This window comes from Quercus lobata, chromosome 2, assembly GCF_001633185.2.
Source record: "Quercus lobata isolate SW786 chromosome 2, ValleyOak3.0 Primary Assembly, whole genome shotgun sequence".
NCBI classification, from domain to species: Eukaryota; Viridiplantae; Streptophyta; class Magnoliopsida; order Fagales; family Fagaceae; genus Quercus; species Quercus lobata.
The window spans coordinates 101,740,841-101,804,145 of record NC_044905.1 but is presented as its reverse complement, the minus strand read 5'-3'; the positions used below and the strand labels follow the sequence as shown (position 1 = coordinate 101,804,145).

Here is a 63,305-nt window from a genome sequence, read left to right as displayed (position 1 = left end):
TTGTCCAATCTTGTAACCTGCCTAGACGCTGCTATGAATTTTGACATAGCCTAAGACGAGGAAAACGAGATGAAGGTTAGACGAAAATATATATAGTGACAAAGACGAGGAAGAATGAAAAATTACTTACCTTGAAAAGATCATGAACACTGGAATGTTCAAAATCCTTCAAGGACATGTCATAGCAAACATTTATGTCCTCGTCTAAAACAGCCTTCTGAAAACGCTCCCAAGCCAGGTCTTCATTTTCAATAATATTTGAAGGAACCTGTTGAGAAGGCTGGGGCGTGGCAGGCACAGTCGCCTTAGACGGAGGTGTCTTGGACGGAGTAGTTTCAATTGGAGTGGACGAGTCCACATCGTAAATCTTGATAGGCTGAGACGAGGGAATGTTGGGCTTAACTACTTAGGACGACCCATGTTTGGCCTTTTTGCCTCGACGGTTGGGAAGGTTCCCTAAGTCAAGACTTTTGGACAGGGATCTCTTCTTATCCCCAGCCAATGGACGAACTTATGGGTGAGACTCAGGACGATCCTCTTCATTTACAACCTCTTTTCCCTTGTTTTCTTTCCTGGTTGACATTCCTACAGGTGAAGAACAATGATAATAAGCAAGAAATAATCTGATCAGAAAATAAGTGTTCAAGACGACATTAGGTAGAAACTTACTTCTTCTAATCGTGACTTCATGAGCAATGGCCTCGTCCGAGGGTTCAGGGCCAAGTCCCCACTTGGCAAGACGGCGAAGGGTGACTAAGTAAAGAAAATCCCTATTGGCGAAAAGATGAGCTCTGTGGATGCAATCACTATGAAATTTACTCAAAGACGGACGCTTAACACCTATTAAACAAATAGCAAACAAAAGTTAGGAGCAAATAAAACATGAGTTGAAGGAAAGAAATATGAAAAAGGGGAGGGACGTACATTCAGGACGCAAGTTCCCTAAATCCCCAGAGTAAGGAGCAAAAAGGTCCCTGCCAACGTCCACAGGATTCCCTGACCAAAAACCAGAGATAAAGATAAACTGTCTTCCAATTTCTGTCAGACAAGGCCAGAGACTTGATTAGTCTACAATCCTTACCCCTGGCTGTGAACTGGTAAAAGTCAAGGGATTGACTTATCTCTGAAGGTTTGTAGCAAAAAAGGAACTCGTCCACAATAAGGGGACGGTCCCTCCTAAATACTTCATTCCATAAAACTTGCATAGAGATAATTAATCTCCATGCATTGGGGTTAAACTGACATATACCTATATCTAACCTAACCAACAACTCTCTGGCAAATGCATTCAAGGGTAACCTAAAACCCCCCAAAAAATAAGCCTCATAGACGCCTACCCCAAAATGAGGATTACAACACCACTCTCCACGGACGGGCAACCTAGGGTTAAGCTCGTCTGGGATCTGGTACTATGCCCTAAGATTGTTTAACCTTTGTTCATTCGTCTTAGAATGAACACCTATAGCACAACTATAAACTATCTCCTCCTCGTCCAAAGGACTAAACGGAGGTACATTGGACAAGGTGCCAGCCTTGGAACCAGAGGCTGTCCTAATTTTCTCTTGGATAACTTCTAAATGAAGTCCAGGCACACCAGAGGTATAACCCTCGTCCGTAGAGCTCTCCCCACTACTGTTGCTACTATTACTAGAACTGCCATTGCTGCTGGTATCATAATATTCGTCTATAGCTTTTTCTGTGCTATCGCTAGACGAGGAAATAATAGTTTGAGACATTTTAGAAACTAAATACCTAAAGACAAGAAAGAAGAGAGTACCTGGCTCTAGACGAGAGAGGACTATGGACGCGGAGGAACTTCTAGACGAGGGCTCTAGACGGAGAAAGATTTCAGAAATGTAAAGGGTAGGGGAGGAATTCCACTATTTTATAGACATCTGACCTGGGTATTCGAAATGGCGACTATACGTGGCCTACTCCTCGAAAAAAATAAATCGATGAGACTGGACATCAGTTAAGTTATGACACATCGCATGTATAGTTTCAGACATTGAATATACAAATCCTTTAGACAATCCATACGGACAAGGGGGCAACTGATGGTGTCACGAAAAACACCAAGTCCTGAACTTGTCCATATGGCTCGTCCAATAAAAGACAAGCTAGGGCGAACTAGGCAACACAAGGTCATCCCAAGCATCCATGTTGACCTCATTCGTCTTCGGATGGACGAGATCCCATGGGAAGCTTATTCGTCCTTAGAATCATTTGGACAAGGACGACCCGTCCTTGATAATCTCGTCCGTCCTTGACAAAGGATGGACGAGCTCATTTGATTGAACTCTAAGTGCCAAATTCTCCATGGAATGCAAGTCCAACTGAGGTAACTTCCATGGCGGTTATAAGAGTTACCTCCAAATTCTCCGGACCCCTCGACATTAGGAACAGTTATTAAACAGATAACCGTTCCACACATGTTATATAAGGATTCTTCGATAAGAAGGTAAGGCAGTAAGATATTTTTATTCAAGAAATTACTCCCTTCTTACAGAGAATTCCGAGTTCACTAACTTCACCATCGGAGGACTTTTGACTGGTCCCCACCGGTCTCCTCTGATTCAGTGTTCTTGTTTATAGGATACAGCCCAAAGATCATCAGCGCTTGAGACTTATCAACCTACTGATATCCAAGGAACTATCAAAAATTATTCACACTTGACATTTCTTGTAACTAATAGGTTGGAAATTAGGGTTCAATTTAGAATATGTTTAGGAATCTAATATTCATAAGACCTAAACAACAATGTTAAGAAATAAGGAAAGGTAGAATTCAAATCACAAACATAGGATAACACAAATAATATCATATTATTATTATTATTATTTGACATCACTTCAACCCCCAAAATTATATACTTTTGAATTCATTGATGTTGTGGAACCATTAATAAATGAATTTATTCCAAGTACATGAACAAATTAAATCTTAATTTATTTAAGTGAAATTACATTCATTTGGGATTTAACATAGATTGAAGATTTAATATATTTTCAACACCATGAGGTGTAGTTCCTCATTTTTTTTTTCCCTAAATTTAAAATTTTAATTTATTATTTTTAAATAAAAAAAATCTTAGTTTGACCCATCTTTAAATTATAGAATGTAAAATATAGTAATTTTTCAACAATGATCGAAGAAAATAGGAACCAAATAGGCCCGTGGGCTTCCCCATTATCGGGCAGAACACCCAAATGCAAAACAACATACCCGTTTTTTTTTTTAATATCTTTTTTGTTTTTTTCTCTCTGTACAAAACCCTAATTTGGTTCTCATCCTATTCTCACACTCAATCTCGGCTATACTCTGCTCTCGGAAGAACGCTCTCTCACGCTTCACACTCTTCAGGTCTCTCTTTCTCTCTTTTTCTCTGCATAAATTCTGTTTGTTTCTGCGGAAAATAATTGCATCGGAAACCTTCGATTTTCAGGGAATGTTTTTTCTTTGAATCAAATTCGTTATTCAAGGTTTCATTTTTATGTTTGTATTTCATCTATTTTTGGTTGTCAGATCTGAGATCGGAGCGGAACGTTTTTTCCGTGAAGCCATGGCTCTGGTGAGTCTCAATTCTATGCATGTAATCTGTGATTGGTTTTGAATCTGAAAGCACTAGACTTTTATAGAATATCTGACTAATTATCAAATGGGTCACAAGTTTTGATTGCTTTGCATATTCTGCTTCGTGTTTGATGTGGAATTTCAATTGTTGAAGTTCTTAAAGTTTTGCATTTCAGATATTCAAAAAGTTTATTTGAAAAAATATACAATCAAAACTATTTCTTTTTGGTTCCTTATCAAAAGAATGAGGTTTGATTTGTATTTTTTAATATTTGAAATTATTTAGTTGTCTGACCCATTTTAGGACTTAGAATACTGAATTTGATGATGTTTCTGACATGCAATGAGATCTGGCTTAAATGGCACTAAATCCTCTGGTTGTTTCCTTGTCCCAAAAGAATGTGTGGATAGTGGGTGTGTTTTTAACTTACCAATTTTAAAAAAATGACTTGAGATAGAATAGAAGGGAGGAAAAGAATACATGTTGCTGACCCTAACTAATCTGTTGAGGATTCATTGCAGACCCCAAAAAATTGGGCTTGTTGTTGTTGTTGTTATTGTTGTTGTATTTGTTTGTGCTAGCACACCAAATCCTCTGGTTCTTTTAGTAAAGGGCGGAGGGAGACTGTCCTAATTGTGGTATTTTTTACTTTGAGTACAATCAACATTCTATATCTTGGTTTCTATAGAATTGTATCACTTATAGGGGTGACCTTTACCCAGGGACGGACACAGGATTTTAAGCTAGTGGGGGCCGGAGTATAAAGAAAAAAAAAACTCTAAATAGACATCCGTATAGTATTAAAAAATTATAAATACACAAAATTGTTATTTCTAAATACAATAAGATGCAATCATATACCAACAAAGACAAAAACAAAAACAAAATAATGTTTTTTTGCTAGGATTTTATTTTTATTTTTGAAGTTAGAGCATTCATAGTGATGGTTCTAAAAATTTTAGCTTTTAGTAACTCAAAAAGTTACTTTATCTATTTTACTACCTCACTTTGCAATACACCCAATATCAAATATTCTATTTTTTTTTATCACTTCATTTAAAATAATGTAAACAACTCATTAAAATAATGAGGAAGAGAGAGAATATGAGTTTTTTAATTGAAGGAAGAGATATAATCTTAATAAAATATTGTATTTTATTTTTAACAACTTGCTAAAATCAACTGGTATATATACCAGTTTACTATAGTTGCAAAAAATTTAGCATTAGCTTCTCCAATAACACGATTTTTTTGTTCTTTGGTGGTAAAATAGTTGGGGAGAAGGGGGGCAACTACAAAAATGAAATTTAGAATAACTAAAAAAAAAAATTTGGACCTAGGAGGGGCCCACCCCTTGGGCCCCCACCTGGGTCCGTCCCTGCCCTTACTGATGAAAAGATGAGGGAGAGTCAATTGAGATGGTTTGGTCATTGATGCACTAGGGAGAATGAGAAAAAGGGACGTCAATTAAGGAAGTAACGTATAATGTGTTGAATAGAATGATTTTTTTTTTTTTTGAATTTAATTTAATTTTTTAAAATTTTTAAAGATTGCATTGGATGGTGATAATTGTGGCCATCCCTCATTTGTATGTATGCAACTAGAGGAAACCGGCATTGAATCTATTAACCCATCACATTTTATTAGTTTTTGTTTATTTTTGGATTGAATGTATCTGGTGATTTTCCTTTGCTAATGGGGCTGTATCATCAATATTGCAGATTTTTCATGCTGGGAAGAAAAATAAAAATTCTTACAAGACACTCATCGCTGCGGAGTACAGTGGTGTGAAAGTTGAACTGGCCCCAAATTTTGAGATGGGTGTCAGTAACAAAACTCCTGAGTTTCTCAAGATGAACCCTATTGGGAAGGTCTATATAGTGGAATGTTCGGTAATCTATAGTGGTATTTGTATGTTAGTTTAGTAAAAGTTTTATTAATAAATCTGTTTTTCTTGTAGATTCCTGTGTTGGAAACTCCTGATGGTCCCATCTTTGAGAGCAATGCTATAGCACGTTATGGTAAGACTGACTCCCCCCCCCCCACTCACTCATTAATTTTGGGGATCCTCTGAAGGTGGTTGTATTGAAACTTATTTTTTTATCTGTTGTTGCAGTTACTCGTCTGAAGGCTGACAATCCTCTCTATGGTTCTTCTCTTATTGATTATGTAAGACATTTATTACTACTGATAATGCTGTGTTTGTGTTTGTGTTATATTTCTCATTGTTATGTGCTTGAATTTTCAGGCCCACATTGAGCAGTGGATTGATTTTGCATCACTGGAAATTGATGCTCATCTTCTGTCATGGTATAGACCAAGAATGGGACGTGCAGTATACCTTCCTCCGGTGAGTTACATCTTATATTTTATTAAGGGAATTGTTCTATTTCCTTTTGACATCTAAAGGTTGACCAAGCTTTATGGAAGACTCAGATAAAGTATAAAAGGCAAGAAATGACAAATTTTTTTTCCTTGATATAGAATCAAAATTAATGCAGGCTATATGTATATTCAACTTAAAAATCTAAGTTTTCATAATCTGCTAATAACTATGCAGTATGCACTGCCCTTATTTGATGTGTACAATGTGTATTTGTGTGAAGGCTGAGGAACAAGCTATTACTTCATTGAAGCGAGCGCTTGATGCTTTAAATGCTCATCTTGCTTCAAACACTTTCCTGGTTGGGCATTCCATGACCCTGGCTGACATTATTACAACTTGCAATTTATATATGGGCTTCACCCACCTTATGACTAAGAGCTTTACATCTGAGTTCCCTCATGTGGAAAGATACTTCTGGACCATGGTGAATCAACCAAATTTCAAGAAGATTCTGGGAGAGGTGAAACAGGCTGAGTCTGTCATTCCTATCGCAAAGAAGCCATCTCAGCCAAAAGAATCTGCAAAACCAAAACCAAAGCCTAAGGATGAACCCAAAAAAGAAGCCAAAAAGGAGGAGCCAGCGAAGCCCAAACCAGAAGCTGGTGAGGAAGAGGAGGCTCCAAAGCCCAAACCTAAGAATCCTCTTGATCTGCTTCCCCCAAGTAAGATGATACTGGATGACTGGAAGAGGCTGTACTCAAACACTAAGACCAACTTCCGTGAGGTTGCTATTAAAGGTATAATAATCTCTTCTTTTGTCATCTTTGTTTGTTGATGACATATGGGCATTGGTAGTTTGCATTTAATCTGTCCTTTAGCTTTAGTTCTCTATCTGTTACTTTTCTCAAAAAGTTCCCTTGAAGTTGTCATTTGCTATATTTTAAATGTTTTCTTGAACAGTTAAAAAGGAGGTGTGTTTGGATTACACTAGTTGAAGAAATTGACTGGCTTATATACTAATGCTCTGTTTGTTTCGCTGGAAAATCTTCTATAAAGATAGTTTTCCACATTTTCTAGTGTTTGGTAGCATAAAAAAAAATTAGTTAACGGAAAACTATCTTTAGTCAACAGAAAATTCTTATAAAAATAAGGCTTATTTTCTATAGGTGGTTTTCCAAAAAAAAAAAAAAATGGAAAACAATCTCTCTCACACAGTGCATAGCTCTTATAAATATTATCTTCTTTTGACCTAGGAAAAAATATTTTCTTTCGCTCATTCAGCCTTTCTCACAATAAACTCTCACTTTTTCTCCTTCCTTTGCTTTTTCTCTCTTCTCACACCCTCACTATCACCCCCTTTGGCCTCCTCTCTTCCCACAAATTTCTCTCTCTATCTACCTCTCCTCTTTTTTCTTCATATTTCTTCTCCCTTCTATAACACCATTCTTTAATAAGGTTTTTTTTTTTTTTCTCCTCACAGATCGGTCAACGGTTCTATAACAATTTTTGGTATATTTATTAAACTATTTGTACTGGATTAGTTTGCCAATAAAGCTATTTTGCCTATGTGGCATTTTGAACTATTTAAAATGGAACTTAAGGTTATAATGGTTATTTTGAATTATGAGAAGTATGATGTGTTTGTGTGTATATATATTATGTACGTTACTGTTCTTATACATGAGCAAGATGAGTATTTGAGATCATCAAAATTGGATAGCTAATTTTGATTGTATACCATCCGTTGTCAAAATTTTAGTTTGAAAACCAAATTCATTCTTGGGTTTTTTATTATTGTTATTTATTTATATTGATTACATTAGGTGGGTTTACACAATACACATATTATACATGTTTTAAATTATACAAGAAATGTTATAAAACTATGAATACCAAACACCAGAAAACATTCTCAAGCCCATTTTTAAGGTTGTTACCGAATATCGGAATATGAGATAGTTTTTCAGAAAATACTTTCTAAAAAATGAATCATTTTCCAGAAAATGTTAATGCTGAGACAAACAGAGCACCTATGTTTGGAGGGTTAGGTTTTTTTCTTGGGAAGACACCAATTGTGAAGTACTCGCTAAGGGTGTGATGGCGAGCTGGATGGCTATAGGAGTTACTTGTGGCTTAACCAAACTTGTTGGCTTTGCTGGATTCTAATCATATGCTAGTTTTTCAAGTCTTTTTATCTTAGTTTCTTACTTTCAAGATATGTTTGATCTTGTAGCAAACTCCAACAATCCAGGCAACCTTTTTTGATTTCTTGATTTTACTTCCCATTGGCTCAGATGTTGAAATGCGAACATGAAAATCTCCACCTAACTTATCATCAGAAGAGAGTTGTTGTAGATTTCTAAGCGTTCCGTGGTAAATTAAACACCCATTATTATAGGAAATGGTAGAGAAAGCAAATCAAACAAAATCTTTGTTGTTTGATTTTTTTTTTCATTCATGGTATCTGAGGAGGTAGTCTTGAGTTCAAACTCGATATCCACTTTATCCTCCCATTTAAAATGTTAAAAATCCTACATGTTAGACACCACTTATTAAGAGAAGCTGCCACATTTTAGAGGGAGTATAGTATAATTTGTTATAAATGTTACCACCTTGGCTAAAAGGGGGTATGTTTCTCCATATGATCTTGTTCTCTACATTATATGACACTTGCAGCATGAACAAATTCTTCATCCTCTTTTCATGTTTGTTGCAGGGTTTTGGGACATGTACGATCCTGAGGGATACTCTCTCTGGTTCTGTGATTACAAGTACAATGATGAGAATACTGTTTCCTTTGTAACACTAAACAAGGTCGGTGGATTTCTTCAGAGAATGGATCTAGCACGCAAATATGCTTTTGGAAAGATGCTTGTGATCGGTTCAGAGCCACCATTCAAGGTGAAGGGGCTGTGGCTTTTCCGTGGGCAAGAGATACCGCAATTTGTGCTTGATGAGTGCTATGACATGGAGCTATATGAGTGGAAGAAGGTTGATATCACAGATGAAGAGCAAAAGGAACGCGTAAGTCAGATGATTGAAGATTACGAACCTTTCGAGGGCCAGCCTCTTTTGGACGCCAAGTGCTTCAAGTGAATGACCCCAATTAGTCCCTGGATTAAAAGTTGTTTTTTTGTGTGTGATTTTGCTGCTAGAGTTTTTATTGACGATTTCCTAAACAGACTAAGTTTAGTCTTTTTGTGTTTGAGTGGAGGTCTAGTATAATTTATAAGTTTGTTTCTACTGTTTCAAAATTTTAATATTCTATATGATAGAATCTTGTGTGTTAGATGAATGGTTGCTTGATGGTATGTAAAATTAAATTAAGAGTTGTCCACCTTTTTATACTAATGGTTTGTTATCAGATCAAGTGTTTTCTAATTTCTAATCTTGGTTTGCTGATTTAAGGTTGTTCATCTTTGATTCCAATCCTAATTTTAAGTTTCTAGTTTTAGAATAGTGATATTGTCTTATGTGTATCTTGCAATACTCAATAAAAATAAGAAGATTTCATCCAATACAGATTCTCTTTATTTACTACTCTATTTAATAATAACCTTGAAAAAAAATAAAATAAAACACTTAAAAGGGTTCCATAGTGGGTTTTGTCCCACGTTACCAAGTAGTTTGATATTAGTTTCATTAGTTTCTAATCTAGTTTCTTTTTTGTCAACTTATTTTACTATTCAGGTTTTTTTTTCCTACTATTTAAGGATTCTGCTGCACTTTTTGGTACAATTTATGGGTTTTATTGTATTATTTCAACTAATTTTTATTTTTATCTATGGTACTTTTAGTACAAAGTTTTCAGTTTCAGCAAAATAAATGGATTCTAGTTGCTTTTGAGATGGGCTTGGAATTTTTTTTATTTACATTAATTTATTTTTGGGTTTGGTGCAAGACTGCTCAAATGTTTCTCGCCATATCATATGCTTGGAAGTCTTAGAAACTACTACCAATTTTACCATAAAAGATAACACAACATTAGTTTGTAAGGCAAAAAATTGTAGTACCAATTTTACAGATGCTATAAAAGAATACATTTGTAGAGCAATCACATTTGTAGAATAACGTTACCAAACAGTCCCATAGTTTGTAAGGTAATCACATTTGTAGTATCCATAGCACCACACATGTTAAAAATGTTGGACCCAGACAGCACCACAAATGTCAAAAATGTTGGACTAAGACCAACCTAATCACACGATCCCTTTTAGAACTGGAAGACAATAGTCACAATGCTGAAAATATAGGTTCAGCACTGCCAAATAAGTAATTTAGACGAGACATATAGTTTTATCAGTATTGCACCAATGCTATCCTACACAATATTTTTTTATAACAAAATTTACGGTTATTGAAGTGATTGAGTGTAAGTAGTGGACACAATTGACACTCATAAATCACCACACATAATTGACCATTTTAACAATTGTTGATTTTTTGTGAAAAAAAAGGTGTTTGTATGACAAGCATTTATGAGTTTTACCTTTAGGCTTCGTTTGGTTGGGATGAAAATAGAAAGGATGGAAAAGGAGGTGAGGAAAATAGGGAAGAAAGTATTATTTTCCATTGTTTGGTTTAGGAGAGAAAACAAGAGGGAAAGAAAACAATGAAGAAAAAAATCACTCTGGGCCCACAAATATATAGGGGCTGTTTGGTAAGGTGTTTTGAACAACAATTCTCAGTATTTAAACAACATTACACATATTTTCACATAATTTTTCACTCACACGTATTTTCAAAAAATATAAACAATGTTACTAGAATAGCAAATAACTCCTATCCTCCCGATTTGGGAGGAAAACTGAGAAGAGAAGGGAGAGAAAGGATGAACCAAGTATTGAATTACACAAATACCCTCAAAAGTTGCCATCCAAATCAAGTGAGTCATCATTATTATTGCATTTGGGTACGGAACAAATTATTAATGTGTTTTGTTTTTTCTAAGCCTGGCTCAATGGGTAGAAAGGATGAAGGTGAAAGCTAGTGAATGCGCGTTATTTATTTATTTATTTTATGGAACAACGTGTTTTTTTTCATGAAACCTGGTTTACATATTTTATTTTTTAATTTGTGTTTGGGTTTTTTTTTAATGAAAAATAATTTGTGTAATTTAAAAAAAAAAAGTAGAGTTAATACTTATAAATTATAAATGTATTTAATATATTTGTAGGAAACACAATAAAAAATTATAATGTTTTAATAGTTTTATATAGTAGGGGCATGAGAGTAAATTTATTTGAATTACATGTTTTATCATCTCATTTTTTTTCTCAAACAAACAAATGAGTTTTCTATCTCTCTACTTTTTCATTCTTCCAACCAAATACATATGAGAGAAAACTAAATCTTTTACATCGTCTCACTTTTCTATCCCTTTCTCATTTTCTATCCTCCCACTTTTCCACCTCTCCAATCAATCAGACCCTTAGAGAGAGAGAGAGAGAGAGAGAGAGAGATGTAACCTCAAAATGCAAACTATTTGGTATCCCATAGTTTTGTTAGCTTATTTGCTAAATATGAGACAAAAAATTAAATTTTTTTTTTTTTTTAATTTTTGAGAATTTGAAATTAAAGCTAGGACAAGAAACAAAAAGCTAATAGCTAATAGCTTTTTGCCAAACACATAACCACAAGCCTTTTCATTTAAATTTTAACTTATCTTAATTTATGTTCAATTTTTTCAAAACCTTACATTTTCAAGTGCATACATACTTTAGCCAATTTTAAGCACGAAAAAAAAAAAAAAAAAAACCATATACAATTTCCGTGGGTTCCAGTTAGCTCAATTGGTAAAGTCTTTGATGATTGTATAAGAGATCTGGGGTTCAATCCCTACCTACACCAAAAACTGATTGGTATCTTAGTTTGATGATAAAAAACTATTATCAAGAGTGGACGCTATAGGTTGAAACTCTCTAAAAAAATATATATATATATACAATTTCCTTCTCAGATGCATATTCATGTACAATAAAGGGATGCTAGTTGCATGTACTCTGATTGCAAATTCAATAAAGGGACGTAAGAAGCTAGATGTTTAGTTCACAAATAATCTTTATTTTATTAAAAAACATAAAACATATTTCAAGTTTTAATTGCTTGTACCTTGCACTAAAAGTGGTTGTTGTACCTTGTGCTTTAAAAAATTTGTTTCCAGTTGCTTACGAAGTAGGAAGAACGGGAGAAATAGCCTCTTTTGCCTATTTTCTAGCACAAAAAACCTGTCCACACTAAAACCTCATGATTCAATCATCAACATCAAGGCAACAATCATAAAAAATCTAAGACTAAAAGCAAATTGAAAGAGGAAATTGAAGATGCATCTCAAAATTAAATTTAAGGCAAAAGAAAAAGAAAAAGAAAAGCTACATATTACCTATACAAATATTAGGCAATACATAGCTTTTATATATAAAAAAGGATAATGATAACAATTAAGGATGAGACTAAAGAGTTTGCATGAGATCCAAACCAAATTAAAACCAAATACCAAGGGCAACTCATAAAAAATAAAAGGAAAGGTAATACGTAAAAGAGTGTTCTTTCTTTGTATTTCTATATACAAAATGACCATTTGAAATATACATGAAATTCTAGTGTAAAAGAGTATTTCAATTTTGAACAACTAAAGACAAATATACAAACATGTAAGGAAGAAAATATAGAAAAGATTGAGTATTAAGAAATTTACCTATACTTATGCCTCAAAGTGAAATAAAGGAGGGGAAGAGAAGACATTTATTGATATTTTTTTTAAATCACATCTATTTTTTTTTTTTTTTTTAATTTTTGTGTGCAATTGGGTTGCAGTTTAGGAAAAATAAAGATATATATATATATATATATGTGTGTGTGTGTGTGCGTGTGTGTGTGTGTGTGGTAGTACCTAAATCTATGGATGAGAATTTATAGTATGAGTGTTTTTTTTTATTTTTTTTTATTTTTATAATTCAAAATAAAGAAGAAGGGAATTGAAAAATAAATAAATAAATAAATAAAACGTAAGAGTAAATTTTTCTCTAACTCGTCATTAACTGGCATTGGTGTGGTAGTTCATGACTAGCTTTTTTAGTTGTGTCATCGTAGCACCTTAGCTAGAAGATTCAGCTGCCACAATATGTGGAATTAGTGGAAGCAAGCAATGAGCTTTGTAAAAAAAGTTATGTATCAAGTAGAATATGAAGGATAAAGCTAGAGGGTTATTAACGCTATCAATCACCAGAGACCTTCTTACACGTTAGACCAGGTTTGGTCATGTTATACAAGAAACCTGTCATTTGTCAAGTACTCTACCAAACTGAAGTTTTAGGCCTTTTAAAAGGGGGTAATCAGCTAGCTCATTCATTTGCTAGAAGAACAGTTTAATTTGCAAATCTTAATATGTGGATATAAGATCTTTCACTAGATTTGGAAGATGTATTCTAAAATGATTTAGTTTATCAATAAATTAAATTTGCTTATCTTTTTTCTCAAAAAAAAGAAAAGAAAAGAAAAAAATACTACAACTAGGACGATTAACATGTGTTATTAACATGTGCATTGCATATGATCACTTGCTAAACCTTACTTAAGTGTGTGCTAGAAGCCTCGTAGTTTGATTGATTAGTACCTCATGATTTTATTATATATAGGAAAATAATAAGTTAATGAAGTAACTCATTAACAAGTTCAAGCTAACGAGATGTGTTAGGGTTAGACAATTTAACTAATGAAGTATTACTATGTGAGTCACTGAGTGTTGTTTTATTTTATAAAGTTATTCGTTATCAAATTATTTTTTTATTGGTATAGTTGTTAGTTTACATTGTTAATGATCGCATATTTAATATGCTCCCTTTCTGCCCCCATCTCCTTGTGTCACGCAATTCCTAGGGTGAAACTCATATTTAATTGATTTGATTATTTTATGGATCTATTTGACATAATTCTCAACCAAAAAAAAAAAAAAATTCAAATACCTACGTGTGGGAATATGTCCCACATTGGTTGTGTTGCATGGTGTGCGTGTCTTTATAACCAGCTCTGCGACTCTAGCTGCAGCTAGCAGTTATGAAGTTGGCTAACCAGCTCTGCGAAATGAATGGCTTGGATTTGCGCTTGGGGACAATGACAATGGAAAAATGAATGCGCTTGGATGATTGGATGATCCGTCAAAATGAAAAATCTGCGCTTGGATTTTTTCCATGATTGGAGTCAGGGACGAACCCAGGATTTCAAGCTGGGGGGGGGGGGGCCGGAGATAAACGAAAAAAAAAAATTCAAATACACATCCATATAGTCACTGGCGGAGCCAAGAAATTTTCTTAGGAGGAGCAAGTTAGTTATGCCTACATTATGTTAATAGGTTAAGCCTATGTTGGCTCAAAATGCAAAACACTCAAGTTAATTTGGCCCAAATTGTGGCCAAAATTAAATTACTTTATTTCATAAACTAACTTTAAGTAAACTTGTGCCTACATTTTTTTCACTGTACTAAATTTTTTGTACTTAGGTTAATAGGTTTGAACTTACCTTTTTACATTTTAGAGCTTTTCTAAGGAGTTACATCTAATGTTTCAGCATTTAGGATAAAAATTTGATTAATAGGTATGAAATTTTGAAGATTTATACAATAATTTTTGTTAAAAAAAGTGTGAACAATGAAGTGCAAATTACTATTTAAGTGCAATTAGATCAAATCAAACAATTAAACAATTATTTGTCCTCCTACTATTATCAGATATAAATAGATAATCTAATATTCTAATATAAACCACATTATTATATATTATATTATTATTATTATTATTATTATTAATTGTAGTGTACTGTGTAAAGAACATTAAAATCACCGAAACAAAAGTAATATACCTTATTATAAATAAAAAAATAAAGAAAGACAAAAGTATTATATGTGAAATGCTGTACAGCTGTACAGCACTTCATTACTCAGTCTAGAAGCTTTCTGGTCGGTCAAAGTGAACTGCTTCAACGGTTTTGGAGTCTTGCTGTGCTGAGTTTTCTTTTCTTTTCTTTTTTACATTTTATTTTTTTAAGGTTTTCATGGCTTTTGAAAACTACTGGACTGGCCGACTGGGGGGGCTGAGCTAAAAACCAAGGGGGGCCCAAGCTAAAAACCAAGGGATCCAAGCCTTTTTTTTGAAAATTTTACCTACTAATTTTTTTTTTTTTGGACCCGGGGGGGCCCGGGCCCCCTTTGGCCCCTTCCTGGGTCCGTCCCTGATTGGAGTGGAGTGGAGTGGTACTAATACTCCCCTTCGGTTGCTGTCAAAAACAAAAAAAAAAAAAAAAAAAAAAAAAAAAAATGAAATGCGCTGTGCTTACAAAAAAAACTTTTGGAAAATCAAAGTTATGGGCCCCACACAACCATATGAATCTCTCTGTCTGTCAGACTCTCAAAATCTCAGTCAAACCGATTTCCACCGAGTCAGCTCGGAATTCCAATATTATCGCACGACATATAGAATTTGTAAGAGATCATCATTTTACTGAATTCTATGTTTGATTATTTCAGCGGGATCTTTTTGGTTTTGGGTCGATTTCGATTTTGTAACTATGAAGTTATGCGATTTTGATTGGAAACTATGAATTTCTTTTCAGTAGTTATGTGCGTGGAATTGGTGTTGAGGCGAAATTAGATTACGAGAGCGTTTGGATTCGGCTGAAAAAAACTGCGCTTGCATTTTGTCTCTTTTTTTTTTTTTTTTTTTTTTTTTTTTTTTTCACACGTTTTGGAGCGTTTTGGGTGTTGTGGCTACTGTTCATGCACTGTTTAATAAACAGTAGCCGCAAACTTTGACTTTTCAAATTTTTTTGACCACTCACAGCATATCGTGTACTGTTTACGGACCCACAAATTTCACTTTTCAACAACTTTTTCATTAAAAATAGGTCCCACGATACTATTCACACATTTAAAAATTATTTCGCTACAGTATTTTTCAGTTTTCAGTTTCAGTTTTCAATTTTCAGCTGTATCCAAACGGACCTGTAGCATTTGCTAATTTGAACGGTTGACTTTTTCTAAAATGTCTCGCTTTTGAATCAGACGCGTTACTTTTCAATTCAATTCTTTTTAAAGGTTTCATTTTTATTATCGTTTTTGGTTTTTTGGTGTTCAGATCTGATATCGGAGCAAAGCGTTTTTCTGTGAATCTATGGCTCTTCTCATATTGATTATGTGAGACTGTTATCATTACTGATGCTACTCTCTCTCTCTCTCTCTCTGAATGCGTGTGTTGTGATGCTTAGTATTATGTATGCTTGAATTTTCTGGTCCACAAAGAGCAGTGGATTGATTTTGCATGCTAATATTCTAACGTGGTTTATACCTAGAATTGGACATGCAGTGTACCCTCCTCCAGTGAGTTACATCTTAATTTATTATGGAATTGTTCTATTTCCTTTTTGCCATTAATTGATGACCAAGCTTTATGGAAAACTTAGATGAAGTATAAAAGGAATGAAGTGAGGAATTTTTTCTCTTGATGTAAAATAAAAATCAATGTGGGAGTTCAAAATCACTTTTGACTTTTTGTAATTCGAATCTAGACTCAGGTTATAAAACTAGATCATGGAGTCCAAATTTGCGGGCATGTCTCTCCAATGCCAGAAAATTAACCTTTTTCCCGGAAAATCTGTCTCTCTCAACACCACCTCCATCTTCTAGCTCAAGTTTCATAGAGAAGTTGCAAGAGCTCTGGATTTCACTTATTACTGAGATTTGTTTAGTATTTTATGTTTGCTTATTTGGGGGGTTCTTTGTGGTATTGGAATACACACCAAATCTCTTTGTTTCTACAAAAAATTATTCCATAGAAAATCTTCGATTTTCCAAAAATGTTCGCCTTTGAATCAGACGCGTTATTTCAATTAAATTCTTTTTAATGGTTTCATTTTTGTTTTTCAATTAAATTCGTTATAGAGGCTTCAATGCCTCTGGCAAGTAAGGATTGATAGTGAATTCATTGTCAATTCATCTCTCTGTTATTCGCTTTTGCCCTGTTTGTCTTCTCTGGGCTTGCTTTTCTTTGGATTATTTGAGATTGTTTCCCGGTCTCTGTTGTGTTTCCGTTTTCATATCAGTCCTCTTCTTATTCATCTTTCACTTTGTTCCCTTAGTCTTCTTCGTCAATCCTCTTTTTGTTTCCTGTTTATATGTTCTCTTCATATTTTCTGTTTTCGTTAGTCTTTCGAATTTCTATCATCTTTTACATCATGTTGATTTTGTCTTGACTTACTATTTGTTCTTGATCCATGTGCATACTTCACCATCTTAATATTTTTTTTCCTTGGTTAGTGTCTGACAGCCACTTTCAACCTATTCATTATTAAAATTTTATTGCTTCTACTTGGGTGTGCTAGCACGCCAAATCCTCTGGTTCTGCATGTTAAGGGCAGCAGGAGACTGGCTCAACTGCAGCACATCTTCGTGGTAAAGATGTGTTTGGTTGCCCAGAAAACTGTTTGGGAAAAGAAAAGTTTTGTTTTTGAAATTTTATTGAATCTGACTAATTATGACCTCATTTCGTTAGCCTTGTTAGTTAGCAATTACTATAAAATTGGTCACAAATCTGATTGCTTTGCATATATTGCTGCTTGTTTGATGTGAATTTCAATATTTGAAGTTCTTAAACTTTTGCATTTCAGATCAAAAGATTTTCCTTTTTATTTTTTTTGAAGATACAATGAAAAATTCTTTATTTATTTCTTTTTTAAATGTCTTGGTTTGAAATCGTTTAGTATTCTGACCCAATTTAGGACTAAGAATTCTGAATTTTATGGTTCTAACATGCCAATGAGGTCTGGCTCAAGTGGCAGTTCCTTGTCCCATATGAATGTCGTGGGTGCTGGGGTATCTTACCAATTAAAAAACAATAATAATAAATAGAAAGAATTTTGCTTTATCTGAGTTTGCTACCACACCAAATCCTCTGGTTCTGGGTGTTAAGGGCAGAGGGAGAATGGTTGAACCGTGGCACATTTACTATAGTCAGTGTTTTTTATTTTAGTTTCGATAGAATTGTATTACTCTCTTTTTTCCCCAATTAAAGGCTGCATTTGATTGCTTATAATTGTGAAAATCCCTAGTGTGTAATTTGATTGAGTTTAGGTACAGGAAACAGCCGTTGAATCCATTAACCCATCACAATTGATTAATCTTGTTTGTTTCTGGATGGAATGCATTTGTAATTTGTTGCTCTTCCTTTGCTAATAAGGCTGTATGATCTATAATGCAGATCTTGCAAGCAGTGAAGACAAAGAAAAATTCATACAAGACACTCATCATTGCGGAATACCACTCTGAAAGTTGAACTAGATCCAAATTTTGAGATGGGTGTCTCTAATAAACCTCCTGAGTTTATCAAGATGAAACCTACTGGGAAGGTATAGTTCTATATTGTAAAATTTGTGGTAATCTATACTCCACTAATTGCATGTTAGTTTTATGAAAGGCTTTCCTAATAAATCTGTTACTCTTGTAGGTTCCCGTGGTGGAAATACCTGATGGTCCAGTATTTGAGAGCAATGCTATAGCACGTTATGGTAAGACTATAGACTTTCATCCCCCAACCATTAATTTTGGTGATCCTCTAAAGATTGTTATTTTGGGACTTATGGGCTTTTTATCTGTTGCTGCAGTTACTCGCCTGAAGCCCTGAAGGCTGACAATCCTTTATATGGTTCTTTTCATATTGATGATTGAGATGTTTATAATTAACTACTGATGGTTCTCTCTCTTTCTGCATTTGCGTGTGTTATGATGCTTATCGTTACATATGCATAAATTTTCAGGTCCACATACAGCAGTGGATTGATTTTGCATCATTTGAGATTGATGCTAATATTCTAGCATTTTATAGACCTAAAATTGGATGTGCAGTATACCTTCCTCTGGTGAGTTGCATCTTATTTTATTATGGAATTGTTTTAATTCTTTTTGGCATCTAAATGATAATGTAAAATCAAAATTAATGCAGGCTATATATATCCTACATAAAAAATCTAAATTCTCATAATCCCATCATAACTATGCACTGCCTATATGGGCCATATCTGATGTGTATAATTTTTGCGCGAAAACCTAGGAAGCTGCAACTTCATTATTGAAGAGAGAGCTGGGTGCTGTAAACACTCGTCTTGCCTCAAACACTTTCATGGTTGGGCATTCCGTGCTTCTGGCTGACATTGTTACACCATGCAAAGTATGTGGGCTTCACTCAACTGATGATTAAGAGCTTTACCTCTGAGTTCCCTCATGTGTAACGATGCAACTGGAAGCATGGTGAATCAGACTGAGTCTGTCCTGTCTTTTAGGCTTTTACAAAGAAGCCATCTCAGCCAAAAGAATCTGCTAAACCAAAGCCTAAGGATGAATCAAAAAAAGAAGCCAAAAAAGGAGGAGCCTGCGAAGCCCAAGCCAGAAGCTGGTGCAGAAGAGGAGGAGGCTTATATATTAAATGTTTATGTACATTAATTAGTTGGAGAAAGTGACTGGCTTATATACTAGCAGATTTGTTTTCAGTTCAACCATCTGGCCCATTCCCTTTGTTTTAAAACCTGAGTATACCATTTGTCAGGCCTTTTCTCCATACGAGCCCGTTCTCTGTGTTATATGTCACTTGCTGCTATCTCTGGGTACAATGTTGAGAATACTGTTTCCTTTGTAACACTAAACAAGGTGGGTGGATTTCTTCAAAGGATGGATCTAGCACGCAAATATGCTTTTGGAAAGATGCTTGTGATCGGTTCAGAGCCACCATTCAAGGTGAAGTTGCTGTGGCTTCTCCGTGGGCAAGAGATACCAAAATTTGTGTTTGATGAGTGCTATGACATGGAACTATATGAGTGGAAGAAGGTTGATATCACAGATGAAGAGCAAAAGGAACGTGTGAGTCAGATGATTGCAGATTACGAACCTTTTGAGGGCCCGCATCTTTTGGACGCCAAGTGCTTCAAGTGAATGACCCCAATTAGTCCTTGGATTAAAAGTTGTATTTTTGTGTGTTTTTGCTGCTAGAGTTTTTATTGACGCTGTTCTAACTTCTAAACAGAGACTAAGTTTAGTCTTTGTGTTTGAGTGGAGGTCTAGTATAATTTATAAGTTCGTTTCTGCTGTTTCAAAATTTTAATATTCTATATGATAGAATCTTGTGCTAGATAAATGGTTGCTTGTTGATGGTATGCAAAAATTAAATTAAGAGTTGTCCCCCATTTTATACTAATAATGGTTTGTTATGCGATCAAGTGTTTTCTAATTTCTAGACATGGTTTGCTGATTTAAGGTTGTTCATCTTTGATTCCAATCCTAATTTTAAGTTTCTGGTTTCAGAATAGTGATATTGTCGTATATGTATCTTGCAATACCCAATAAAAATAAAAAGATTTCATCCAATACAGATTCTCTTTATTTACTACTCTTATTAATAATAATTTTGAAAAAAATAAAATAGAACTCTCAGATCATCACTAGCGGTTTATCTAAAATTTTGTATTGTTTGGACAGTGAATAGTGATATTTAGCTTTTATCTATTTACTTTTTCAAATACATTTTCTAACAGATTCTTTATCATTTTCTCCATCTCATTTAAATATTATTTCTTCATTCATTCATTATTCAATATTTATTCTTTTTTTAGCAACTACATATTTTTCAACATTTTTTTATTCAATAGCTGATTATTATAATAGAAAAAAAACATTTGAAGTTTGAACAATAAATGCTGCAGTGTTCTCTACTTGTAGAGAAACACTGTAGCAATTCTAATCTAAAAAATGGAGATAGAGAAGCTGTTGGAGTGGATTTTTGGGGGTGATTTCTCTCTAAAATTGGCTTTAAAGAAGCAATTGGAAATGCTCTTAAGGGTTACATAGTGGGTTTCGTCCCACGTTACCATGGAGTTTAATATTAGTTTCATAAATTTTTTTTACATTCATTTATTTTTGGGTTCGTATAAGACTACTCAAATGTTTCTTGCCATATCATACACTTGGAAGTCTTAAAAAACTACTACCAATTTTACTATATCAAAGATTACAAAACATTAGTTTGTAAGGCAATCAGCCAATCACATTTGTAGTTGTATCCCTGGCACCACAAATGTCAACAATGTTGGACCAAGACCAAACTAATCACGGGATCCCTTTTAGAACTTGAAGACAATGGTCACAATACTGAAAATCTAGGTTCAGTACTGCAAAATAAATAAATCTTGACAGTCGCGAAACAGATAGTTTACCACATTAAAAAGTGGTAACCCATAAGCCCACGTTACCCTATCCTCGTATGGCCATGGGTACCCCCTTTTGTGTATAGTAAGCAGTAAGCACCACGCATATTGGCTCCGTACAAAACTCATATATTGTTTGGTTCTCTCATCTCTTTCTTTCTATATTTGATTATACAACCATTCGAATTTTCTGAAAATTACTTTTAAGTCTTCGTTTTTGTGTTTTTCTTTTTCTTTTTCAAAGGCAGATTTGACTTTTGGTATGTGAGATCGAGAGAGACGTTTTTCTTTCAGTGAAGACATGACTCTGGTGAGTTCAATTCATTGAATATATCTTAATTTTCTTTTAAAACTAATTTAAAAATTCATACATGAGTTTTTTTAAAAAGAACTTTGTTCCAAGAATTAATAGATTAAAATTGAATTTTTTATCTCTCAATTATCTCAACTATTAAAAATTCTATTGCACGGTCTGAATCTCAATCACATTAATTATAAATATTGATGTAAAATAGTAGATGTAAACAAGTAGGAAAAAATGCTCACACACTCCATGAATTTTAAACTAGTGGCCAAAATACCCTCTTAATTTTTCTATTGGCCAATTTATTCTCTAAACTCTATACATACATACCAAATTAATACCTCAGTTAATTTCACGTTAAAACAGTAATGGAATAATAGCATGTGAGAAGCATGTCACCTTTAAAAATTAACTAAATTACTGTTAACAAGATATATAGAAAGAGGAGAGAGGAGAGTCTGACCGGCGCCACAGAGAAAGAGAGAGGCAGTAGATCCATCAGTGGAAAAGCTTGGATCTTAGTTCCAACATAGATCGGACAACTCATACGTACCCAGAAAAAATGCTAGCAAGAAAGACTCACCGGGTTTTTTGCAGTTTCTTTTTTCGAATTGCTAGCATGGGGATTTTTCTAGGCGAGTTGTGTTGCTTCGCAGCTAGGCCTCTCTTTGTAAACTTTTTTTTCTCTCTGCAAACTCTTTTCTCTTTTAATAGTACTTCTACCTTTAATCTAACAAAAAATACAATTTAACATACATTAAAAAAATACGGATGAAAATAACAATTTGAATTTGAGAGAGAATTCTTGTACACCAAAATCATAACAAAAAAAAAAAAAAAAAAACATTCTTGTATTAATGATCCAAGAACAATACATACCACAAGAAAGAGAGAGCATTAATTTCAATTAGTTAGTTTTTAAAGGTAACATGTTTCTCACGTGCTCTTATTCCGTTATTATTTTAACGTGAAATTAACTAAGGTATTGATTTAGTAGGTGTGTATAGTTTGGGAAGTAAATTGGCCAATAAAAAAGTTCAAGGGGTGTTTTGGCCACTAGTTCAAAGTTTAAGGTCTGTATAAGCATTTTTCTCAAACAAGTATAAAAGGATAATTATATTTTGTTTAGCAGTCACTCTATCCTTATTTTTCGTTAAGTGTCTCATAAATATTTTATGCGTACATGTTTAATTAGTTTATCCAATAAAATAATGTCATATTATTTTTGTAGCTTAAAAAAAAATTAAAAAAAAAAGATATAGCATAATATGGATGAATTAAACACACGTAACAAGTTTATGTGGCACTTAATGAAAAATATGGATAAAGAGACTGCTGATATAAATGGAATAGAACTTTGAGAGATAAAATTCAAATTCTGAAACTTTAGAGTATAAAATCCAAATACTCCAAACTTTAGGAGTGTAGTTTGCAATTTTGCCTAAAAAAATCATTATGTGCGTCTAAAACCACTTTTTGGTTCTTATAAAAAAAATAAAATGGAAAATTTATTAAGATAATCAAATTTGGAGTTTTGGAGTATATGATTACCTTAATAAAATTTTCTATAAAAAAAATTATTTCTTGGACCAAAAAAAAAAAACAATTGAGCCTCTGAAGAGTTTCCCACGTCACAAAGTGGCAACTACACCAAAACCATAGTTATCACTTATCACCAACACCTTGGAAACCACCTGTTGTGTAGTAAGGTCACCATCCAGACTAGCTAGGTAGAGCTCTCTGGTCTGGGAGGATTGACCTTGAAAGAGTAAACCTACGACTTTACATCTTCTCTAGAGAGTCGTCAACACAATAACAAACATCAACCAGTTATGGAAATACAAAGGTATTCGTAGAAGAAAATGGATGTGTAGAAGGTTTTGCACGGGTGAACATTGTATTATTGATTGCGGTAAGTTGGATAATGAAATTGAAAGGTGGCGGACAAAAGCAAAAGAAATGAATATTTTATAATACAGAAGTTGTGAAAACGAACAAATCATTAAGAAAAATATTGATAGAATAATGCTAATCATTAAGACAAGACCATCATGATGATGATGATGGTAGCTAAATTATTCAAAAACGGAAGTGTAAAGGGTAAAGGATAGAAGAATAGTGAACCAAAAAAAAATTTTTTTTTTTTAATTTTATAAAAACACTGTTTACATTGGATCCGTACAAAACCCATTGTTTGGTTCTCTCATCTCTCACTCTCAGTTGCTCTCCCAGAAACTCATAGGTCTTACACTCTTTTCTCTCTCTCTCTTCTCTCGGATTATACTTTGATCGTTTCAATGGAACTATTCGATATTTTCTGAAAATTTTGTCTTTAGAGAACCAAATGCCTTGTTTTTCCACTATTAATTACTTTACGTGCGTATGTTTTTATTTTTGCTTTGTAAAGGCAGATTTGACTTTTGAGATCTGAGAGAAACGTGTTTTTTTTTTTTTCCAGTGAAGACATGGCTCTGGTGAGTTAAATTGATGAATCTTTTATTTGATTCCATGCGTTTCTTACCAATCACTTATCTATTTTATTTTATCCACCTCATATATGGTTTATGTTTGTGTTTTGACCTGCTAAGATAGTTCTATTGGGATTTAAATCCTGTGTATTGTAACGTACGTGTATATAATTAGCACACATGATAAAAAAAAAAAAAAAATTGTTCAAAGGGTTAATATATATATATATATATATAAAATATATTTACAAAAATCAATTCAAGGGTTATTAAAAGTGAATTTAACTTTTAATCTCAACTATTTAAAGTGCAATACTATTACACGGTCTGAATTTCAATCACTTGTGGTGCACTCATTTTGTCTTGTAAGGACTTAGGATAATGTATTGTTGCACTTATTTTATATGTCCGTTATTTTATGATCATTTTCATATATTAAAATGTGGATATTTTTACATCAATTATGAAAATAAATGTAAAATAGTAGATATAAATAAGAATAAGAGATAGTTTTCCTTTGTTGGAGTCTAATAGAAGGGTTTTATTTCAATTCATTTTTATTTTATTAAAGTTTTTTAGAAGAATTCTTTATTTACTTAGATACACACTTTGGTGTATAGAATACGGACTTCCTTTGTATTTTACTTTATTAAATGTAATAATCAAGTGGTTTTTAATTTGTCAAAGACTTTATAGCTGAATTGACACTTCCCATGCATAAAGTGCTTGGAGTCTAGGGGGGAAATGGTTCGAATTGCGAGAATAACAGCATGTTGTAATTATCTTTGTGGGGTATTTTTACCCCGCAAGCTTATTGTTCTCTTTAGGGAGCCAAGTCCGCAAGGTTTTGTTTCTCAGCCCCGAGTATAGAAGTCTAGGATTTTCACCTCAGGCCAAGGGCTTTAACTTGTAGCCATTTTGGCTTGACACCTTTGTCCCACATCGGTTGGAGATGCGCCCCATTCATGACTTATAAGCCCTTGGAGCGATCATGAGTGTACCACTACCACACATGCTTTAATACTTGGCTTGAACAACATGTTTCATGAAGTACTAAACCCATATTAGATCTACCCAATTACAAGTAAAGTGCATTTTGTTAAAGGATTAGCTAATTACATAAAATATGTCCCTAACAGTCCTATATGCCCAAAGGACGCTGGGTAAATCATCTAGTCATATCCCTTTTCCCCTCAAGTCAAGTCTTGATGATCTTTAGCAAGGATCAGTTTGCAACTTTAGCTTTTCCATTAGCCTGCGGGTGGGAAGGTGAGAAGTAGTAATTCTTGATCCCTAACTACTCGCAAAACTCTCTAAAGGGTGTATTGTCAAACTGGCGTTTGTTGTCTGAGATGAGAAACTTGGGATTCCGAAGCGGCAGATAATGTTTTTCTAGACAAAGCTTCTGACGTTTCGTTTGGTAATTTTTGCCAATGGCTTTACTTCTATCCATTTGGTAAAATAATCAAGCCCTACCGCCAAGAACTTCATTTGTCTTGTCCCCCTGGGAAAGGGACCAAGGATGTCCAACCCTCACTGAGCAAAGGGCCAAAGGGTCATCATTGGGGTGAGATACTCTGATGGTTGTCTAGGAATGTTACTGTAGCATTGACACTTATCGCACACTCTGACATAGGCTTCGGCATCTGCTTGCATGGATGACCAGTAATATCTTACATTAACTATATTGTAAATGAGTGATCTAGCCCTTGAATGATTTCCACAAGCACCTTCGTGAACGTCCCTTAAGATGTAATGGGACTCGTCCAGAGTTAAACACCTCAAATATGGCTAAGAGAAACCCCTTTTATACAACACCTCATCCATAAGGACAAACTTCGCTACTCTGACTGTTAGCTTCCTTGCTTCTTCTTTATCTTGTGGGAGGAGCCCATCTTTGAGATAAGACACGATTGGAGTGGTCCAATTAGCTACTCCATCTCTGATTCACTTTTGGAATATCAATACTTAAGATATACTGGACTTTGACTTGATCACCTATTATCTGGTCTGTTGATGCCGTCTTGGTTAAGACGTCAGCTTCTGTACTTTCCTCCCTTGGTATATGTTGAAACTGGGTTGTTATGAAGCCTTTAATTCATTGTTTAACTTTGTCCAAGTATATCTTCATCTGTTCTTCCTTAGCTTCACACGTTCCATTCACCTGGCCTATCACTAACTGTGAGTCTCCTTGGACGACGACTGAATCCGCTCCAGGTGATTTAGCTAACTCCAAGCCTTGTAGTAGGGCTTCATATTGTGCTTCACTATTGGTTGTTTGAAACTATAGACAGACTATATACTCCAAATGATTTCCTTTTGGTGAGCGTAAAACTATCCTAATTCTACCTACATGCTGTGTGGACGAGCCATCTACACAAACGACTCATTGCTTTGCCCCTGATCTCCACTTCGCTGCCCACTGTCAGGAGTGAATTTTGCAATGAAGTTTGCAAGGACTTGAGCTTTTATTGCTTCTCTTGATCTGTACCATACATCAAATTCACTAAGTTCTACTGCCTACTGGATCAGTCATCCAATAGCCTCCAGCTTGTTTATGGCCTTTTTTAGCAGGTGATCTGTTAAGATGTTGACTATATGAGCTTGAAAAAAAGGCCTGAGCTTCCTTGTTGCTGTCACCAATGAAAATGCTAACTTTTCATTAACGGATATCATCCTTCAGCTCCCTTTAAAGCTTTGCTGGTGTAGTAGACAGGCTTCTATACCTTCCCTTCTTCTCTGATCAAAGCCGAACTCCCCACATGAGGGGATACCACTAGGTAAAGGTACAACTCTTCACCTAGTTTGGACGAGCTCAGCAACAGAGTTGAAGCAAAATAAGCCTTCAGATCTTCAAATGCTTGTTGGCACTTGTCCATCCATTTAAATGCTTTTCTTAATACTCTGAAAAATGGTAAACATTTGTCAGTAGATTTTGAAACAAACCTGTTAAGGGCAGCTACTCGTCTAGTAAGGCTCTAGACATCCTTGACATTCTTTGGGGGCTCCATGTTTAGGATTTTTTTTTTTTTTTTTTTTTTTTTTTTTTTTTTTTTTTTTTTTTTTTTTCAGGATTTTCTTTAATTCCTCTCTACGAAACCATAAAACCAAAGAATTTCCCTGATGCAACTCGAAAGGCACATTTGCTCGAATTCAGCTTCATCTTATATCGCCTAAGTGTATCAAAGATTTCTTAAAGATTGTCCGAATGCTGCGTCTCCCTTGCGCTTTTGACCAGTATGTCATCTACATAAACTTCAACGTTTCACCTAATTTGCGGACGAAACATATGATTGACTAGCCTTTGGTAGGTAGCTTCCACATTTTTCAGACCAAACGACATCACTTTGTAACAAAACAAACCTTGACTTATGATGAAGGACGTTTTCTCCTAGTCTGCCTCGTCCATCTTGATCTAGTTGTACCTTGAGAATGCATCCATGAAGCTTAGTAGCTAATGTCCAGCGGTTAAGTCCATCAACTGATTAATGAATGGAAGAGGATAGCTATCCTTGGAGCATGTTTTGTTTAAATTGTGAAATCTACACACATTCTCCATTTGCCTTTTTGACCATCACTACATTAGTTAGCCAATTAGGGTAGTAAACTTTGTGAATGAACTCTGCGGTGACTAACTTGAGAACTTCTTTGATGACGTTATCTCATTCTGGGGCAAACACTCTCTTCCTTTGATGGACGAACTTGTAAGATAGGGACACACTTAAATGATGAGTAATCACACTTGGATTAATCCCAGACATGTCTTCATGACTACAGGCAAAAACATCTGTGCATTTCTTTAAGGAACCCAACGAGATCTTGCTTCGTCTTCTCCCCCATACTTGTCCTAATCTTGGTGAACCTCTTCGGGTTGGACTCGTCCAAGGGTACATCTTCCAATACCTCAATCAGCTCAGCCAATGTTCTTCTCTCTTCAATGTTCATTATCTGTATCTGCTTGTCCATGGCCAACATTGCTAAGTAACACTTTCTAGTGGTCAATTGGTCTCCTTGTACTTCCCTAATGCCATACTCCGTTGAGAACTTGACAGACAAGTGGTAGGTGGATGTTGTAGCCTTCCAACTATTCAAAGTTGGTCATCCAATAATGGCATTGTACAAGGATGAACAATCTACAATGAGGAAATTCACTTCCTTATTGATTTGCTGTGGGTAAGAACCAACCACAATTGGCAAAGAGATGGTGCCTATTAGTAGAACCTTCATTCTTCCAAACCCGATCAATGGCACACTCACTGGTCGAAGTAATTCCTTGTTAATCCTCATTTGTTGGAAGACTGGATAGCAGAGGATGTCTGTTGAACTCCCATTGTCTATTAACACCTTTCTAGTTGTATAATTTGCAATCGTCAAGGTAATAACAATTGCATCGTCATGAGAATGGTGTAGTTGTCTTGCATTTTCGTTTGTGAAAATAATGGCCAGTTCAACTTCTTTAATCATCCTTGGTGGTCATCTAGATATCTGAACATTTTGGACTTCTCGTAGGTAGGTCTTCTTGGCTTTGGATGAGCTTCTTATTAATGTGCCTCCTATAATAATCCTTATTTCTCTAAGCGGTTGGCATGCTAGTTCTTGTACTTTACACTTCATTGGCTATCTCTCATTCTTGTGGTCTCACCTAAGAAATTTTTTTTAACTCTCCTTGCTTAACGAAAGTCTCAATTTGCAGCTTCAAGTTATAGCATTTGTTCGTATCACGGTGAACACGACAGTGTTTGCTTTTGTTTCGCTTGCTAGGATCTCCTTTCATCCTCTCGAGCTATTTCAAGGATGGATCGTTTTTTGATCTGCATCAGTACTTAGTCAAGTGGAGTATTCAAGGGAGTGTAGTTAGAGTATCTTCTCAAGGATGCCCCTGCTTTCTTACTTTGGCTTTCTTTGGATAAGGACCTTGCTTTGGATGGTGTATATAACAATTTTCTGGTCGTTCACCTTTTTTCTTTTCTTAGCAATAATCGTATCTTCTGCGTTCATGAAACTTTGGGCTGAATGTATCAACTCAGCAATCATCTGTGGCTCCTGATCATACAACTTATGGATGAACAAATCTAAACTAACTTCATTGTAGAAAGCTGCCAAGAGGATCTTGTCATCCATCTCATCCACCAATAAGGCTTCTCTATTAAATCGGCTAATAAAAGAATGTAGGTTCTCGTTCTTTCCTTGCTCTATGCTAAGCAGACTAGACGAGGAACGCTTTTGCCTTTGACCTCCAACAAAGTTGTTAACAAACAACTTGCTTAACTCTTGAAACGAGGTTATGGTGTTTGGTGGTAACTTACCAAACTATACCCTAGCCGGGCCTTTTAATGTGGTAGGAAATTCTCTACACATGATTTCATTCGGTTCACCTTGAAGATGCATGGTTGTCTTGAATTTGGCAATGTGATCACAAGGATCATGCTTCCCATCATATGAGTCCAAGGTAGGCATTTTGAACTAGGAAGGCAGGGGGTGATTTGCTCTCCTCATTGAATCTTTCATTTCTTTCAAGGCTATTTTCATCAGATCCGTCTCCCTCCCCAAATGTGGTCCCCTACGAGTAACGATACCTTTGGACTAATCTCCTTCAGCGTTGTTCTCAGCCCCTTCATTTTCTAAATTTTGTCCTCGTTCTTCACCACGTCGATGCTGATACTGTCTATTAACTTCTCTAGTTAATTCCTAGTTCTGTTGCGTCAATTCTGCCATTGCAGCTGCCATGGACTGCAACTATTGTTGGACAGTCATCGGGGGTGCTAGTGCATGGTTTGGGTGACTGGAGGCGTTCCCACTCTCCTGGTGTTCTGGACTGGTGGTCATTGTCCTAGTTCGAACCATGCATCATTTTTGTCTTGGAAATCAAAGAAGTTAACACTTAGAAGTTTTTTCAAGTTCCCACAGACGGCGCCAATTGATGATGCACGAAAATCAGTAAGCTGGAAATCAGTAAGCTGGAATGCTTTGGGTTATGGTGATGGCTGTAGGTCTTAAAAAAGAAAGAAAGAATTATCAAGGGTGACTGGTGCAACTCGGCCAAGGACCCTTCGACGGTTAAGTTAGTTTTCTCTCTAAAACACAAGAATAAAAAATAGTGAATGGTGAAAAAGTTACCTCGGGTGAATGAGACTTGTTATAGGGAGTTTGAAGTAGATCTACTTGTTCGGATCCACCATCATTATAGGGGATGTGAGTAGTTAATGGAGAAAGTGGATAAATAGGATACGTGAAGCGGATTACGAGAAATTTTCTCCACTTTTTAAGAGTAGCACATCATTAGGAATGGCAACGGGTCGGGTTCGGGCCGGGTTTTTTCATATCCGGACCCGACCCGCGGACCAAGACCCGCGGCTCGAACCCGGCCCGTTTACTAAACGGATTTTTTTCCCGGGACCCGAACCCGGCTCCACGGGCCCCGCGGGCCCCGTCCCTCATGACCAGTCCAGCCCAAAATCAAAAACAAAAATTTTTTTTTGAGAGAATCAGAAACAAAAATTTAGATTTATGATTTTTCAGCCCCAAATCACAACCACAAACATAAATCCAAACACAATCACAAACATAAACACAAAAATCACAAACACAGATTTCAGATCTACGATTTTCCCTTTCAAAATCACAAACCAAACACAAATTTCAGAATCTCAGATCTATGATTTTCATTTTTCCCTTTCAGAAATCATAAACACAAACACAAACTCACATGATTCAAGCGAAGAACCCAGAAAAAAAAAAAGAAGAAAAAAAATGGAGAATGAGGTGGAGTGAGGTCGTGTCACGCTTGTGGCCATGGGCGAGGAAGATGAGAAGGGTAGAAGACTGTGCCGTCTGTGCGACAGTGCGAGATCGGCGACGGCGAGGACGAAACGGAGTTGAGAGAGTAGAGAGCCTGTGCGGCGGCGGCGTGGGTAAAGCCTGTGCGACGGCGACGTGAGGAAGATGAGAGGGGCAGAGGACTCAGTCTGCTTGTGGCCGTGTGTGCTGTGGGCTTCTTATGGCTGTGTATGTGAGAGAGGTGAGAGATGAAGAGGGAGAGGCGGAGGGTGTGACTATGAGTTGAAAGTCTGAAATGAGGAGAGTGTAGAAAAGTTTAGGGTTTTTAACTATATATATGTGAGGGTAGTTTAGTAATACTATATATATATATATATATATATAACCGGGTCTTATCCGGGTCGGGTTTCGGGTCGGGTTTCTGATTTTTTTTTTTTTATAAAATCCGAACCCGACCCGGACCCGCTTCGGATTTTTAAAAAAAAACCCATATCCGATCCTATTCTTTATCGGACCGGGTAAAATCCGGCCCATTAGGGTCGGGCCGGACCGGGTATCCGCGGGTCGGACCTAAATTGCCATCCCTACACATCATGATCAAATCATAAAGAATTTTATGAAAAGTTCTTGCAGGATTCACCAAGTGTTATCTGGTTGTCCATGACTTGGTCGTTCATGTCTTTGTGTTATGGACGACTATCCTGGAATTAGATAATCTTTTTGTAAAGGGATGTGTATTGTTCCTACATGTGATGCCATTGCTTGTTCTCTCTTTCGGTCTTCTTGGATATGGTCAAGTCATGGATGTGATGACTGTGGACGACTACTGTAGACGACTACCATGGACAAACAATTTGAACTTGGGTCCCCACCAAGGCCAACCTATTTTTCTAATCCGTTGAAGTAAACGAACGGCTTGGATGATTTTTTTTGTTCTTTTCGTGAATCACGAGGTGCGTAAATGAAAGGCTGGGATCGATGAATCAAGTCGGCTTTGGATGGTTTCTCAAAAAAAATGGTCGGCTTGGATGACTTCAACCCTTTTTTACTTCATAAGTTTTAGTTGTGCTGAGTCCGCCGACCGCGCGCAACTGAAAAGGATCCTCAGTGTTTCTTTTGATGGGACACAATCCTCCATTTAAGACTGCTATAAATTTCGCTTTAATTAAATTCTGAGATACTTCTCTCCCTCTCGCTCTGATAGATTGTGCAGCTTAATTAGCTTCTATGCTAAGCCCCGTCTTCTAAATTCATCAACAAATTGGAATGAGACGATCTATGCCCAAGCTTTCATACTCCTCTCCCCTAAGCGGGTAATAAACAGAACAATAGCTATGGTTAATCTTTTTGTTATGTTTTGTTTTGAATAATTAATACAATTTCTTTTTTACTTGGTAACAGGGAAGAAAAAATGCTATTGCATCTTGAAGTTGCTGGGAAAGCGTTATATGTACTGGTCCTCGTTGTTTTTCTACTTTTGTATTTAGGAGAGTGGAAACGTAATCGCAGAGGTGGTCGCCATGTCCAAACTACTGGGCGTGCCAACTTTGTCGGTGGTGATGGTGATAATGGGGGCGAAACCATCAGCGGCCAAATTGCTAGCGAAGTTCATGCCATTGTCGATGATACAATGGGCGGCCAATTCGCTGGGGAAGTCCGTTTCGATGTCGCCGGTGATGATGATGGTGGCACCATCAGCGGCAAAATAGCTATGATCCAACTTCACTAGCTGCCACTATGCCTTTAATTTTGTATTTAAGTAACAATAGAAGTTTCTAAGTCGAGTTCCCATATTTGGCGCTGTTTATTTGTTTGTTTCTTAGCATTTTTTTTAAAGGATAGTTTATTACTTTTTAGGTGGTGACTTGTTAATGGTTTTAACTTTTAAGTTTGAAACTATTTTTTTTATTCATCAGTACCAACTTATAACAACTTATTATTTAAAATTTGTTATAAAAGTGTTATAAAAATATTATTAAAGTTTTGTCAATAATATACTTCTCTTATATATTTTATAGGGTGTGTGTGAGGTTTTGCAATTTCCTTTTTCCCCTGTATTTTGTTGGAATTCTTGGAACTCTCTGTGTTTGAATGAGTAATTGGAATTGAGCATATGTGTAATTTCACTATTCTATGAGCTGATCTGATTGGCCAATTCATTATCTCATATTCCACGTCTGAATATTAAACTAGGACACGTTTTATCTTATCTGTCCTAATTGCAGTAATTCATATATTAATGACATGACTCATTTTAAAATGAAATTATAATATTTTCGAAAAATCCTAAATACACTACAACTTTTACCATAGAATCTTTACAAAATGATGCGATAATAATTAATAAACAGTAAGTTTCAACTACCCATAAATAAATATTTAAATAAGTTTTATAATCGGTTATTTGGTAATTGTAATTTGTAAACCCAATAGTCAAAGTCAATACCGTTAGAGTTGTCAATATTTTAAAGAAGAATAATTATATGAAAACAGTAATGCTACAACGTGTTTCCATCTTCGGGGCAAAGTAGCAAGACATCATTCAGCTAAAAAAAAAGACAAAGTAGCATGACATCACAGCGACGACAAAAGGGTGAGTTCATTTTGTACGTTAGTATCTGTCTGTTTAACGAGGTTCCCAAAAGTTTTGGAAAGTCCAAGTTACGGGCCCCACAACCTTATGAATCTCTGCCCTCAAAAACTCGGTAATACCGATTTCCACCGAGTCAACTTGGAATTCCAGTATCGTCGGGTTTCACATTAGTATCTGTCTCTTATGTTTGCTTATTCGGTGTGTATTTTTTTTTTTGGGTTGATTTACTTTTTGTAACTATGAATTTATGCGATTTTGATTTGAAACTATGAATTTCTTTTCGGTCGTTATGTGCGTGGAGTTAGTAGATGCGAAATTGGATCTTATTTGCTAATTTGAATGGTTAACTAAAAGTTGGAAAGATTTGTTTGTTTTTACAGAAAATAATTCCATAGAAAGTCTTCGATTTTCCGAAAATGTTTTGCTTTTGAATCAAACGCGTTACTTTTCAGTTCAATTCTTTTTAAGTTTCAATTTTATTATCGATTTTGTTTTTTTGGTGTTCAGATCTGAGATCGGTCCGAGTGAAACGTGTTTCTGTGAAGCCATGGCTGTGGTCTGTCTCGATTTTGTGTATGTAACCTGTTATGGTTTTTTTTTTTTTTTTTTTTTTTTGGAAATTTTTTTTTTGTGTGGTAGAGAAGTGTTTGGTTGGCCAGAAAACTGTTTGGGAAAAGAAAAGTTTTGTTTTTGGATCTGAAAGCACTAGACTTTTATTGAATCTGACTAATTATGTCCTCTTTTTGTTAGCCTTGTTAGCTAGCAATTACTATAAAATTGGTTACAAATCTGATTGCTTTGCATATTCTGCTGCTTGCTTGATGTCAATTTCAATTTTTGAAGTAAGTTTTGCATTTCAGATCAAAATATTTTCCTTTTTTTTAATTATTATTTTTTTATTATAAATGTTTTGATCTGAAATTGTTTAGTATTCTGACCCAATTAAGGACTTAAGAATACTGAATTTGATGGTTCTGATATGCCAATGAGGTCTGGCTCAAGTGTCAGTTCATACTTGTTTCACATGAATGAATGTGTGGTGTGGATCATGTTGTGGGTGCTTGTCTAACTTTCCAATTAAAAATAATAATAATTAAGGGAAATAATTTTGCTGTTATCTAGGTGTGCTACAGTGGTGACTTTAGAAATTTTTTTCAAGGTGTTTTTTAAGAAGCATAATTTTTCTTTGTGTCGGCTCCAGGAATTTTTCCCAAATGTATTGTTGTTTAGTTGTTTCATTAATTTGTTTATCTTTTATAAACTATAATTTGTTATATTATTGTTTTATTAATTATAAAATTATTAATTATTGTTTAGCCTAACATAATTTAATTTGTTTGTATTTTATAATGTATTGGTTAATTAAATTATTAATTATTATTTATTAGTTGTTGTTTCCAATTAATTATTGGTTAATTAATATCCCAAACAAACAAAATTAATTAGTTCAACTAATTACCATGGTTGTTTGATATTTGGAATATTGTATTACTTAACAAAAAAAGAAAAGTTAATAAATTGTGCAGCATAAAAATATATAGACCGTATAACTTAAGTCCAAGTCTAAAAAAGTGTGATTTATTACATATTTTAAGACCATTAGTTGAACTAATCGACTTGCATAACACGCAGCCATATTTAAGTCGAAGTCTTAAAGTATTTTTCATATTATAGTTTTCATAAAATAAATAAGAAATATTAAATTTTAAGCAAATATAATAAAAAACAAATATATAAGTACGTAGCAATATTATAGTAGTTTTTTTTTTTTTTTTGAACAACAATATCACAGTTGATTTACTTATTATAAAAATTAGTTAATTTATTAAGATCATTACTGAAATAACTAAATAAAAAAGTAAATAGATAATTCAAAAAAAAGTAACTAATATAAAACATTAAAAAAGAGACCTGATGAAGCCTAAAGCTCTTAAAGCTACAGGCTACTGTGGCAGTAGGGGTACAGTGGTACTATAATACACGTGTGATGTATATCAACCAAGTAAAAACTAAATATAATAAATCAAATTAAAAGAAAAAGATCTTTTTTGAAGTGAAAAGAAAGAGATTTGACTGGTACATTAGCTATAAACAAATTATGTGGCCAAAACAGAGATTGGTACAGTGGTATATAGTGGGTAAGGAGATAGACTTGACTGGCGTTATTTACTAAGCTACAAACGGCTTTGCCAAACAGAAAAAGACTTCATCAACCCAAAGAAATCTCAGCAAAAGAAAAGAAAACACAACAGTTCGAGTAGGAGAAAGGGAGAAAGAGTCTTAGTGCCATTGTGCACTGATTTGGAGAAATCTGATCGCCGGTCATCGACTAGAGGCTGCCGCGGATGATAAGGACCAAAGTTTCGGATCTGATTTGGTGGTTTGCTCTGTATTGGATTTTTTTTTTTTTGGTGAGAATCCGTGGGTTTGTTCATCTGTTGGGCTTGCCGTGGGCTTGACTCTATTACAATTTTTTTTTTAAAAGATTTTAATTCAAATTTTTGAGGTTTTTTTTTTGGTTGAAAGTAGAACAAATAATATATATATATTTTTTTTTAATTTGAAGGTGTTCCTAATTTTTTGATGGAGATAGTTCCTAATACATAGCAAATATAAATTTTTTTTTTAAATTATTATATAGGAACACCCTGAACTGCACGTGTCATCGCCACTGCATTGGTGTTCCCAACATTAATACCCAAATCACTATAGATCCAAGTTATCCAACTTGCCTAGCCGTGAGTCCCGCCATGGCTTGCTAGTTATTATTACCAGCATATCTACCTGTGGAAGAACAGTAAGTACGTCCATGCACGAAGTAGGTGTTTGGTTTTTGTTGGTTTATTAAAAGGTCAACGGAGATTCTGGCACTTTATCCTTAATTTTTAAAAAAATTGGCAATATGTCTCTGTTTACAAACTATATAGGGGCGTGTCCCTGTTTCGATACTCGATTACTCTAAAATCGAGTTCAATTAAATACTCGATTCATAGAAAATCGAGTTATGCCCGATCAAACTTTAAAAAAAAAAAAAAAAATTTGCATGAAACTCGACTTTCAGGAAATCGAGTTCCATGCAAAAAAAAATTTATAAGTGTGATTGTCCCATATTCAGGGAGTTCTATAACAGCGTTTTTAAGCCCTATAGTGACGTTTTAAAGCCCTATAGCGGCGTTTTTATGCAAATTTTTTTATGAGTGTCATTGCTCCCATAATGCGGGAGCCCTATAGTGGCGTTTTTTAGCCATATGGTGACGTTTTAAAGCCCTATAGCGGCGTTTTCCTGCAAAATTTTTTTATGTCACCATACCAAGTTCAGGGAGCCCTATAGTGGCGTTTTCCGTGCATTTTTTTTTATTTTTTTATTTTTTTTTAAGTTTTATTGGTCATAACTCGATTTTTTACTAATCGAGTATTTCATTGAAACTCGATTTTAAGGTAATTGAGTTTCGAGACAGGGGCATATTCCTATATAGTTTCAAAATAGGGGCATATTGCTAAATATTTTAAAAATTAAGGGCAAAAGGCTAGAATTCCCAAAGGTCAACAGCGTAGGTATTACCGTTGTACTAAATTGCGTCATATTTAATAAAAAAATTAAATAAATAAAAGAAAAACACATAAAACTAATCTTTTTGATAATTTTAATCTTTTTTTTCTTTCTACAAAGTTGAGCCCACACTAAAAAAATAACATAAAATTACAGAAAAAGACAAAATTATATTAAAAAAAAGGTTAAAAGTTGCTATTAACGACCTAAGTGTCCGTTAACACAACTCTTATTAAAATAAACAGTATTTATTCTATACATTTTATTGCATATATTCTTATACACACATAAAATTCTAAGTTGAAAAATGTGTGTAATAGGGTATTGTGAGGATGTACAGTGAGGTTTTGCAGCTTTTTCTTTCTGTGTTGTGTTGTGTTGTGTGGGAAATTTGGAATATTGTAACTCTCTGTCTAATTGAATCAGTTTTATTGGATATATACCGTACGTGTCATTTGAAGATGCTTGTGAATATTGACAGGTTTTGCCTTGAGTCTTAACTGTATGTACTGTCGATTGTGCACATCAGGAAAATAAAGAGAGAGACTGTGTGGAGTTGTAAACTTGTAATAAAATATGTGTGTGTTCTAAATTATGAGAGGGCCCAAAAGAATAATCTGTAAGGCTATGTCTACAACCAACCAACTACCCCTGCTCTGCTCAAATTCTATTCTGGGCTCACAGAGGCATAAAAATGCTTAAAACGGTTAGGGTTATTGGGCCTAAGGGGAGCTAATTCAGGGATTGTGCAAAGTGGGCCGAAGAGGCTATTTTTACTTTTTGTTTTTTTGAGAGACAGGCTAATTTTTCTCCCTACGAAATATCCAGCAAAAAAGGTACGGCAGCTTCACTGCATAGGTCACAGCTTGTTTAAACCACTACTAATTTCCACATAGGACTCACTCCATGACGGCCTAAATATCAGCATAACCAGTTGCCTCTCGAAAAATGTTTAGTAGCACCAATCATCGACATCATTCTTCACAAAAATAAATCATAGACATCATGAGATCAAGGGCCTAATAAATTACACTTGTCTGGCGGTGTGAAAGATGTCGTTAGAGAGCAAGACAACTCAAATAAGCGATGAGACATTAAATGCTCAATCCCATATTAATGCTCTCATAACAATATTTTATCCCCCAAAAAGACATGCTCTCATAATAATAGTTTAGCTTTGATGTCAAGAAAATTATAGCTTAACTGGTCTAAGGTTCAAATTTTCTCTACTTATCGTAACTATCAAATAATAATAATAAAGTTTAGCTTCTTTCAATATATGAACTCTTAATAAAAAAATATCTTGGCGTAAGGAGGAAGAAAATATATTCATTTATATATAAATATAATGGATTTTGTGGGTAACTAGAGGAGAAAGAAAGAAAGATATATATATATGTATATATATATATATATATATATATATTTTTTTTTTTTTTGGGGTTAAATTACCATTTTAGTCTCAAACATTTATATTATGTGTCAATATAACATGTCAAATGTGTTAGTTTAATTCCTAATCTTTTGATATTTTTGAAAAAAAAATTCATAAAATTTTTATCAAAACATTCTTAAAATTGGATTTTAATCCTACATAATTTTTACAAAGTGATTTTTCATAAATCACTCTAAAGTAATTTAGATATTCAATTATTATATTGTTAAAAATTTACTAATTATATTTGGCAAAAAAGCAAAACTGACCCTCTAACTTTCACTTTTTTTCATTTCAGTCCTTTGACTCTCATTTTTTTCAATTCAGTCCTCTAACTTTCAATTTTTGTCAATATAGGGCTCCGTTACATTTTTGTTAGTGGCTGTCGTTAGACCCACTGGTAAAAAAAAGAAAAAAAAGAAAAAAGAAAAGTAAAGGCAGAGTAAAACTTGACTAAAATCCATCACCAATTCAATCAAGGCAGAGCAAAACTTGATTGAATCAAAAACAAAAACAGAAAAATGCCATGTTTCTGCACATGGTATACGGTGGAGGCTAGACACATTCCCAGACGGTAGCAAAAAGTAAATGCACGAACTCACTGTGCATTCCACCTTGTCTAAAATCATTATAAGAACACAAAATTTATATAGAAAACAACATTATTCATCATCATCATCATCATCATTACATATAAATATAGGTTCTTCTATCGTAACTTACATTGAGGGGGAAGCTGAGACTTGGAGAGAACAATAGAGTTATCTCTGAAAGTTTTAGAGTAAAACCCACCTTCTGGGTGGGCAGCTAGATTCAACTTGGCTACAATCTCTGATGCTTGAACCCATGTTTGCTTTCCTTTGTTTTGCCTTAATTGCACTCTTTGATCAGATCAGATCACAATTCAGATCAACCTAACCTTATATAATATAAACTTTAATGGCTCTTGGTCTTAATTCTATCAAATTTCAAGTGCTTCAGATTCGCCGTTGGCCTCAAGTGCTTTAGATTTAACTGCTAGCATAAACATCAAGTGCTTCAGATTCACCGTTCCCCTTAATGTGTGCATTTTTTCCCCCCAGATTTTTCTTATTTTCTTCTAATTACAAATTTTTAAAAAAAAGAAAAAGAAAAAAAAAGCAAAACATCGTCATTTCAGTGGGTTTAATGGCAGTTACTAACAGAAATGTAACGGAGCCCTACATTGACAAAAATTGAAAGTTAGATGACTGAATTGATAAAATTGAAAGTTAGAGAACTGAAATGAAAAAAAGGTGAAAGTTAGAGGGTCAGTTTTGCATTTTTTTCCTTATATTTTTTGGCACGTCAACTTGTAAACTCTAAGAGCATTCCCATCAAGGGTGTCAAATGCCAAATATTTGGCATTTGACACCCCAAACTCTAAAAAATCACTTCCATCAAGCATTGTAAATGCCATAATTTTTTGCATTGATGAACAGTGCAATCTCAAATTTGAGGCCGCACTATTCACCAATTATAAAAGTTATATTATTTTTTTATTTCTTGAGGCCCGCTTTCTTTTCTTCTTATTATTTTTTTCTTTCTCCTTTCCTTGTCTTTCTTCCATCTCTCATTCTTGCTCTGAGAGCCTCCAACCACTTCTTTGCTCTTTCTCTCCCTCTCCCACTACTCGACGTTCTGCCTCCCTCTCTGGCGAAACCCAAGCCGAAGCATCAAGTTAAGCCAATCTCTATCATAGTGGTTTCTTTTTTTGCTTCGGGTCAAAAAAATCAAATTCGGGTCAGATATTTTTTGGGTTGGGCTGGGTCAGGTCCGCAAATTTTGACCCGTTTTGCCATGTCTAGTAACATCAAACAAGGTTGGTGAATTTCTTCAAAGGATGGATCTAGCATGCAAATATGCATTTGGAAAGATGCTAGTGATGATCAAAGCCACCCTTTAAGGTGAAAGGACTGTGGCTTTTTCGTGGGCTAGAAATACCACAGTTTGTGCTTGATGAATGCTATAATATGGAGCTATATGACTGGAAGAAGGTTGATATCACAGATGAAAACCAAAAGGAACGTGTGAATAAGATGATTGAAGATCACGAACCTTTTGAGGGCATGCCTCTTTTTGATGCCAAGTGCTTCAAGTAATGACCCCAATTAGTCCCTGGATTAAAAGTTGTATTTTGTGTGTTTTTGTTGTAGAGTTTTTCTTGACTCTGTCCTAAACAGACTAAAGTCTAGTCTTTTTTTGTTTGAGTGACTTAGTATATTTCTAAGTATGTTTTTGCTGTTTCAATATTCTATATAATAGAATCATTTGTGCTATATATATGGTTGCATGTTGATGGTATGCAAATGTATATTAATAGAGTTTTTATCATTTTAAACTAATGGATTGTTATCTGATTAATTGTTTTCTAGCCATGGTTTTCTTATTTAAGGCTGCACATATATATTTGATTCCGATCCTAACTTTAGTTTCTGGTTTAAGAATAGTGATGTGATGAAATTTCTGATATCTTACAACAGTATACAATACATACATAATAGTTTTGTATTACTCTTCATTGAATGAGTAGTGATGTAAGTGTTCCTCTTTAGGCCTCTAAATAGATCACTTGTAAATTTTGTCTAATTATCATTTCTAAGGAAGCGTTTCAATCCTTCTGTAGAGTTTACTTCCCGATCTATTGTATCTCACCTATTAAAAAAGATAAACATGATTTTGATACCAAATTATGGAGGAAAGAAAAAATAAAAAAGAAAAGAGGAAAGAGGACAAAACATAACTTTGATTTCATGATAGAGTGAATGAAAAAAATAAAAAATAAAATAGAGAGAACATAAAAGACCTGATATGGTTTATATTTTGTTTTTTTTGAATTGGGGTTAATTACATGCTTTGATAGATTTGGAGTATTACGTATTCTATATATATTCAAAACAATTGAGATCCCCCACATGTGGCAGTTCATCCAAGAAGAAGTTGCACACATAAGCAGTTCGTAAAAATATTACTCCCTCCGTCCCGGTTTTTTTGTCCTCTATTCCATTTTGGGACGTCCCAAAATATTGTCCTGTTTCTAAAAATAAAAGTTATTAGTTTACTAATGTTCCTATTATACCCCTACTTTATTTTAAAAACTATTTGAAAAGAAAACTAACAAATATTTTAAAAAATCAATCTAATTATGGCACCTTTATAGTTGCCTCATTAAAAATAACTCTTTTTAAAAAAAGATAATAAATTTATTTTGGGGTAGTTTTGTAAATTTATACATTTTTATAAGACAGACAAGACAATAAATAATGTTTCCTTAAAAAGTTTGACTTTTCAAACAGGATAAACAAATTGGGATAGAGGGAGTATAAAATAGTTTGTGGCCGTAGCATTACTCTTTTTATATTAGAAATGCTAGAGATACAGAATTTTTTACAACAAATTTACAAACTGCTAATGTGGTGAATGGTTATTGGTAAATAAAAAAGTAATATTATTAATGTGGGCCTAAATGAAAACTAATAAGAAGTTGAACACATCAACAAGGTAAGTTATACTTCAACATCTCAATGTAAGTTTCTCAATTGAATGTTATTTACTATTTGAAATTTAATTTTAGACTACAATAACTTAAAATTTAAACATTTGATTGATGATATTGTTATTAATCTTTGACCTTCTTGAAATTTTGCAAGCATGAAAGATATAAGAAAAAAATGTAATCCAATAATAGATTTGTTAAAATTTACATCTAATGAAAAGAATTTTGAGTGGAGCTATAACTCTGTCCATAGTTAATAAAAACCATTTAAGGCATACATGTTCTTAGATATGTTTTTCTTGCACAATGTGTGTTATGTTTGAGGACACAAACCTATATATAATATTTATATGTGAGTAATGTAATCAATTAAATAGGGTTAAATTTGCTACACACACATTGTTTTACATAGTTTTAAACACATCTGAAAAGGTAATTAATTAAAATCATGATTTATAGTCACAATTTTCAACATGAAATTGTTTTTGGGTATATATAAAATAGTTTGTATGTAATAAACATTACTCAATTAAATAAGTCCCACATTGGCTAGTAATAATAAAAATGTGTGGTTAATATAACATCTTTGAGTATAAGGTGTTGGAGGGTTCCATTTGTTTGGTTTTCAATTTGAAAATGAAAAACCCCCCAATGGTTTTCATCCTTTATTTATTTATTTTTTGTGATAATTATAACATGTTGTTAATTTCATAATTTTAACACTTTCTCCTCTAGACTTTCTGTGCATTGCAATTCGAACACTTTCTTTTCTAGACTTTCTGTGCATTAGAAGGTGTCAATTAATAGGAATTGTTCCAAATGGCTTTCTCATAAACAAAAAAGAAACATGTCGGTTGATTGAGTCCAATCTCAAAGGGGCAAATTGGGAATATATCAAAAAGAGTAATGTCGATGCCACATAAAATGGCACAACTTGTATTGCAACTTGTCCATGTGGTGAATTGTGAGTGTTAAAGGTGTGATAGTGGGTCTATATGGGAACACACTTCTACTCCTCAAAACTCACCACGTGAGCAAGTTATAGCACAAATTGTACCATTTTATGTGGTGCAAGCATTACTCTATCAAAAACACCGACCAAGAAGAAATAAGAATCATTTGTTGGTGCACCAAATAACAACAAAATATCACATTAATAGGGGACCAATTACCGTATCAAAACGGGGTGACCATTATTGTATCAAAATGGTCATTATCTGTTGACTAGTGGCTCTTTTCCCTTTTCCACACAAATGTAAGTCATTATCTGCCGACCATTATATTGCAGCTTCTTTTATTCTTTTTTCTCCACTAGATTCTTATTAGCAAAACTAGTTCCATTGACTGTGATTTTTAAAATTGGGATCCAAATAGTAGGATTCTATGAACCCACCTAACCAAAATAATTAGGATCATGCTAGGATCGTACGTGTTAAATTATTGATTTTTTCAAAAAACGTAAGCGTAAAAGTAAGTATTATTAATAATTGCTCTTTTCCCCTTTCCACACACATATAAGTCCTTATTTGTTGACTATCATACCGTGGCTTCTTTGATTATTTTTTCTCCATTAGGTTCTTATTGGCAAAACTAGTTCCATAGACTGTGATTGTTAAAATTGGGATCCAGATAGTAGGATCTTTCAAACCCACCTAACCAAAATAATTAGGATTATACTAGGATCATAAGTGTTAAATTACTAATTTTTCAAAAAATTTAAGCGTAAAAGTAAGTATTATTAATAATTGCTCTTTTTCCCCCTAATTATAATTAATGAAAAATGAACTAGGTGGCTAATTACTAGCATCTCTTTTCCCTTTTCCACACACATATAAATCATTATTGGTTGACTATAAAACCGTGGCTTCTTTGATTATTTTTTCTCCATTAGGTTCTTATTGGCAAAACTAGTTCCATAGACCGTGATTGTTAAAATTGGGATCCAGATAGTAGGATCTTACGAACCCACCTAACCAAAATAATTAGGATCATACTAGGATCGTAAGTGTTAAATTACTGATTTTTCAAAAAACTTAAGGCTAAAAATAAGTATTATTAATAATTGCTCTTTTTCTCCCTAATTATAATTAATGAAAAATGAACTAGGGGGCTAATTACTAGTGTCTCTTTTCCCCTTTCCACACACATATAAGTCATTATTTGTTGACTATCATATTGCAGCTTCTTTGATTCTTTTTTCTCCACTAGATTCTTATTGGCAAAACTAGTTCCATATACCGTAATTGTTAAAATTGGGATCCAGATAGTAGGATCTTATGAACCCACCTAACCAAAATAATTAGGATCATTAGTGTTAAATTACTGATTTTTCAAAAAACTTAAGCATTAAAAAATAGTTAATTTATTCATTTAATCTAACAGTAATTAAGATAGGAAGAGAAACACTGCATTTATATTCAGCAGCGACGAGAGTGGTCCATCCATTCCTTCCAGCAGATGTGGATTTCCAAGGGTGAGTACGACGAGAGTGGTCCATCCATTGTTCACAGGAAGTGCTTCTAAATTCTACAACAGTGCTTTGATGGTGAGTTTTATTTTATTTCCATTTAGTTGGCTTTTCGTGCCATGTGTCATGTGAACTCGATTTGGTTGACGTGGAGAAGTGTTGGGGTAGTATCACTGAAGGAGGGTACGATATTTTGATCTTGATGTATCGAATCAAAGCTTTTCATTTGCGCGTGAGAGGCTTGTGATTGTCCTCTGGATGTGGTTCGCACAAAATTGGTCCTCAAAGTCCTTGCTCACCTTGCATTATCTGTGGTTCAACCATGTCCTTTAGTAGGATGTTTGTAGCAGGAGAGTGATTGTGCTGCTTTTTTCCCTTCTATTTTTTTTTTTCCTCTTTCCATACTTGACGGTTTTTTTCCCTGGGAACATTAATGTTAATAGCAATTGTATGAGAAAATTTTATGCTAGTGTCAGTTTGCGGTAAACAAAAAAAACAAAAAACAAAAACTGAAATACATAAAATTAATTTTACAATTACTTTCTATGATGTTTCATATTTTGAAATTATTACAAAATATTTTTATTAATTCTATGATTTACATCCCTTTCAATGTACACAATCAAACAATTATTCATATATTGATCTCTCATTTGATTGATTTATTTAAAAATTTTTAAGATCAAAATGTGTTTTTTCTAAGATTTAAGATTAACAAATTTCTACTTTTGTTTATCGGGCTTATCAAAAAAAAATTTCCCAGATTTTAGATCAAATTGGTTTGTTATTGAGCTTTTTTTGTGTTTAAAAATGCTAGGATATTGTTAAGATGATTATATTCAAACTTCTTTTATCTGGGCTTAAAAAAAAAATCTAGGATTAGGGTATTTAAAATTTTATTTTAGGGAGGTCAAAACAAAAACAAGATTAAAAAAATATTATACATAATTTATTTGGGGCCAATTGAGGGGGTTCATATGATATTGGCATGAGTGTGTATTGGCGTGAGTATCCCAAATTCCTTTTCTCATTCTCTCTTTCTCTCCCTATGCGTCCAGCTGTGGGTCCTCACTACAAACAACATGACTTGTTTCAACTTTCAACCCATATTTTCTAAGGGTTCGCTGAAAATGGTTGAAACAAATGCTAAAAAACAAATGCTGTGGTCATTGCTCTCTTGCTTTGGCAACCATTTGGGTGACAGGTGACTAAACATAAATGTGTAGAGTCTTAATTACTATTGTCACTGATGATGCCGAAAATAGTATCACCAGTGAGTCACACGTTCCTCGTACGATCAAACGGCACCTGCACAACGAAAAGGAAGAACCTAGCAGAGAGTACCGGTGTGGTACCGGCCAAACACCCTCCGAAGGTCAAGTTAGAACTATTCTCACTGCTCTAGAGTGCTAGAGAGGGTAAATTATGCGTACCCTAGTTTGTGAGGATGCTTGGGCTTTTATACTAGTAGAAGGTTGACCTCTTTACCTTGGAGTAGAAGTCCTTTCCTTATAGGAGTCCTTTTGAGCGTATTTTACGGGATCTTTTCCTTATGGGGATCCTTTAAATATTATCTAGCGTGGAAAGCAAATAAACTTGTGCCCGGTCCGTCAGCCTCAATTTTCCTCCGTCACCTTTGTTATACCGTCAGCATTTGAGTCGTCAACCACGGAGTCAGCTGATACTATGACCGTCAGCATAAGCACCGTCTGCTACGCCCAAAGAAAAAGTATTAAACCGTCGGCTTTATGTCCGTGTGGTTTAAGCTCTCCTTTTATCCTCATCAGTTGCCCCCTACTCTACATGTTCGACGAATAAGACCGTCAGCATGTGGAGTTAGAAGATGACTAGGGAAAAATCAAATATGAACGACTCCTCGATCTTCGAGCTATTAAATGCAAGGTCACGTGGCATTCATTCGTTGGCCTCGTTTCTGGGCGCGGGCGTCGCCTCGTCTTCCGTGCGTTTTCTCTCTTGTATAAATACCACGCCTCTTCACTCATTTCATCATTTCAACCTCGCTGGTCCTTCACTCATTTCATCATTTCAACCTCGCTGGTTTTTCAAGAGAGAATCCGTCACCCTTACTTCCAATTTGATCCGTCAGCTGTTATCAACACCGTCACTTTCAAGGTCGTTCCATCCATTCAAGATCTGCTTCACCTGTAAGTTCTTCTTTCCTTCTCTTCGCTTTTTTCTCCCTTTTTTATTTTTTCCTGAAAAAACAAAGTCAGTCTAGGAACTTAGAGCATATCCGTCACTTGTAGGTAGTCAGATGTCGAGTGACGCGTCGAGTGATCAGTCGTCAGTCCTCGATGGAGCGGGCTACGACGAATTCTTTGGCTCAGGTCAAGAGTCCGACGGCTTTTCTGAATCGTCAGGAAAGGAAACGTCAGCCCAGTCCCTTAGTATTGATGTAGAAGGCCAAGTTGAGGAAGTTAGGGATAAAGTGTTAAGTGAGGTTGAGGTCGAGAGGAGAGACGAGGAAATTTGTGTGGACGGGAACGGGGATGAAGGCGACGAGGAGTCGGATAGTGACGGGAGTAGGGACGAGGGTAACGAGGTTAGTAGTGACGGAAATGAGGATGAAGGTGACGACGAGTCCTGTGATGGAACTTCAGGGAGTTCTGGAGGTAACCGTCCCTTCATCCTCCCGGAGGAGTGGGCCGTCAATAAATTCCTTCCAAAGATGAGCAACAGAGTTTTTAACGAGTTGCGTACCCGTTTCCAAATCCCAGACCACATTCCTATCCGTCTCCCTAGAAAAAATGAGAAGTGTTATACAGGGAGGACTGCTGATGTGGGGATGTACGATGCCATGTTCGCTGCTGGCCTTAGATTACCACTGACGGCTTTACACCGTCTAGCGGATTTCTTGGGATTGTCCGTCAGCCAAATTGCTCCGAATGCCTGGAGGATTTTTATTGGTGCTGAGATCCTTTGGGGTCGCTTGAGTGGGGGGAACCGTCAGCTTTCGCTAGACGAGTTCTTTTATTGCTACAGACCCCAGCATAAAGTATCTGCCAAGGGGACTTACCATTTTGCTCCACGTGAGAAGAGCTTAAGATTAGTGTTTGATATGCCAGACTCCAATAGAAATTGGAAGAATAGATTTTTCTTTGTTAAAGGGACGGATTGGGTGTGCCGTCCAGGTGAGTGGGATACACTGCCTGGCGGTTATTTTGATAACACTTGGGCCTATATTAGGGAGTCAGGTTGCCCCCTTGTCTTACCGTCTCTTTTCATTTATCAGGGAGTTTTCTTGAGTCCGTCTCCTTTAACACCGTCTATTCCCTTTTATTTCAGCTAGTGCTCGCCCGGAGATATCTGACGAACAAAGGGAATTTATCCGTCGGATACTTGGCATATCGCTTGAGCAACGGAAGTGTAGGGACTTGATCACCCTAGACACCCTCCATTTGTATTGTGGGGGTCCAGAGCCGACGGTTGAAGCTCGGAAGTTGGAAGAATTTTCTCGTAAACGTAAGTCGAAGCCTTACATGACCCGTCGGTTTATTTCTTTCGTCGGCTATTACTGATCCGTCAATTTATTTTGTGTAGAGATGGAAGCTGCGAAGCAAAGGGTGAGGGCCGCTGCTGCCCGTAAGAAGGAGGAGGAGAAAGCTAAGGGAAAAGAAGGAGCGTCAACCCCTCATTCCTCTTTGAAGAGTTCAGTTAAGAGGAAGGCTGACGGAAAGGACGATCCTCCTTCTAAGAAGGTAGCTGTCAGTGCAGGGGATGTGCCTTCCACGAAGTCGCCTCCCAAGTCTGGTCACGGTGCTGGGAAAGGAGTGATGACCTCTTCTGGTCCCGTCATTGAGGGACCCCGTTGCTTGCTGACCCACAAGGATTATGCTGTTGAGGGGGTAGAATCCCTCATAAAACAGACGGATCTTGACCCTTGTGCTCAGCTAGGGACGGAAGACCTGGGGGCGTCAGCTTTCTTTGACATAGCACGGGTATGCTTTTTACTTTGATTAATTTAATGTTTGCCTTGCTTTATGGCTGACGGTTGTACTTCCTTCAGGCCTTGGTTCGTGTAAAAGCACTTCAAGACCGGTGCGTGGCCAAAGAAGGCGCCGTTTCTCGGGTTAGGAGGCATAACGCCAATCTGATGGATCAGCAAGCGCAATATAAGGAGGCCGTCCGTCTCTTAAACTCAGAGCTGAAGGATGTAAAGGAGAAGTTGGGAGAGGCTGAGGGTCAGCAGAAGAAGCTTGAGGAGGAGGTTTCATCCTTACGTGCACAAGTAGAGACGGCTGGGACTGATGCGGTCCAAAAATTCAAGACAACCCAGTCATTTATTGACTCCTGCGCTGATTATTACGGCACAGGTTTCGACGATTGTCTGAGGCAGGTAGCGTCAGCTTATCCAGAGTTGGATCTATCCGGAATTACCATGGACGCCTCCGTGCCGATGACTCCTGCTCGTGAAACTGTTGCTGACAAAGGTGACAGACCTATTAGTTTGGACTCTTTGCTTAATGATGCCGGAGTTATTTTGGCTCAGCCAGCCGTCACTATTCCTGCCGAGTCTTCAGATGCGGCACAAATTGCCAAGGATAAAGCTGATGGGGTCTCCAAGGATGTTCCTGCCATTTAACCATAGCTTTTCTATTGTAATTTTTGAACAATGTTTTTAAATGTCCTTTTGTTTATTGGGCTTTTTACCTGTAACTCTATTTGCCCCTTTTTATGGCACTTGGAATTCGTCGCTTTGAACATGTATACTGATTCTAATTTCTTATGGCCCCATTTATTTGATGAGATCGTTATTTTTTTGATTTTTTAGCCCCTTTTTATCATTTCTACGGGCTTGTTGGTTTGAGAACCACGTTTGTAAGTAGGGTCTTACTTTTTCGTTAGACCGTCATCTATTGGACCGTCTGCCTTATAGGTCCGTTAGTTTTAGGACCTGGTCCATATGATGATATTTTCATCCACTAGACCGTCAGCTTTTTAAGCCTGGTGTATCTAACACCTTCATTAGTCCTTAGTTTTTTAGGACTTCGTCCATTTGATGATCGCTTCATCTTTTGGACCGTCGGCTTATTAGATTTCCCGGACCGTTGGCCTTAGACTTGATTTCTCTGACATCTTTTTTGGCCCGTCAGCTTTTTAAGCTTTGGTGTATTTAACACCTTCATTAGTCCTTAGTTTTTTAGGACTTCGTCCATTTGATGATTGTTTCATCTTTTGGACCGTCGGTTTTTTAGATTTCCCGGACCGTTGGCCTTAGCCTTGATGTCTCTGACATCTTTTTTGGTTCGTCAGCTTTTTAAGCTTTGGTGTATTTAACACCTTCATTAGTCCTTAGTTTTTTAGGACTTCGTCCATACGATGATTGTTTCATCTTTTGGACCGTCGGCCTTAGCCTTGATGTCTTTGACGTCTTTTTGGTCCGTATGTTATGGACTTAGCGGTTTTGGCCGCGAACCTAGTAGACCGTAGAAGAAATACACTTCAGTAATTTCTGAAAAACTCCTCTTATTGTCATGCATTCAAATGAAAGTAATTAAAACCAAATCCTGCCCCTTGGGCTAAAAAGAAGAATTGTTGCAAAAGATTAAAGTAAATGATAGTTATGAGGAGTGAGACTAAAGTCTTGCTGGAATGTAAAATAAAAAATTGAACTTTGTGCTGTCGCTCCTACTGGTAGTATCTTCGTAGGTGCTCGGTGTTCCACGGGTGCGGCAGTTTCTTTCCTTCCAATGTCTCTAGATGGTATGTGCCTTTCCTTAGCCACGACGTAACTCTGTAGGGTCCTTCCCAATTGGGGCCGAGTTTCCCTTGGGTAGGGTCCCTAGCGGCGCCCATGACCTTTCTAAGAACAAGGTCTCCAACCTGGAAGTCCCTGTGTCGAACCCGAGAGTTGTAGTGTTTAGCCATACGGTCCTGGTATCGAGCGAGCCTTTGTTCTGCTATTGCCCTGATTTCGTCTATTAGGTCCAGCTGTAGTCGCATGGCCTCATCATTTTTGTTTTCGTCGTGGTTGTGCACCCTGTAGCTTGTGAGCCCAACTTCTGCTGGAATGACCGCTTCATTTCCATATGTCAGTCGGAATGGTGTTTCTCCTGTGGGTGTCCTTGCTGTCGTCCTGTAAGCCCATAATATGCTTGGCAATTCATCGGGCCATATACCCTTTGCCCCCTCGAGCCGGGTCTTGATAATTTTGAGCAAGGATCGGTTCGTTACTTCGACTTGGCCATTAGCCTGAGGGTGGGCGGGGGAGGAATAGTGGTTCTTTATTCCTAGTTGTGAGCAGAAATCTCGAAAGGGGTCGTTGTCGAATTGCCGTCCGTTGTCCGAGACGAAGACTCTAGGAATGCCAAACCTGCATATGATACATCTCCAAACAAAGCTTCGTACGTTTTTCTCCGTGATTGTGGCCAATGCTTCAGCTTCCACCCATTTTGTGAAATAGTCGATGCCTACCACCAGGAACTTTAGCTGTCGTGCTGCTGTAGGGAAGGGTCCCATGATATCTAAGCCCCACTGTGCGAACGGCCATGGGGCCGTCATTGGGGTCAGCTCTTCGGTTGGTTGCCTAATAATGTTGCTGAACCTTTGGCACTTGTCGCAGGCCCTGACATAGGCTTCGGCGTCCTTCTGCATAGTGGGCCAATAGTATCCTGCTCGCACAAGCTTGTGTACCAACGATTTGGTCCCTGAGTGGTTTCCGCAGATTCCTTCATGCACCTCTCTCATGACATAGTCTGCCTCTTCCACACCCAAGCATCTTAGATATGGTCGGGAGAAACCTCTTTTGTAAAGGACATCTTTTATCAAGACGAACCTCGCTGCCTGGACCTTAAGTCTTCTTGCGGCTTCCTTTTCGTCTGGTAAGACCCCGTCCCTCAAGTATGAAACTAACGGCGTCGTCCAGCTTTTGTCGGAGCATATTTCCTGCATGTTGCTGAGGTCTATTAGCGGAGAAAGCTGTATGAAGGAGAGTACATTACCAGGGATGACCATTTGTTCTGCTGAGGCGGCTTTCGCTAGGCGATCGGCCCGCTCGTTTTCTTCTCTAGGGATTTGGACAACTTTAGCTTCTAGGTCAGCCACTCTCGCTTTTACTTCACCAAGGTACTTCTTCATCTTTTCGCCCTTGCACTCATAGTCTCCATTGATTTGGTTAGTGACGACCTGTGAATCGCAGTAGATGACTACCCTCGCGGCTCCTGCTGCTTTGGCGAGGTCGAGCCCTGCTATCAGAGCCTCATACTCTGATTCATTGTTGGTGGCAGGGAAGTCGAGACGGACCATACATTCGATGGTGTCCCCTTCGGGCGATAATAGCACAATGCCGGCCCCTGCGGCTTGCCTGTTGGATGACCCGTCCGTATATATACTCCATTGAGGGGACTCTGCTGCTTCCTTGTCTTCATTATGAGTGAACTCAGCTATAAAGTCGGCGACGACCTGTCCCTTGATGGCAGTCCGCGGGCGGTACTGAATATCAAATTCGCTCAGTTCTATAGCCCATAATGCCAATCGTCCCGCGGCCTCGGGACTGCTCATTGCTCGCCTTAAAGGCTTATCGGTCAAAACGTTCACCGTGTGGGCTTGGAAGTACGGTTTGAGCTTGCGGGCTGCCGTGATCAATGCCAGGGCAAGTTTTTCCATGGGCGGGTATCTTTCTTCGGCCCCATGAAGCGCTCGGCTTGCGTAGTACACGGGCTTTTGTACTTTCTCCTCTTCTCTGATCAGGGCCGCGCTAACTGCCGCGGGGGAGACGGCTAGGTAGAGAAAAAGCTCTTCTCCTGGCTGCGACGGGCTTAGTAATGGTGGGGAGGAAAGGTAAACCTTCAGTTCTTCGAACGCTTGCTGGCATTCGTCAGTCCACTCGAAGGACTTCTTCAATGTTCGGAAGAAGGGTAAACACTTGTCCGTAGCCCTTGACACGAACCTGTTTAGTGCCGCTATCTTTCCGTTGAGGCTTTGTACCTCCTTCACATTTCTTGGTGGTGCCATATCCAGGATGGCCTGGATCTTGTCCGGATTTGCTTCGATGCCCCTCTGAGACACCATGAATCCTAAGAATTTTCCTGCCGTTACTCCAAAGGCACACTTTCCTGGATTGAGCTTCATATTGTAGGAGCGAAGTGTGTCGAATGTTTCTTTGAGATCTCCTAGATGATCTTCCTCCTTTCGGCTTTTCACCAACATGTCGTCCACATAGACTTGGACATTCCTCCCAATCTGCTGCGGGAACATTTTGTTCATGAGTCTCTGGTACGTTGCGCCTGCGTTTTTTAGGCCGAAGGGCATCACCTTGTAACAGAAGAGGCCTTGGCTGGTTACGAACGACGTTTTCTCTTGGTCGGCTTCATGCATTCGGATTTGGTTGTACCCCGAGAAGGCGTCCATAAAGCTCAGCAGCTGGTGTCGAGCCGTGGAGTCTACTAGGATATCGATCCTCGGGAGGGGGTAGCTATCCTTGGGGCAGGCCTTATTGAGATCGGTGAAGTCCACGCACATCCGCCATTTCCCGCTCGCCTTCTTGACCATCACCACATTTGCTAACCAGTCGGGATAGTATACTTCTCTAATAAAACTTGCTTCCCGTAACTTTCTGACTTCTTCTGCTATGGCTCGGTCTCGCTCGGGGGCAAACACTCTTTTCTTCTGTCTGATAGGTGGAAAGGCGGGCGATACGTTCAACCTATACACCATGACTGAAGGATCTATTCCCGGCATATCTTCATGATCCCACGCGAATACGTCCCGATTGCGTCTGAGGAAGGTTACGAGCTCCTGACGGATCGTGGTGTTAGCGAGCGTTCCAATTTTGGTCGTTCGACTAGGATCGGAATTGTCAAGGGGTATCTCTTCCAACTTCTCGACCGGCTCTGTTACCGTCCGGCGCTCTTCTATGCTTAAAGCCTGAACCTGATCCTCCATTTCCATCATGGCTATGTAGCATTCGCGTGCGGCCATCTGACTCCCGCGCAGTTCGCCTACTCCGTAATCAGTCGGGAACTTGATCATTAGGTGATAGGTGGAGGTTACTGCTTTCCATGAGTTGAGCGTGGGTCGCCCGAGGATAGCGTTGTAGGCTGATGAGCAATCGACCACCAAGAATGTCACGTCCCTGGCTATTTGTCGAGGGTAGTCGCCTACAATGACGGATAATGTGACTGCGCCTAATGGGAATACCCGGCTCCCGCCGAAGCCAACAAGCGGGGCGTTGGTTGGGATCAACCGCTCTCTGTCGATCCTCATCTGCTGGAACGCTGTATAGTATAGAATATCCGCTGAACTGCCATTGTCGACCAGCACCCGGTGCATGTTGTAGTCCCCCACACGCAGGCTGACGACGAGCGCATCGTCATGTGGATGGTGAGGGCGTTGCGCGTCTTCCTCTGAGAATCCGATTATGGGACCTTCTCTCCGTGCTATCTTCGGCACGACTCCCGTCAGCTGAACATTTTGTACCATCCGAAGATAGGTCTTGCGGGCTTTCTTGGATGACCCGGCGGCAGCCGTTCCTCCTACGATCATCCTGATATCCCCGATCGGAGGCCTCGGTCGCTCATTGTCCCGTCGGGGGTGCTGGTCTTGTGCGGGGGGATCCGCTCTCTCCTTGCTAACGAATCTCTGCAGCTTCCCTTGTCTGATAAGGGCCTCAATCTGCTGCTTGAGGTCATAGCAATCAGCCGTGTCGTGGCCGTGGTCGCGGTGGAAACGGCAATACTTATCCCTGGAACGTTTGTTGGGGTCGCTCTTCAGTTTTCCTGGGAACGTCAGAGCCTCTTCGTCCTTGATTTGCATAAGGACTTGATCCACCGGGGCTGTTAGCGGAGTGAAGCTCGTGAACCTTCCCCCCATTGGTCTAGGGCGTCTTTCTTCCCTCCGGTCTCCTGTTCTTGTCTTCTTGCGGCCTTGGTCCTGCCGATTGTCTTCCTGTCGTTCTCTTTTCCTGGGCTTCTCTTCCCGAGCTAATAGGGCATCTTCAGCGTTCATATACTTCGTGGCGCGGTAAAGAACTTCCGACATGGTCTTAGGGTCGTTTTTGTATAGGGAAAACAAAAACTTTCCCTTCTTCAAGCCATTCGTGAATGCCGCAACAAGGATCTTATCGTCGGCTTCGTCGACTGAGAGTGCCTCTTTGTTGAAGCGGGAGATGTAAGCCCTTAAAGTTTCATCTTCTCGCTGTTTCATGCTCATCAAGCACGCTGTAGACTTCTTGTATCGATGGCCTCCAATGAAGTGTGCGGTAAACTGAGCGCTGAGCTCTTTGAAGGTGCCGATGGAGTTTGGTGCCAGTCGGCTGAACCAAATTCTCGCTGCGCCCTTCAGTGTTGTAGGGAAGGCCCTACACATGATGGCGTCCGCTACTCCTTGAAGGTGCATTAGGGTCTTGAAGGTCTCCAGGTGGTCCAGCGGGTCCTTGACCCCATCATAACTGTCTATCTGTGGCATGCGGAATTTGCTTGGTAAAGGGTAGGAGTTGACGGTGGCGGTGAACGGCGAGTCAGTTCGGTTGACAAGGTCGTCCAGGTCGCTTGATACTCGTCCCTTGAGAGCATTCATCATGACCTCCATTTGTTCCTTCATGGCCTGCATCTCCGCGATAACAAGTGGCGGAGCAATCTCTGCGAGGGAGGGGATGCTCGTGTTCTGCCGTTCTGGTTTGCTCGGGGCGTTGCTGGCCTGGGGGCCTTCCTGATTTCTCCTGTCGGCGCTAGTTCCCTCTTGATCTGCTCCTTGGTTGTTGGGGGCTGCATTCTTCTGTCTCAGTTGCTCTTCTAGGTCGTGATTTTGTTTGGTGAGGCGCTTTACGGCAGCGGCGAGTGTCCTCACCTGTCTTTCAAGAGCAGTCGTAGGGGCTTCTTCTTCTTGAGCGTCGTTGGTAGTCGCCATTGAGCGAGTGAGTACCATGTAACTCTTTTGTCTAGGAAGCGAGAACGTGCTACGCTTCCCACAGACGGCGCCAACTGATGATGCCGAAAATAGTATCACCAGTGAGTCACACGTTCCTCGTACGATCAAACGGCACCTGCACAACGAAAAGGAAGAACCTAGCAGAGAGTACCGGTGTGGTACCGGCCAAACACCCTCCGAAGGTCAAGTTAGAACTATTCTCACTGCTCTAGAGTGCTAGAGAGGGTAAATTATGCGTACCCTAGTTTGTGAGGATGCTTGGGCTTTTATACTAGTAGAAGGTTGACCTCTTTACCTTGGAGTAGAAGTCCTTTCCTTATAGGAGTCCTTTTGAGCGTATTTTACGGGATCTTTTCCTTATGGGGATCCTTTAAATATTATCTAGCGTGGAAAGCAAATAAACTTGTGCCCGGTCCGTCAGCCTCAATTTTCCTCCGTCACCTTTGTTATACCGTCAGCATTTGAGTCGTCAACCACGGAGTCAGCTGATACTATGACCGTCAGCATAAGCACCGTCTGCTACGCCCAAAGAAAAAGTATTAAACCGTCGGCTTTATGTCCGTGTGGTTTAAGCTCTCCTTTTATCCTCATCAGTCACATTTCCACACATATACAAGTCATTATCTGTTTGACTATCATAAAACGCGCGGTTTACTTTAATTGATTTTTTTTTCTCCACTCGGTTCTTACCCGGTAAAACTAGTTCCATAGATCACGTTTCGAAACGAGATGGGTCAACTCGTGAAGAGGTAACTATAAATATATTCTCCTTTCCATAATACTGTTCTATCCGGATTGCTTTTGTCTTTAAAAAACACACACACACTGCTAGCTTAAAATAATCGTTACAAGCTTTGTAATTCATTGCCCAGATGAATTATTTTCATTTATTAGAAAAATAAAATTCAAATCTTCTTTCCACTAGTTTACCATTCCAACAACAACAACAACAAAATTTCTAAGATTCAATTAGAATGGTTCTTCCCATGCCAAATCCACTCTTACCCTCGACTCCTCTCAACAAGTAATGATAACTATGGTACTTATACATTTTATTTTTCAACTACATATTTAGTTCTCAACTTTTGTCCCATCTTTAAAAAATGATCCTATATATATATATATATGTATGTATGTATGTATGTATAAAAATCTTTTATTTTAATCCTTATACTTGAAGTTTGAGTGAACAATTTTTTTGTGCTAACTTGCAGTCTGCCTTTGGTTTTTGTTTTTCTTGCTTTGTGTCTTTGTCCTTATCCTAGCACCATGCCTAGGAAGACTAGAGCCCATATGACCCCCTCCACTTCCTCTGAGTCTCTCTCTAGGAGTGAGTTGTTTAGGAATGACAAAAGCGAAGAGGTCTATGAGAAACTGAACTAAAAGCGTAAGATTTGGGCTGAGCGTTCTGTTGTGCTAGATGAGGTAGATCCTGCCATTAGGGTAAACCTTAAGAGTCGAGGTTGGTTGTCCTTGTTAGAGGTAGATCATCCACCCCAGACCGCCCTGATTTAAGAGTTCTTCTCGAATCTCTCTTGCCACCTCTATGATTCCAACACCCTTGTTAGGAGTTGGATATGAGGTGTTGAGTTCACCATTACCCTTCGGATAGTGGCTGATGCTCTTGGGGTTCCAGTCGTTAGGGAGCCTGTCTATCCCTATGAGGAGTCTCCACCCTTAGATGACGTTATGTCATACATAACTGGGTTTTCTATCTAGTGGGGTTCTGATCCTCGGATCACGTCTGCTGAGCTTACTGAGACTGCCTATCTTTTCTTTAGGATAAAGTGTCATTCTTTGTGGCCTATTTCTCATCTCCACACCATCCCTCTTGAGCGATGTTTGTTCTTGTACGCTTTTGTTTCTGGTGTGTCTATCAGCTTTCCACATCTGTTTCTTCGTTCTTTGAACGAAGTTCATAAGAGTTCTGCCGTAGCGCATGCTCTTATCCATCCTATTTTCATTTATAGGATTTTGTTGTTTCTTGGTCTAGCTGATTTCCCTGCCGATGAGCCCGTTCATGTCATAGCTCCCATAGGTGCCACCTTCCTTAGGCAGAGGGCTGCTCACTTGAGAGTTGGTCTTACGCATCCTAAAGGTGCGTTATCTGGTGTTGTTCCCCCTCCTCCCTCTTCTATAGGTGCTGATACGGCTGAGGCATCTGGTGGTGGTGCCGCTGATGCTGATGTTCCTCCACTGACTACTTCGGATGATTCAAACATTCGACGTACATTGGATCATGTATTGACCGTTCAGGCGGCTCATGGACAGATTTTGGTGGACGTGCTCAATGAGATCCGTGCTTTGTGCGCAAAGTTGGCACAGTTTCGACGATCCTCACCGCCACCTCCTTTTGATGATGGATTTTGATTGCCTTTTCGCATTCCGTCACAAAAAGGGGGAGTATATATTTGAGCACTGGTAGAGTTTTTGTTTTTAGGGGGAGAGCATTTTTTTTTATTGGAGCTTGTGGAGATTAGATTGTATCTAGGTGCTTCACTTTGTATTTACCTTTATAGCTCGTTTTTGTTTTTGTTGGGCTATTCATGTTAGGGGGAGATACTTTTATTATTTCATATGTTTCTTGATTCAACTGCTTATTGATTTATATTTATGAGTTATTCATTGATATATATCTTTATTGTGTGTTGATTGAAATCAAGAACTTATTTTGTTTGCTTGTATTTTCCACACATGCAGTTATGCATTTTGTTCAGTGTTTCAGGAAATATACAGGTTGATTTAATTGAGCTACTGTCTACACTTGCAACTGATGGATAGTAGTTAGGATTGAATTTGTTTTTATGAGAGTAAGAGGGTGTGAATAAGAAGAGACAAAAATAAAGGAGGATGAAGAGAAAGAGGAAGAATGATATTAATGTCGAGAGTAGTAGGGAGATGAAAAGGTAAGGGAGGGAGAAAGATTGAAGTAGTGGAGAGATGAAATGGTAAGAGAGAGAGAAAGGTTGGAGAAGTATAAATATTAAAAAAAATAAATGTTAAAAACAATTATAAGAAAATTGGAAAAAAAAAAAAAAAACCCCTAAAGCTTGAAAGGTTTCAACGTTTTGTTTTGTTTTTGTTTTATTTTGTTTTTTGTTTTGTTTTTTTTTTTTTTAAAAGCTGAAAAGGCTCACTTAAAACCCTAAAACTGAACTGAAAAGGCTTTGAGTTGGTCTTGATTGAGGAACTAAATAAATAAGAGGTGGGCTGGATTAATTATACAGATTTATTATAGGGTGATAGTGGAAGTAAATAAATAAGTAGTGGGCTACATTTATAGGGTTGAAAATTGTAAAAAAACCATTTTAAAATTGTAGGACAAATTATAATTTAAAAAAGAAAAAGAAAAAAAAAGAATGACGTGACAGCTGATGTAGTACAATGTGAGAGCAGCAGTATTAAACGCTACGCTTTAGCTTTTAGTAATATATAGATTACTCTAACTTGTAGAAAAAGATAACTATTAAGTTAACCCTCAAGATTTAGCAAAAAAAAAAAAAGGTTAAACCCTCAAGATAAATTGGCTACAAGCATATGAATAATTGAAGGTTGTCTAGGTCTCTTCTACATTAGGTTATATATCAAATCAATTTCTTTTCCTTTTTATTTGTTCGTACTTGAAAGTTATAATATGAAATCACTTTCTCTTTATTTTTGGCTAAACAACAAAAAGAAGTTTCGGGTGTGGACTCATCAACCTCACGTCACGTGACAGTAAGGATAATACAACGTGTTAGGACATATGAAATCACCTGTCATGATATATGAAGTCATTACCAAATGTTTGTTTTTTATATTTTACTAGCCGCGAACCCGTGCGTTGCGCGTGATAATTATTTTTATGGTGGTTTTATTAATTTTTTTTTTAATTTTGCAATTTAAACTAATCTAAAAATGAGTAATGTATTTCATAATCATATTTTTATTTATCATAGTAACAATCATAAATAAAATATAGGAACAATCCAAAACACCAAAAAAACGTAAACTAAAAAAAAATTAATAAAACTTAACAATGATTAATTGAACTAATATTAGGATAATTTTTTTTTTTGATAATCTGTTAAGGTTATTTTCTTTTTAGAAATTATAATTTCGGCCACCCAAAACATATTATCAAATAAACAATTATTAGCAAAACCAAAGAATTATATTTCTATACATACATTGTTATAAAATAATAATAATAAAAATAAAATTGCAAAAGTTAAAATTTTTCACCTATCCAATTATTTTCATTTGGCTAACCTTTGCTTTTCTTTAAATAAATGGCATTATAGAGTACTTCTAATACAACTATTAAGAGTCTTTGTCAACCACAAAGGATTAGAAAATAAACAAAAATTAGTAAAGTCTCATATATAGTTTAACATCTAAATTGAGTACTATAAAAAATCATGCTATGTAATCGAATAAATACCGAATTATCTAAATCATGCTATGTAATAGAATAATATTATATTTTTATATGCTATATTTAATTCTTTAGAACGCAATAGGATAACATTTAACAATCAAAGAGAATAAAAAAAAAAAAAAAAAAACAACAACAACAACAATTTAAAAAACAAAACTAAATCACAATTTTAAAAACAAAACTAAATCGCATTAACCCAAAATAGAGTTTTAAAGAATATAAAAAATTATCAACCTAAAGTAGAGATACAAGAAAAATAAAAAAATCCACCAAAAAATTTAGAGAGAGAGAGAGAGGGGACCTTTTTTTTTTGTGAGGGAAAACTATGCATAGAATAGAAGAGATAATGACAAATTTATGGTAAGAGGGTGTGAATAAGAAGAGACAAAAATAAAAGAGGATGAAGAGAAAGAAGAAGAATGATATTAATGTAGAGGGTAGTAGGGAGATGAAAAGGTAAGGGAGGGAGAAAGATTGAAGTAGTGGAGAAATGAAATGGTAAGAGAGAGAGAAAAGTTGGAGAAGTATAAATATTAAAAAAATAAATGTTAAAAACAATTATAAGAAAATTGGAAAAAAAAAAAAAAAACCTAAAGCTTGAAAGGTTTCAACGTTTTGTTTTGTTTGTTTTTTTTTGTTTTGTTTTTTTTGTTTGTTTTTGTTTTTGTTTTTTGTTTTTGGTTTTTTTTTTTTTTTTAAAGCTGAAAAGTCTCACTTAAAACCCTAAAGCTGAACTGAAAAGGCTTTGGGTTGGTCTTGATTGTGGAACTAAATAAATAACAGGTGGGCTGAATTAATTATACAGATTTATTATAGGGTAATAGTGGAAGTAAATAAATAAGTAGTGGGCTACATTTATAGGGTTGAAAATTGTAAAAACCATTTTAAAATTGTAGGACAAATTATATTTTAAAAAAGAAACAGAAAAAAAAAGAATGACGTGGCAGCTAATGTGGTACAACGTGAGAACAGCAGCATTAAACGCTACGCTTCAGCTTTTAGTAATATATAGATTACTCTAACTTGTAGAAAAAGATAACTATTAAGTTAACCCTCAAGATTTAGCAAAAAAAAAAAAGTTAAACCCTCAAGATAAATTGGCTACAAGCATATGAATAATTGAAGGTTGTCCAGGTCTCTTCTACATTAGGTTATATATCAAATCAATTTCTTTTCCTTTTTCTTTGTTCTTACTTGCAAGTTATAATATGAAATCACTTTCTCTTTATTTTTGGCTAAACAAGAAAAAGAAGTTTCTGGTGTGGACTCATCAACCTCACATTACGTGAAAGTAAGGATAATACAATGTGTTAGGACATATGAAATCACTTGTCATGATATATGAAGTCATTACCAAATGTTTGTTTTTTATATTTTACTAGCCGCGAACCCGTGCGTTGCGCGTGATAATTATTTTTATGGTGATTTTATTATTATTTTTTTATTTTTACAATTTAAACTAATCTAATAATGAGTAATGTATTTCATAATTATATTTTTATTTATTATAGGAACAATCATAAATATAATATAGGAACAATCCAAAACACCAAAAAAACGTAAACTAAAAAAAAATTAATAAAACTTAACAATAATTAATTGAACTAATATTAGGATAATTTTTTTTTTTTGATAATCTATTAAGGTTATTTTCTTTGTAGAAATTATAATTTCGTTCACCCAAAACATATTATCAAATAAACAATTATTAGCAAAACCTAAGAATTATATTTCTATACATGCATTGTTATAAAATAATAATAATAAAAATAAAATTGCAAAAGTTAAAATTTTTCACCTATCCAATTATTTATGTTTGGCTAACCTTTGATTTTCTTTAAATAAATGGCATTATAGAGTACTTCTAATAAAACTATTAAGAGTCTTTGTCAACCACAAAGGATTAGAAAATAAACAAAAATTAGTAAAGTCTCATAGTTTAACCTATAAATTGAGCACTATAAAAAATCATGCTATGTAACCGAATAAATACCAAATTATCCAAATCATGCTATGTAATAGAATAATATTATATTTTTATATACTATATTTAATTCTTTAGAACGCAATAGGATAATATTCAACAATCAAAGAGAGTAAAAAAATAAAAAAAACAACAACAACAATTTAAAAAAAAAATAAATCATAATTTTAAAAACAAAACTAAATCGCATTAACCCAAAATAGAGGTTTAAAGAATATAAAAAATTATCAACCTAAAGTAGAGATGCAAGAAAAATAAAAAAAATCCACCAAAAAATTTAGAGAGAGAGAGGGAGGGGACCTTTTTTTTTTTTTTTTTTTTGTGGGGGAAAACTATGCATATAATAGAAGAGATAATGACAAATTTATAGTAAGAAGGTGTGAATAAGAAGAGACAAAAATAAAGGAGGATGAAGAGAAAGAGGAAGAATGATATTAATGTAGAGGGTAGTAGGGAGATAAAAAGGTAAGGGTTGGAGAAAGATTGAAGTAGTGGAGAGATGAAATGGTAAGAGGGAGAGAAAGGTTGGAGAAGTATAAATATTAAAAAAATAAATATTAAAAACAATTATAAGAAAATTGAAAAAAAAAAAAATTTTGTTTTGTTTTTTTTTTGTTTTTTTTTTTTTTTTGGTTTTTTTCTTTTTTGTTATTTTTTAATTTATTATTTTTAAGCTGAAAAGGCTCACTTAAAACCCTAAAACTGAACTGAAAAGGCTTTGGGTTGGTCTTGATTGTGAAACTAAATAAATAAGAGGTGGGCTGAATTAATTATACAAATTATATTATAGGGTGATAGTGGAAGTAAATAAATAAGTAGTGGCTACATTTATAGAGTTGAAAATTGTAAAAACCATTTTAAAATTGTAGGACAAATTATATTTTAAAAAAGAAAAAGAAAAAGAAAATAATGACGTGGCAGCTGATGTGGTACAACGTGAGAGCAGCAGCATTAAACGCTACGTTTCAACTTTTAGTAATATATAGATTACTCTAACTTGTAGAAAAAGATAACTATTAAGTTAACCCTCAAGATTTAGCCAAAAAAAAAAGTTAAACCCTCAAGATAAATTGGCTACAAGCATATGAATAATTGAAGGTTGTCCAGGTCTCTTCTACATTAGGTTATATATCAAATCAATTTCTTTTCATTTTTCTTTGTTCTTACTTGCAAGTTATAATATGAAATCACTTTCACTTTATTTTTGGCTAAACAACAAAAAGAAGTTTCTGGTGTGGACTCATCAACCTCACGTCACGTGACAGTAAGGATAATACAACGTGTTAGGACATATGAAATCACTTGTCATGATATATGAAGTCATTACTAAATGTTTGTTTTTTATATTTTACTAGCCGCGAACCTGTGCATTGGGCGTGATAATTATTTTTATGGTGGTTTTATTATTATTCTTATTTTTTTTTTACAATTTAAACTAATCTAATAATGAGTAATGTATTTCATAGTCATATTTTTATTTATTATAGGATCAATCATAAATATAATATAGGAACAATCCAAAACACCAAAAAAACGTAAACTAAAAAAAAAATTAATAAAACTTAACAATAATTAATTGAACTAATATTAGGATAAATTTTTTTTTTGATAATCTATTAAGGTTATTTTCTTTGTAGAAATTATAATTTCGTTCACCCAAAACATATTATCAAATAAACAATTATTAGCAAAACCTAAGAATTATATTTCTATACATGCATTGTTATAAAATAATAATAATAAAAATAAAATTGCAAAAGTTAAAAAT

At 36.2% G+C, this 63,305-nt stretch overlaps 2 protein-coding genes and 1 pseudogene across 2 annotated transcripts; all 3 read left to right on the top strand.

The window, feature by feature from the left end:
- Positions 1 to 3,242: 3,242 nt before the first annotated feature.
- On the top strand, positions 3,243 to 9,252 carry LOC115977584 (elongation factor 1-gamma-like; the record flags this gene model as incomplete). The annotated part of the gene is made up of 8 exons (XM_031099513.1): positions 3,243 to 3,364; positions 3,527 to 3,572; positions 5,297 to 5,446; positions 5,536 to 5,596; positions 5,692 to 5,744; positions 5,824 to 5,925; positions 6,182 to 6,698; positions 8,618 to 9,252. Coding segments are annotated over 8 exons (1,431 nt in total), but the record flags the coding sequence as incomplete, so codon positions are not given.
- An 8,863-nt stretch (positions 9,253 to 18,115) lies between these two features.
- LOC115964712 lies at positions 18,116 to 20,056 on the top strand (annotated as a pseudogene).
- An 11,906-nt stretch (positions 20,057 to 31,962) lies between these two features.
- On the top strand, positions 31,963 to 32,416 carry LOC115974073. Its single transcript, XM_031094292.1, has 2 exons — positions 31,963 to 32,000; positions 32,089 to 32,416. The coding sequence occupies exons 1-2, from the start codon at positions 31,966 to 31,968 to the stop codon at positions 32,414 to 32,416; spliced, it is 363 nt and encodes a 120-aa protein (XP_030950152.1). The 5' UTR covers positions 31,963 to 31,965.
- The last annotated feature ends 30,889 nt before the right edge of the window (positions 32,417 to 63,305 follow it).

What these genes read in the sequence shown, in the direction of transcription:
- LOC115974073 (XM_031094292.1), top strand. Translation starts at nt 31,966, where the DNA reads ATGCCCAAGCTTTCATACTCCTCTCCCCTAAGCGG. An exon ending in TACTCCTCTCCCCTAAGCGG is followed by an intron (nt 32,001 to 32,088) that starts GTAATAAACAGA and finishes ACTTGGTAACAG; the next exon opens with GGAAGAAAAAATGCTATTGC.